This window comes from Protomyctophum parallelum (assembly GCF_964188405.1).
Source record: "Protomyctophum parallelum genome assembly, chromosome: 15".
NCBI classification, from domain to species: Eukaryota; Metazoa; Chordata; class Actinopteri; order Myctophiformes; family Myctophidae; genus Protomyctophum; species Protomyctophum parallelum.
This window is the reverse complement of record NC_139710.1, coordinates 39503668-39572011: the sequence shown is the minus strand read 5'-3', so window position 1 is coordinate 39572011 and position 68344 is coordinate 39503668. Positions and strand designations below refer to the sequence as shown.

The 68344-nt window shown below is 42.4% G+C and overlaps 3 protein-coding genes across 4 annotated transcripts; 2 read left to right on the top strand and 1 right to left on the bottom strand.

Annotated features, from left to right (window-relative positions):
* The first annotated feature begins 8815 nt into the window (after nucleotides 1–8815).
* scarb2a (scavenger receptor class B, member 2a) lies at nucleotides 8816–27667 on the top strand. 2 transcript variants are annotated; one of them, XM_083784164.1, is made up of 13 exons: nucleotides 8816–9350; nucleotides 13488–13645; nucleotides 14379–14526; nucleotides 15385–15579; nucleotides 16849–16940; nucleotides 17433–17552; nucleotides 18034–18212; nucleotides 19808–19926; nucleotides 20298–20371; nucleotides 20482–20533; nucleotides 21435–21587; nucleotides 22534–22578; nucleotides 23219–27667. In XM_083784164.1, the coding sequence occupies exons 1-13, from the start codon at nucleotides 9228–9230 to the stop codon at nucleotides 23351–23353; spliced, it is 1593 nt and encodes a 530-aa protein (XP_083640290.1). In that variant the 5' UTR covers nucleotides 8816–9227; the 3' UTR covers nucleotides 23354–27667. The 2 variants fall into 2 exon arrangements, with proteins under 2 accessions (XP_083640290.1, XP_083640291.1); XM_083784165.1 differs by lacking the exon at nucleotides 22534–22578.
* Nucleotides 27668–40634: 12967 nt separating this feature from the next.
* Nucleotides 40635–61447, bottom strand: ppef2a (protein phosphatase with EF-hand domain 2a; the record flags this gene model as incomplete). The annotated part of the gene is made up of 16 exons (XM_083783487.1): nucleotides 40635–42325; nucleotides 43487–43574; nucleotides 43872–44041; nucleotides 44608–44714; nucleotides 45556–45698; nucleotides 46932–47117; nucleotides 48385–48765; nucleotides 50121–50270; nucleotides 50529–50565; nucleotides 52642–52808; nucleotides 53699–53745; nucleotides 54898–55012; nucleotides 55480–55743; nucleotides 56167–56294; nucleotides 58348–58407; nucleotides 61402–61447. The coding sequence occupies 16 exons, from the start codon at nucleotides 61445–61447 to the stop codon at nucleotides 42072–42074; spliced, it is 2343 nt and encodes a 780-aa protein (XP_083639613.1). The 3' UTR covers nucleotides 40635–42071.
* Nucleotides 61448–62099: 652 nt separating this feature from the next.
* Nucleotides 62100–65902, top strand: LOC310871847 (uncharacterized protein YwnB-like; the record flags this gene model as incomplete). The annotated part of the gene is made up of 4 exons (XM_083783486.1): nucleotides 62100–62174; nucleotides 62493–62636; nucleotides 64967–65168; nucleotides 65727–65902. Exons 2-4 carry the CDS (start codon nucleotides 62502–62504, stop codon nucleotides 65900–65902), a joined length of 513 nt encoding a protein of 170 aa, XP_083639612.1. The 5' UTR covers nucleotides 62100–62174; nucleotides 62493–62501.
* Between the last annotated feature and the right edge of the window lie 2442 nt (nucleotides 65903–68344).

Genomic DNA, 68344 nt, shown 5'->3' with positions numbered 1-68344 from the left:
TGTTTTACTTATAGTATCAATACTGCAATATAGAAATACTCATACATTACAGTAAAATTGTCAAATTCCGAAATTTAAAATGGATTAAGTACAAAGGTATTGACATCAAAAGATACTAGGTACTAGGCACCAAAACTAAGAAGTTTACAAATGTATAATATTTTGAAAATAGCAGCTGCATTATGAGCAATGCATTATGAGCTTGTAGATATAATACAGAAATATAATGAATATAATGAAATATAATGGGGCTGAATGACGTGGTTACAATATAAATTGCCTCTGAGATGTAATGGAGTAGAAGTAAAAGTACTGGAAATTGGAAATACTCAGTAAAGTACGAATACCTCAAAATTGTACTTAAGTTAAGTACAGTATACTTGAAGTAAATGTACTTAGTTACTTTCCACCACTGATATTTGCAAGGAGTCTTGCAGGGTGCATGCACCCTGAGATAATACGCGTTTCATCTTTGAGCTTGTACTCGCAAATTATTTTATGCATGATTAACTGCCCTCAATGCATATGTTGTTGCATAACCTGTCTCGCATGGCTGGGAACAAGAGTCAAGCTCAGTCTCCCCCGAGGAATTGGAGGGAGCAGTTCAACTGTTTGTTTTCAACTTAATTAAGTTGTGTTAAATCAAAACTGATATTGTTATAATATTGATATATGTTCAACTGATTAAAAGCGTAAATATGTGCCATTGTCATTTTCATTCCTCCTCCGCATTCTCGAACAATTGGGCTATTTGCTCTCCCTAGTTACAAAACACACATGTTCAATGGTGGGAAGTCGGCCACACCTAGGTGGGTAGAGGAACTGTATGGTCACCCCATCACTGTAGCTAGTGGCGTTGCTGAGAAAATAAACTGCAGTCCTACCATACGATATGATATGATATGATATGAACTTTATTTGTATAGTGCTTTTCAAAGCATCCAAAGTGCTGCACAGAACAAGATTAAAAAGAACAAGAAACACACAATAACAAAATGATAATGGCACACAAAACAATAACAAGCATGTATGTACAATTGGCTATTCAGTAGTAAACACTCTATATAAAGGTGTATCACATCTGGCGCTCACTGGCAGCCAGTGCAGATCTGCTAGTATTGGTGTTATATGGTCCCGTTTCTTTGTATTTGTCAGTAGTCGAGCAGCAGAGTTTTGTATTAGTTGTATGATGAACACCATAGGCCTAAACGGTATATCCTGTATTAAATAAATATCTTCTAGTTGTGCCAAACAAGTTATCTCAAGCCAGAACGTACCAATGCAATGCGTCACAACTCCTTGCAATAAAACAGTTTTAAGGCCAGCCCACACACACGAATGCAACTCCTTGCAACTTCCATTGGACATAATGGTTACACGTTGTTGCAAGTAGTTGTAAGTTGTAAGAAGTTGAAAGTCTGTGGACTGGCCTTTAACCCCAGCATCCTCCATATTGTGGGGAAACTAGCTGATATGAGCTTGTAGATCTGCTATTGTCAGCAAATATGTAATGTAGAGTGAAAACAGAAACGTTAGTATAGACTAGAGCCTTGAGGGATTCCGGTCAACCAAGTATATATGGTTTAAGTTGCAAAACATCCAATGTTTTGGATATCTGCTACTTTGGCCACGCAGCACCATCATACGAAGAGTTGCTGACCCCTTCCCGAAAAGTCCTATCTGTCCTGACCCCTTATCCATAATAACAAAAATAACTTAATTGTAACAGGTTTCACAGAATGAATTTAAATTCATTCCATTTCAATGTTAGCATAAATTACTTGCACACAGAGGGCCAGTGAGTGAAACTGGCACAAATGTTTTGAGTTGCACTAGTCTCTCTTCCTCTTTGAGTTGCACCAGTCAATTCCAATTTATCATACTACCAAGTTACATACAGGTTTTTGGTTTTTGTTTTTCTTCTGTGCTGCCTGCCACACAGCGAGTTCTTTTGGCTGCAGTGATTATCTCCAAGGAGAGCATGGAATGGATCTAGCACAAATACAGTATAAATTCAGTATAATGTACCCCTCCCATGAAATCTAATGCATCAGGTTGGATTAATCACCTCGGCTGAAAAGGTCTGGCACTCCTCAAGTCTCCACTCCCACAAGCATGCCTGTATATCAGTCTCTGGCCTTACAAAGCTTGTCTCAGGCTCTAAAGTGTCATGACTAACGCTCGTACCAGGCTCCACTGTGGTGCTATCCCTATCAGTGGTGGAAGAAGTACTCGCCACTCTTAAGTAAAATATCACAATATAAAACATCCAGTTTACAGTTTAAAGTTACAAGTAAAACGGCAGTATTCAAACTTAAAAAGTACATCAAAATATAATTTGTACCAATTAAGAAAATGTATACATAATTATGTTTTTTCAAACGCGTAGATTAGTGGTTAAGGCTATGACATATTCATCTGAATCTGTATCGTAACTCAAGGTGTCAAATAAAAAGTATAGTATAGAAGTATTTAAATACAGTACTTGAGGAGTAAATGTAGCCTACTTTGTTACTTTCCACCACTTTTCAATCCCTGCATGCTAGGACAGCTGACCGGCATGACGCACTGTTTGCAGAAAGCGTTAATATTATTTCTGTTGTGTTGATATAAGGACGGGGTTTGTGGATAAGGAGGTTCCAGTACATGGAATGTGTCTGCCTGGGGTTTCTTTTCTTTTTTCTCTTTTTTTGTATCAAACCCTAAAAAGTTAAGATAATGTTTGACAGGAAGATGTCTTCAGCCTGGAATTGTTCCACTCTGACAATGGATAGATTTTCAGACAAATGATTGAACAAAATATTATCATAATTTCCAATCAATTATTTATGGGGATGTGTACTGCAGTGGTTGAAGTAAGAGTAGTCAGATTTCACTTTCTTGTTTGAGACACGATAGTAAATGTGTGTTGAGACAGAACTGATTGGTACAACAAACTATACACTTCCTTGGATTGGGAATAAGTGGTATGTATGTTCCCTCAAAACTATAGTCTCTCAAGACAGACTGTTGACTCGCATCAAATTCAAAGGAAAAGAGGGCAAAACTAACCCCTAGCCTAACTAACTAACTAAATAAACTAACCCCTAACTAACTAAACCCCTAACCATAACCCCAAGCTTGACCATAAACTGAGGAAGCATAGGCGTGACCCCGGAGCACCTTGGGCTGTGTATGTGTCCTCAGGTAGCTCTCTTGGTTCCTGTCTGTTTTATTGGTGCCCTAAATTGAATTGCCCTCACAGTAAAATGGTTTTGTATTCTAATGTATACTACTTGTATGTAATTTCTTCCTGAGTCTTCAAACTTGGATTAGCCTAAGGCTAAGGTCATTTATGATTCATGTCTGATGCATGGTGGCCGTGGCAGTTGAAGGCCTCAATTCCAATGTTATTTGTACAGTGCCACCAAGGGAACTACTCAAATTTTGACCTAATCATTGATTTAGCTTAACTGTAATTGTTACATTCATACAGGACGAGTGGTGTTCATTTAAATTAATCTGTTTGCACCCTGTGCAGAGCTACACCTGAATCTGCTCAATAATTGACAGGCTTTACAGTAAAATGACAATATCCATATTTTTTTTACGTCTACCAGAATGTGCACCAATGCAAGGATGAATATCAGAACACTGTTGCCCAGTGACGATGTTCATCGGATGAGGAATCAAATTGTCCTTAAAATGACGGGCTGTTCCTTAAACACAACGTGAGAGTAAAGCCCATGTTGGCTATTCACATAATCCGTTATCATGGGGTGATACCTCCAGACCTGCAGGCTGTATAGAATTTATGGCACATTCAAGAGAATAATTTAATTTGGCACCACATGACTGAACATTGTGCCCAAATAAATGCCCTCACTGTTTGTGCCACAGGTCATGTCTCCAAAGTGCAACAAAAAAAACGCAAAAACGGCTTATTGGTACAGTTTCCTGGTAGGGAATGTACAAGAACACAATGGATAAGCTGTGAAGACAAAAGATACCCAGATTGGTCAGCAAGAATTAGTTCAAAATCATTTACCCTCTAGATAAAAGTCTGCCTGTTTGTGGGCTGTATGAATGGGCGCCTTATTCTCACAGTGGAGCCTTTTTAGGGTGTATAGTTGTGAGGATAATGTCACTTGCATAGAAAAAAATTATACAAAGTTGAACTCCAATCATCAAATAGTTTTGTGTGGGCCTTCACAGTCGGGTGTCTTCAGCTTCCAATGTCTAAAAAAAAAAAAAAAAAATCAGTGTCGCACCACTGACCGAACATAAAAAGAGAGGATTACAAAGGTTGAACTGTTTTACCCCGCCCCCGCCCCTTTCTTTTTTGGCAGAAACAATGTTGCTGCATTACTTGACTGTTATCCTTCCCCCCCTGATGCTTTTCTTTAGCATTTTTTTGCTCCCCTTGTTTGCACAGATGCCGCCCCCCACCCTCCAGCACCCTCGACCGTCCCCTGGGTGTTGTCATAGTACCCGGTACAATGAAACGCACGGTAAAATCCTGAGTGTCCATGGGCCGTTTATACACTTTCAGAGTTACAGACCCGTAAGGGTCCATTTTGGCTAGATTTGAGTTAAATTAACACTTATTTTACTTGGAGAGTGTACAATGGAACCACATTGTCCCATAACGGACCATTAATTTGTACACTCTGAGTTACAGACCCATAAAGGGTCCACTTTGTTAGCCTGGAAACCAGACAAATCTGCCACATGAATAAATAAAAAATCACACTCATGTGAAGTGAGGGGCGCTCTTATCATCATACATCACATTCCGTGTTCAGCCAATCAAATCATCACAAAAGTCACTCCTCAATTTGAATTACATTTAGCTCACCCCAGAGGTGTGGGTGACCAATCAGAGCCCATTATTCAAAATGTTGCTGTGACGTTGGAATCTGCTTATAACCACCCCTTGAAAATACATTTTCCACAACAAAGTTTCAGGTGTCTTTCAAAGTATGTATCTTATCAGGCTACCGCTTTGGTTCCATTTGAGTGAAATTAACACTTCAGAATCATAGGTTTACAGAAGCAAAATAAAATGGGTGAAATTTGTTTTCATGCATAGTTCCCATCGTAAAAAATTGTGTACAAATGGAACCATATATACCGATAGACTCTCTTACTTACAGACCTGTAATGGTCCATTTTGGTTCCATTTGAGTTAAATAAACACTGGGGATTTTACTGTAACATGCAATTATATAGAGCACCGAAGTCTGAACATCAATATCGGTAGAGGGCGCTAAGTCCACTGGTTCATCTACTTTTTATTTGCTTTGTAATCCCCATAGGGGGATTTTAGATCGCCTCATATAAGAACTGTGTTTGAAAAATAAACAAATCATCCAGGCCGCTTCACTCATATGGATATGAAGAATCAACTGACTGAGAGAAAACGCTGAAACAAACTGTATCAAATATGACTGACTGACGGTCGTAAACGATACAGAGACACCTCCCTGACAATTTCGTAGAGACAATTTGTTTATTTTTGGACCACAATTCACGATTTTAAGATGAACCCATGTTATTCTCCACTTCCGTGAACCAGGGGATGAGCGAGTGACGTCAGGACTATGGCGCTCTATTACTGTTACATTCCAGCGAGACATTTCATTTCCAAATAAAATAAAATAAATATCAAACAATGCATATCCCTTCACTAAGGAAGCAGTGGTTATTAAACACCTTAGTTTTTGAAGGGCGCTAGCCCTTCCTATGTCCAGCGTTGAGGGTGCCATTGAAAATGAATGGACATTTTTTTATGTGAGATGATGTAAGAGCACACTTCACACAGGTGTGATTTTTATTTTATTACACACACACACACACACACACACACACACACCATAAAACCTGCTCGTCCGGAGTAGTAAGGGGTTCATGTGTCTTGCTCAAGGACATTTCGACACCAACGGGGGGAGCCAGAGATCGAACCGAGAACCTTCCGATTCCCAAGTGGCCGGTCTATACCTCCTTAGCCACTGCCACTGTGGACCATGTATGGTGTGGAGTGTGGACTTTCACAGACTCTTTTAAAGCTCTCTGCCAGACCCGTTATCTGAAATGCCATCCAGTCCACTAGCATTCCGGGTAAATGCATGCCCTCCAGCTAAACAGCAGGTGTTGTCTGTAAATATGGTGGTAGCTCACACAATGTGTGGTTTAAAATCATCCCCTGAGGGGTCCTGTTACCTCCTACCATCCACGGAGACATGTTTCGCATGCCACAAAATCCAAATGATCATAATTTATTCCTTTGGGAGATATGCCCTTTGACCTAATGGTATTCAAAAGATATTCTAAACCAAAGTTTGAAAAGGGGTTCAAAATAAAATAAAAGATGAGCTTGAGTTTGTGATGAACTTATTTGATATTGAGACATATTGGCACAGTGGTTCTCAAAGTGGGGTCCGGGAAACCCTCAGGGTTCCTTGAGGTGGTTCTAAAATGGTCCTTACAGGTCTCGGGTCAGGTCTGTAACTCTAACCCTAACCCTCAGGGTTCCTTGAGGTGGTTCCAATTGGTCCTTACAGGTCTCGGGTCAGGTCTGTAACTCTGAGTGTAAAAATTGAACCAAATATGGATCCATTTGCAACAGGACTTTATTCAAAGGTTTGAAAACCACTGCGTTAATTATTATAGGTTGGAAACACTTTGAAACTATGAAAAGCTATAAAGCATGCATTCTCTAATTAATGTTTGTCCTACTAAGTATAGTGTAGCCCTAAAACCTTGTTATTGCCCTTGTTTTCTCCCTACTACCGGTAAATGTCACACGAGGTGAAAGGAACCCTGCTGCTATTTCCTGAAACGTGATAGAGGTTTATAGTTGGGTAATAATGATATGTTATCACCTCAACGGTTCAAACCTGATTTTAAAGCAGCCACTTAGAATTACACCAGTAGTATGTTTTACAGCTCTTATATTCCCATATCCATTGCATTCTGCAATTATTCAGCATAGATAGGCTATAAGTTAACCCATTAAACCTAAATTTATACTTGTGCTGTTCAGAATAGCCAATCTACATCAGCGACTGCAAAGTGCTGTGAGCTTGTAGATCTCAACATGCTCACATTATCACATAGATTCATTTTACAATGCCCAGTTCTATTTTACTTGTCAAGTATGTTAAAATTGTATGGACTACATCTTTCTGTATGTCTCTGCTACCCCCCCTACAAAACATAAAACTCAGTTTACACATAATTTGCACTCAATGGACCAGAACAGATTATGTACAAATATATGGTCATATGCACGTTTTGTCAATACAAACAACTATATTATTCTGCAAATATTAGTTAACCATTCTGTGGTTTATTTGTTTTGCCTATAATGGCATGCCCATAATAGGACAACCAGGGTTAAAGTAGTTAATAATAACTTGTAATGTATATGCCTGGCTGTGCAGCCTATATTATTGTGCTCTTTACTCTCCTCCGTGTGTGATTGTGTGTAGGATTGGGGATGCTCAGTGAGGCGGCAGCATCAGCTCCCCCAGTCCCCCTTTATAACAGCCCCGCCCCGAAATCAGTCGATCAAATTCGGCATCGCACTCGCGCCCCTCCATCCAATCAGGGCGCTGTGGGGGCGGTCTTCAGACGGTGGTCCGGGAGCCCGCTGGCCAATGAGCGTCTCCCCCCGTTGAACAAAAGAGTCACGTCAACTGTCGTTGGTTCCCTGAATGAGACATTATTCATGTGCATGCTGTGGTTATTTAAGGAGACATGGGTGGATGAGGAGACATAACGGTCCCACCACGCAGTGCACGCTCCGTTAGAGGATGCGCTTAACGGGCCAGGATGTCAGTGTGCCGACACAATTAACCTTTTTATCATTGAAAGACATTAAACTCTCGGAGTTGCATAAGCTACAGACCTGCAACGGTCCATTTTGGTTCCATTTATTACTTTAAATGAACACTTGATTTAACTGTGAGAGTAATATAGTTTTAAAGTAAGTGTACACATTTTGGTTCCATTTATTTGATTAACACTTCATTTTAACTCGAATAGCGTAGATACAAAAACATAAAGAATAAATCTTCCATAAATGTTGCTGCTGAATGTGCATCATAGCTGTTCAGCTCATGAAGTAGGCTACATTACAGTACATACAGTAGCATGTGATTACAAGCATGTGTTGCAAATTCATTCATAAGATAAGCCCCTCTCTCTCTGGTCTGCATGTAGAAATTAAGCTAAACTGCAGATAGTCATATTTATTTATGTCATGATCATCCTAGCCATGATCATCCTAGATCATTTTTGACAATTAAATAGATTAAATATTTGGCATACCCATGGATTTTGTTTCCTAAGCCTGGGCAAATTAATAGATCTATCTAGTATCTAGCCTACACTTAAAAGTAGGCCTACACACAGAATATAAATGTGAGGCATTAGCCCAAACATTTAGACAACCTCTACGAGAGTCTAAATGTTTGGGCTAGTGAGGCATTATAAGGTTGTGCTTGTGGGGCATTTTAAGGTTGTGTGTGTGTGTGTGTGTGTGTGTGTGTGTGTGTTTGTTTGTTTTGATCTGTGGGGTTTTATTATTGTGCCTTGAAGCGGTGACATCAGCTATAAGGACGCTGACGGTAAAAAAAAAAATGACCCGAACTTGTGTACTAAATGGAACCAAATGGCTTCATTTGGTTCCATTTGGCTCACTCTGGGGGAGTTAAATGACCACTGAGGGTTTGAGGGTGTGCTTGTGTTTTTTTCTTCTCCACACCCAGAACCCTCCCAGTCACCAAAACGAGGCTTTCTGCCTGAGCGACTTCATTCTCCGGTAGGAGGGGGAGTGGAACGCTGCTACAACCCGCCCCACAGCCGCTATTTCTCCGCTACTGCTGACCAGGACGGACGGTCGCCGTTTCCCCCCCTAATCGATCTGCACACCAACCGGCGGCTGTTTGAATGAAACCGACTAGTATTATTATATCTGGAAACCAAGCAAGTGCCAAGAACATTTCTTTCTCGGAGATCATTTCAGACCAAACGACCAAATGACTTTCTGAAGGCGAGACTGACGCGAATCTACAGCAGCAAACCGCCGAAGAGCAACTGCCAAGGAACCGACACCACCACCAGAACCTCAACCCTCACCCCGAAAGGATTGAAGTCTAAACAGTGTTATTGTTGGGGGGTTTTTTGTAGCCATTTGGGGGAACTTATATCCAACTGAAAGTTGTTAGTATTTAGGTTTAAAGATGACTCGGAGATCGTGTGCCATTTACGCCACCGGGATCGTGTGTGCTCACCTCCTGATCGTGGGGATCGCCCTGGTGGTCGCCCAGGTCTTCCAGACCATGATAAACAGCCGCTTAAAAAAGGTGAGTTTGATATTAGTTTGTATTGTAATGTTGTTTGCGCTTAACAACTAACGCGTGATTTTTATGCCCCATCGCTGTGTTCCGAGACGTGTTTCTTTTAGTGTGAGAGCAAGGGTCGTTATTTTAAAGTGACTCGACTGAACACGTTCCACCTGCCACCAATAAGCTGTAAATGCTGCCTCTGCAGTGTCAATCACGCGTGGTTCTATTCAACGCAAGGTCATTTTGTGTTTACCGTTAAGTTACACATAATGTGTACAGTATATACCGGTAATAGCCTTCAAGGTCGACCATGATGCATCTTTCGATGCATTCCTCTACTATAGCTTTAAGCTTTAGAAGCAGCTTTATGTTGAAAACCGTTTCCCCCCCACCACCACCACCGTCCCAGAGCTAACTTAAAAGCTTCCTCAGCTCTGTGCTGTATCCCTTGCTCAGTACGAGTCCGACGGTGTCAGATAGACAGACAGACCTCCAAGTCCAAGCTGACAACGCGTCACATCAATCGAGTATTACTAAAAATGTCGTTTTTAACAGGAAATAACTACACTGTTTAGTCGGCTTCCTCACAGAGGGGCACAGCCCTCTTGACAACTTGATGTCAGGCGTGATGCTGACTGCAAATCACACAGTAGCATCAGAATAACAGCATTGTGATGACTTGAGTCAACATTCCTGCCTCAGCCTGGCACTTTCATTAGTGGTAGTAGTAGTAGAGGCAGGGCTGTCTGAGTAAGGAGGGGTGGGGGAAGGGAGTGACTAACTAGGCAGGGAGTCCCCTTTCTAGTAGTAGTTGTTGGCATTACACACTTTGTTTTAAATAGTTGTTGGCATTATTAGTCACCAACAGTAAAAACCCTCAGTCGTTTATAACGCTTGAACGTGTAGAAATGGGACCAAATGGACCATTTGGTCCCATTTGTACATGCTCAAGAGTTACAAAAACACGCTCAAACGACTGCAGATTTTACAAATGGTGCCACTGTGTAAAATTCTGCAACACTTCAGTTGTCCCACTTAAAAAGAAAATGTGTGTGAAACAATTTGAGCAGGAATGTTTGACATGTACATTCTAAAGTCCAGTAGTGGACGACCCCCAAACAGCTGCCTTCGCTGACACCCGGTTTCTCGCCTGACTTTAAATTTAGTTGTGAGGCGCATTATTGTCATTCTGAGTATGACAGCATCCCGAGCGAGGAAACCGGAGAGTTCAGCAAAATAGGGGATATAGAGTTTGACATGACTGAGAAATTGTCTGGCTAGTTGATCCTCCTTTTTCCCCCCTCCTCCTCAGTCATCACTTTACCAGGAGGTCTAATTCAAGGACATGTTAAACGAACCCCCCAAAAAACACTCCTGACTCCGACCGACCACAATAATGTACTGTAGTCTAGTTGTGAACTAAGGACAACTTAAAAGGACCTACACATCTGGTGAGTGAGTGTGTGGAGGGGAGGATGCTACAGTAAGAAACAATGTAGAGGAATTTGACGGACTTCTTGGCCCTGGAGGCAGGACTTTTGCGCCTCAAAGCCTTGTTGTTGACAAACCCCATCTCACAGTGCTGCTAACACACATGCCTCTGTGGCCCCTCCCTACCCTAAGACCACATTTTGTAAAGAACACACCTCTCAAGATGATGATGATAATGGATTGAGAAACTTTTGCACATTGACCAGAAACAGCATGTCAGTTTTCACACATAAACAGCTGCATTTTTGAAGGAATAGGATAAATGTGTTTTTACACTTTTAAAACGAGGCATTAAAATAGAAATTGGGTCACACGCACGCACACACACACACACACACACACACACTAGGCCTAACACACACACACACACACACACACACACACACACACACACACACACACACACACACACACACACACACACACACACACTTTTCCTATGTGTTTCCAGGCGCAGAATTGCAGTGTCTGATAAAAGCTGGCTGTGGAGAACTTATCATAACACAAAAACACGCCTACCCACGGACACAAACCGTTTTTAGTACAACTTCACTTTGTCACTCACATGTCTGTAGTCATCATAGTCAGACCAAGTTTTTTAAACATCCTTCTAGGAGATAAATGTATGACGTTGCTGATTCATCATGAAGACCTTTCTCACTCCAAGGTCAGTTAGTGGAAATTCATCTGATCTGTGTGCACTCTGCAGTCTGCAGGCATTGGGTGTTATCAAACGTCTCCAGCCAAGACGAGACACTCGTTTCAAAAGGGGTCATGGCTTATTTTAAAAGACAGAATTGCGCAAGTTAAATGCCTTAAGCTAGTTTCAGTTTAATGTAATAATCTGCCTATAAACTAGTGCTTTGTAAGTGCACTGACTGTGAATGACCGTCACATGATCGAGTTGGGTGGGTTGTCCTGTGGTTGCATTATATGGTTTCACATTTAGGTATGCTGTGGAATTATCGTGACTCAGGAGAACATGACTTGACTATACATCCTGACCTGTACGTTACTTCGTTCTATATGCAATATCGAACTCCCATGAGTATTTGTCACTTCTGCTTTTTTGGGGTTTTTTAACGTCTCAGTCATAGGGTATTAGGGTGGACTTGATGTAGGTTTAACGTCTTTTCATTGACACAGAAGGGTCTAAGACCTCAGTCACCTTATTCTAATTGCAAACATAAAGCCTGAGTTATACTTGGCTGTGCAACACCGAAAATAGTTTTTGAGCATTTCATGACGTTTGAAGGGCACGTTGATTCGTTGAACTAACATGGCTCTAGCCTATTTTCTGTATGAACACAGCAGAGCGTAGAGAGCTTCCGCAACCTTGGTACCTTGCGTGATCTTTCCTTTTGTTTCTCCCCATGATGCATTGGAGGAGATTACTGTATTACAGTATATCTGGTTCCTCCTCCCTTCAGGTGGTCTAGAGTGACCAATGAGAGGATGAAACCTGGATGTTCTAAAGCAAACAGGAAGAATTGGTTTGACGTTCTTGTGCACCACACCTTAAGCTGCATCCTCTTCTTCCCAGAGAATCCTTTGGGAGCTCAAATTAGAATGAATGGCCTTTTTATCAAGTGCACCTCGTTTTACCCAGGGGACATAAGTCTCCAAGATCTAGCCATGAAAAAGACATGAGGGGAAGTGGGTCATTTCTCACTCAGAAAACACCTTCTTGAATGGGAAGGTTTGTCGGGAGTGTGGTTATTTTTCCGTGAGGCAGTTAGTCCTGACTGAGGCATCATGTTTTAACAGCCAAAACATTGAGCTCCACATGCACATGCTGTACTGTTACTGTAGGCCCTGTCGTAGTTCTACTTCTAAATGCCCAAAAATCAAAGTTCAGTATTATGACATCCATGATCCATCATTCAAACTTGTTTCAAAGTGAATGTTGTCAGAGCAGCTTTCTGTGGCAGTTGAACTGCGTAGTTGAAGGCTGCTGTTCAGACACGAAAACCCATACCCCAGACTCATGTTCTAAACTTAAAGCTTAGCTAGCTTAATTTTTTGCCAATGGTCCCCACGGTTGTTCCACAGCTGAGGTTTCGCTTTAAAGATAGATTTGCTGCGCTTTTGTGGGGGGTAGGATGGTCTGTCGATATCTCAAAACTCATCTGTGATCCCTCCTGTATTGTGATGACTAATGCTGTACTGATGCAAGTGCTGTGTTGGTTTTTTTTTACAGCATCAAACACTGATCCATTGTGTGGTGGGGGTGGGGGGGGCCCTGATTGGCTTACAGGAGCCGATGTATAAGATTCTCTCTGCCTTGCTGAGGTCAAATTCTTCAAATGCAGTTTTTGCTCAAGCTTTCTGCTACCCAACACTCCTTCACTACCACCACCCCTACACCCTGGGATGTCAGGGTGCTGGGGTGGCAAATTGCCCAACATCTACTTGCTTGGCACAAACTGAAAAAAACAACAACATTAAAATAGCACATCTACAAGCTCACAAAGCTTTGCACAGCGGTGCATAATGAGCTTGTATAATATATATATATATATACAGTATGTTCTATTTTTTTTTACAGGTTTAACGCTGGTTTTACGTGAGACCAAATACAAAATGGGGCTTAAGCATCCTTTCCCCTGAAGATCTCATCACATTGCTCTTCTCTGAACATATCTTTGCCTTTTGTGATCACAGGAAATCACTCTGACGGAGAAGAGCCAAGTGTTTGAGGGCTGGAAGAACCCACCCCCTCCAGTTTACATGGAGTATTACTTCTTCAACGTGACCAATCCAGAGGTGTTCTTAGCTGGTGGGAAGGCGGCAGTGAAGCAGATCGGGCCCTACACTTACAGGTACAGTGCGCTTGGCTGCGCTGCGCTCACACCTGCACACAGAGACTTGAAATGACAGGGAAAATAGCAGATCTACGAGCTCTATTTTTGTGTGCTACCATTGTACAGCAGAGTATAATAAATCAGACTACTCAAATTAGTCAATTAATAATAATCCATTCAAATGTCTTTGTTGATGTATAACTAATACAAATGTATAAAAAAACGTCTACATTATTCAATTAACCCATTTTGGTTGGGAACCCCTTTTGGTGTTAGCATTACGTTATCCTTTAGATATTGAAAAATAGCAGATCTACAAGCTCATAGCGCGCCACCGAGTGGCGCGCTACGAGCTTGTAGGTCTGCTGTTTTTGAAAAAGTCGAAGAACCACTGACATAGAAACATAGCTTTTTCAGAAAACTGTCAGGATGTAGAAGACATTTTTAGAATCTGATCTCAGGTCAAAATTGGTTAAAATACTTGAGCAAGAGCCAGTACGACTTGAGCATGTCTGTTGTTTCGATATATTTTCGGTTAATTGCCCAACCCTAACGAAGACACAGCTGTGTTGTGGCTGCAGACTTTTGCAGCCACAGCTGAGGCCAGAGCAGATTTTTGTACATGTTGCTCGTCTTGGATCACTGTGGGCTGTTTTGTGTGTGTGAAATGAAAACAAAAAGACATCTGTACATACTGATCAAACCTGACCTCCCCCCAAATCCCCCCCCCCCCCCACCTTCTCCACCCCAGGGAATACAGGCCTAGGGAGAACGTGACGTGGCTGGAGAACGGTACAAAGCTCTTCGCCTTGAACCCCAAAAGCTTTGTCTTTGTCCGAGAAAAGTCATGCGGCGACCCCGAGGTTGACCTCCTCAGGACGGTCAACATTCCGTTCGTGGTAAGACGTTTGTTTCTTTCTACGTTGTGTTGTATTACGTGTTGCTGTGGCCACTTAAGCAGAAGTGAGTCAGTCATGTGATGGACAAGTGTGTTCCGCTAATGTCGGAGACCTTTCTTGGACGCTCAGACAGTTGGTATTATAGAACGTATTATAGATCCTCTCAAGGTTTTTGAGTGGTGCAACCACTCCAAAGAACAGCAATGTCCGTGTGTCTGTGTTCACCCACCTATGTGACGTTAAGCACCAGTATGTACCAGTAGGGGCGCTAGAAACAGAGAGTTATAGTGCTGCACTGTTGCCTGCTAATGAGAGAGAGAGGGTAGGGGTGGGGGGGGGGGGCGGAGTTGCACCACTCAGTTCACATGGGTGTGATTTTATTATGACATTCTGATAACTCGGAGGTGAGCGCAAGACCAGGCAGGGGTTCCTGAAATGTTCCATGCCAAGGACTGCTAAATGGCCATAGCCTTGTGCTGCAGCCCCCCCATTATGAATAAAATAAAATAAAGATAACCTTGAAATGGCTTAAAAAAAAAATATATATATAGATATGTTTTCACTATAAAAAAAAAAAAATGATTTTAAATTATATTGTCTGTGTGAAATGTATTTGTCCTTGAATTTCCATGATCTCCACTTTGAGACTGGACTACTCTGGTGTATCTCTCTACTCTTAACCTGTATCTGTGTTTGATGCCTACTGCAGTGCTGCCATGTCACCTGCATTTTCCTCAGGATCAATAAAGATCCATCATCAATCACCATTACCGCCTTTAAGGCATTCCATATAACAATAATTTTCCTTGTTACTCTCCCTTTCCCCTCTGTCTCTCTCTTCTGTCCTCCTGCTCCCAGGCTGTGATGAATGAGCTGAATTCGTACTCGTTCGTGCTACGTACCTTTGTGTCCATATGGATGAACAGCCTGGGCATTGAGATCTTCATGACAAAGACCGTCCACGAGGTGCTGTGGGGCTTCAAGGACCCCCTGCTGTCTAAAATCCACAACGTGAAGCCAGAGGTGGATGACCATTTTGGCCTGATGTGGAAGGTGAGGACCAGTATTTATTTTCTGACGGGGTAGTACGATGTAAAATCCGGGAGTGTTAATTAAATTCCAGAGAGTTCATTCTAAGGAGTTAAATTAATTCTCTGGATCTTAATTGTGAACCATCGTGGACCCTTGAGTGCTGCTGAACAACCAGTGCATGCATATGCTCTTGTTTGTTTTTTGTGCCTCAGGGAACAACGGCTATAGTCAAGTCAAGTTCATGCTCTTAGTCATGGGATAGCCTTAGCACAGTCAGACTATCTGAGATCTCCACCTCCTGAAAACGTCTGGGGAAATCGTAAGTTCAATGTATGGGCTAAAACTGGGTCGAAACAATTTGACTCTGTATTTAAAAAACTATGTTGTACATCCGATGCAAAGACCTTAGAGTGGCCCTTTTATACAGGGACGGCGATATGATTTGCTTTCAAAGCAGTGGTCGTAGGTTTTTGTAAGCTGCTTTTCTTGCCGCTGTTCCAGCCCTACATTGAGTTTAGATTTCCCCAGACAGGTAGGTGGAGATGTCCTATCTTCTGGCTCGTGCTGTCACGGTTATGATATTTCACTTGACGATTAGAAATAATTGCGATAACAATTTAAGGCTTATTTTTAAGGCTTCGTAAATTAAGGTTGCGTAGGGCGGTTGTGACCAATAACTTAAATATACAAAGAAATGGCTAATACATTTAATAACTAAAATAAATGCTAAATATAAATAACCCATCTACAAGCTGTTAATTCCGTTGCTTTCTGAAAATGTTTAAAAGTGAAAGAAAATGTGTCAACATGGAAATAACTATTATGCAAAAATAACTGATTATCTTAAATGATTGTGATCAGGCAATTGTGTCATAATTTATGACAGGCCTACATCTGACAGGCCTACAAGCCTACATGAGACTAACCATGCAACGCCTCAAACAACATAAAAAAAGGAAACGTCCATGTGTGAGCATTGCTTAAGAGAACTGAGATTGGCATCATGCTGATGGAAAATACTTTCTTCCTGTTGTGTAAACCTGTGACAAAATGACCGTGTGTGACAGACGGTCACGTTACCCCCCCCACCCCCACCCTGCACCGTCCATAGACCGAAACTGACTGATCAGCAACAGACCAACAGTAGCTCACCACCATTTCCTGGTCATTTTGCTTGGTTTTTAGGCGTTAGGGGTCAATGCTACAGCGGTTACACCGAATCCCGTGTCTCACAGGGGTCAATGTTACAGCAGGTCATACTGAATCTTGTGTCTCTCTCTGTCTCCATAGAAAAACGGAACCCACGAAGGAGAGTTTGTCTTCTACACTGGGGAGCAGAACTACATGGATTACGGCAAGATTGACACGTGGAACGGCCTGAGGTAGAGAGCCGCGTCAACCTGCTTTCTCGTTTTTATTTATTCCGTTTTTTTGTTGTCTTTGTTAATTGATTTGTTTCAACTCCCCTGCATGGTATTGTTTTATTGGTGTCGGGTAAAATTTTTCTCTCTGTCAAGTTGCTTTCAGGACTATGATATTAGCATTTTTCCGTCTCCTATACTATAAGTCCAAGGCAGACATGGCTTCTTTGTGCGTTTGATTTCTTTTTCCGGTAGAACAAGACAAGTGCTTTTAATATTCATGCGCTCATTTTGAAAACCTAACGGTGGGAATAGTTCAGCCTAATTTATACACGTCGGTGTCGTGCACCGAAAATAGACTAACCACAAGCTCTGTGAGCTTGTACATCAGCTATTTTCGGTGCACAAAACTAACGCATAACGACGTGTTCAGATGAAGCCATAGTCACTTATCAAGCATAACAACACTGTCATACCAAGCCTTGATGTAGCTTGTTTTACACCCACCAACAGGGAGATGTCGTGGTGGTCTTCAAATCAGAGCAACATGATAAACGGCACTGACGGTGCCGTCTTCCACCCACTGATTTCCAGGAATGAGCTGCTGTACATCTTCGCTGCTGACCTGTGCAGGTGCGCACGTGGGCTTCTTATCTCTTTAACTGTGCACATGCACATTTGTTTACAGTCAAAGCAGCCAGGAAGGGCCGGGCGTTTATGTGTTTCCCTGAGTGTCGGGGAACAAGGAAGGAAGCTAGGAAACTATGGCACAGTCGGGCATTATGGGGCTGGGTTGAGGTCAGCTTGTATAGCATATCTCACGGGTCTAATAGTAATTATGCGAGAGCTTCTTGGAACTCAGATTAACTGGTGATCAAGTGGAATCCCATGCATTGGAGGTTTTGGAGGAAGGCAAACATTCAGAAGCCCTCTCGACACCTCGTGTCGAGAGGTCTACCTAAAGAAGTGTAGTCGTCTTACAAAATGTTCCCTGAAATTATAGGGACACATGAGAACCTGCTTGGCTGGAGGAATACTCTTTAAAGACAATTTGACGTATATTTCATTTGTTCCCGAGTGCAGCCACTGATGCGTCCTCCCCGTTCCTCCTCAGGTCCATCCACCTGGCCTATGTGAAAGACGTGGAGGTGAAGGGCATCCAGGCATATCGCTTTGCTCCCCCGGCAGACGTGCTGCAGAGCCCAAAAGACAACCCCGCCAACGAGGGCTACTGTGTGCCAGCCGGTGACTGCCTGGGCACCGGCGTGCTCAAAGTCAGCGTTTGCCGAGAAGGTATTTGGGGAACCCTGCCGTCGGCCCACGTTGGCCCGTAGACTAACTCGGTGGTTCTCAACGTGGCGTCCTTGAGGGGGTTCCAGGGCATACCCCAGCTAAATGAAGTTAATATACAGTAGCATCACATTTAAGTTTAATCATCTTTAACCCTATTTTATACGTGGCGATCTGAGATCGCCAAGTATAATCATGGAAAATTGTGATCACTGGCCAGTGGCCACATATCAATTTGTAGGTACTTGACATGACGATGTTTGAGAGCCACTGTCCTAACTTACCCCATAACCTAGATTCTTCCTTCCCCCTAATGGTCCACTGCATCCATTCATTATTCAGTTTTAGGTGCTCACAATCCCAGCAATGTATCACATGTTGCCGCTGTTTGAACTCTCCAGATTTTTGCTCAATACACGGTTCAATAATTAACCATAGATGAGAGCTATTGAAAGGTTTTATTGCAGGAAATGAGTGCGAGTATGAGTGTTGTGGCCAGATAATCTCTGCTTCACGTTCTATGGCGTGTTAAGAAATGAATGACTAGAGGTCATTAACACTTACAGCACGTAGGACGCCTGAGAACGTCATAGGATACCGAACGTAGAGTTCTAAGGACGTCTGAGGACGTCCTAGCGACATCCCAGCGATGCGGGGCGAGATATTAATATTCAGAATTTTTCCTATTTATTTTTTTGGCATTTCGCTTTTCGCTTGCCGTATGCTAACGCTCAGTGCAACTATTAGCTTATTATTGACTCCCACGTTAGCGAGACGGAAAGAATGACTCGTAGCTCCTAATCCAGGGCGCTCTCCGTGGTGATGAATAGAGCGATATGCTGGCGCTTATTTTCTGCTCCTCATCCGTCTCTCCCGCAAAATATAAACGCTTTTTGGAGCGTAAAACAATATATTAAGATGATCGGGGATGTTGAGGTCACTTTGTAAAGTCAACTTTTTTAGGAAAGTGTTTCCGGTTCATGGCTTTCAAAGTAAAAGCGATCAGACACCTCCGGTATTCTATAGCCTATATTTTGAAGGCAGTCGGCGTACTCAATGTGTTAATGATGATTGTGTGTGTGTGTGTGTGTGTGTGCCTGCCAGTAGCTAATAATATTGCAATCGCAAACGATGACACGAATGTATGCTCATTGCGTGTACGATGAGCGAACGTCGCATTCAACATTTCACAGAAATACCAGAAGATTTGGGTTTTTTGCCATAGTATATTATTGATCTCGCATCAGACCACTGGGACTTAGGCTGACAATTAGCAAGGTTTCCATTTTAATGTACGCTGCGGCTCTCTCAAGCTCATCCTGATCTTAAGTGAATGAGGCTGTCATTAGCCTACAGAAACACCCTTGAGCCAGCCGTGCTTATCGGAATGTTGTTCACCTCCTGTGTCTAGTGCTGTAGCTTCACCCCGCCATTCTCCAGCTATCAGTTGACCTATATCGGGTAGATTTGTATACATCTACGTGATCCACCATATAATGGAGCCGATTATTGTTATCTCGCGTCGTCTTTTATCTTTTATTAATTGCTAGCCTTTTGTTTATCACTGGCTGACTCGCATGCAATCTTGTTTCTCTCAGGTGCTCCTATCGTTGTGTCCTTCCCCCACTTCTATCAAGCCGAAGCCAAATACATCAATGCCGTTGAAGGGCTGAACCCAAACAAGGAGGAGCACGAGACATACCTGGACCTTCAGCCGGTACGATTCAGACTTGGTATCATTGGGTCTCATGTATTTATGACCCCTAGATGATTAGGTCTGTAGGATAGCCATGTGGAACGTTTGTTTACAGCTGCGACTTATCTAAGTGACAATAAATCACTATCGTGAACAAGGTTATGTCCTTGATTACTCGGGCTAATGTTTTCATTTCAGGATTATTGCTACATCAACTTGTTTTTGTGTACTTTAGATGGTTAACCGCTTAAGCTCCATATACTTCGTGGTACGGTCATTTGTTTAGCTATTCACCGAATCTTCTGACGTGCCCAGAATAGGAATGCTAGGGTTTACATTAACGTAGTTAAACGTGTAAAGACCTTGAATGCATGCTCTGTGTGTGTCTCCAGACCACGGGGGTTCCCATTCGTGCCTGCAAGAGAGCCCAGCTCAACATCATCCTGAAACGAGTGCAAGGCTTCCCGTAAGTTAAACTCTGACCCACATCACTGTCGCGGCACATGCTTCCCGCGGTGGCCTCACGTTGAGCCTCTTGCAATGCTTGCTGACTTTTCTCTCCCTCTGCCCCGACAGCAAAACAAGGAACATCAACGAGACCATTTTCCCCATCATGTTCGTCAATGAGGTAAGCACGTTAGGACTACATAGATGTAGCTTTTTATTTATACAGGGCTGCCCAAAAGGTAGATCGCGATCTACCAGTAGATCACAAAGGCTGTGCAGGTAGATCACATGACATGCCCCTAAAACATATATGATTTTAATTAAAAAATATATAATTTGGCATCTGACACTTTAATTGAATTAAGGTGACTTGATTGATTGACATAAAAGATTACCTATTAAGCCACAATGGAATATTAGTTTTCAAGAGTGTTGAGCACAAACTTCAGTAGCGTTAAAAAGTTAGACATACAAAAACTATTTCCATTTCGCCTATTTCCCCCCTCAGGTACATTCTTTTTACTATTTTCAGCAATGAGATCATACTTCTTTGTGGGTAGATCTTGTTGAGCTGGTCATTTTTAAAGTAGCTCTTAAGTCAAAAAGTCTGGTCACCTTAGCCTGAGATGACACATAGTGTAGCATGCATTTTCAGTAATTGGGATGATTGTTTTAGAAAATTAATTATTGAATGAATATGGCTACATTACTTGAAAGCTGTGTATTTGCAACTATGCTTTTTTTATGTTTAGTTGTAACACGGATTAAACTGAAATTAATCAACACACAAATGGCAAAATTGTGTATGCTTAGTTATTCCTCGTAATGTTGTATATTGGTGTGCAACACTGATGTACGACATGTATAAACGAAGCCTAGGGACGCCAGGGTTCATATGGTTAATGCTTTGTCGTATGACAAAAATAACGTAATGTATTTTCAACTGAAAGAAGTGTTGATGCTTTTTTCTTCTTTTTTTCTGCAGTCGAGAGTACAGTACGTAATGTTGTCGTTCGACTAAGTATAAATTAGCCTTAAGTGAACAAGCGGATCGATAACTGAGTGTCCTCCTCTCGCCCTAGACGGCAACCATCGACGATGAGTCAGCATCCCAGATGAGGACCATGCTGTTAATCGTCACGCTGGTGTCCAACTTCCCCCTGCTCATCGTGGGGATGGGTGTCATCCTGCTCCTGGTCCTAGTCCTCCTCATCTGCCGGAACAGACAGAAGAAGGTAAGACCCTCTCCTCCCCAAGCAGGGACCCCTGCTTCTGGGCTAGGCCTCCTTAGAAGTCACCCCCACCCCCTGAAACGTCTAGAATGAATCTGCACTGTTATCTTGGGACACTGAATGCTTGTATAATGTGTGTGTGTCAGCCCCACAATAGATCCCAGTGTGATCGTTTTACATTGCTGATACACTGCACAGTATACGTTGAAGCTTTCCGTCATCACAGTGAATGGTCTTAGTCAGTGTTTATTTGGAGGGTTGGACTGGGTTCTTGCATGGCCAGCCGTTCCTGCTCTAACAAACGCTTTCAACCTGCCGCCCTCTGTTTGTTTGTGGCCAACATTTTCAAAAACTGTAATATGCAGATCCGACATGCCCAAAAATGGGGACGCCAGGTTGAAAATGATTAACTCGTGCTGGTGAAGGGCATAAATTACTCCAGACTACTTGCATGTTAGCTAACACGATGCATGACAGTAAGCATGTTGCCCCCCCCCACCCCCTTTTTCTTTCTGGTTGCCTCCAAAATATTTCCTAACCCGTTCTCTCCAGGAACAGCTCGCTTCTCCCTTTCTGACAGTCAGCATGCTTCCCCACACAAAGTGCATTGTCCTCTAGTACTCCCCCCAGAATGTACAGCCGTGCCTTTTGCACTTTATCTGTGTTTGCCCTAGGGTCAGTCGATCTGGCCCCCAGTGAGTTCCCAGCCCATAGATTAGAATACTCCCGGTCATTAACTGTCTAAATAGAACCTGTAACATACATGTACATCATAGGTCAGCGTTAACTTGCACAATAGCTAGAATGGTAGTTTTTCATTGCAGTTCAGCAGTGAGATAATGTCAAGCTTATGCTCAGTTTCACTATATGAGGAAGTATTGTACTGTAGTAACCATGCACTGATTTTAATTTTCTGTAACCCCCCCCTTTTTTTCCTTTTCTGTTTTAGAATGAAGTAAATCGTATTGATTTTACTGAAGCTTTTTCTTTTACTGTAAGTCTTCATTTTTGCCTTGTTTGCTGTTCCTTTTTAATTTGTTATACACCTTTTGCTTGACATTGATTATAATTTTTAATTCTCATTTTTATGGGATATAATGTTTCTTTTGTACACTCACCTCCATAGTGATGTTTTGGTCTGTCTGTTTTAAGTTGGGATGCTAATATTAAGTATTGTGGTGGTGTCCTGCATATTTACACCAACATGGTTAATTTTTATTACATTTATAGTGGAAAGGTTTTTATCACTAGATGTTTATTAGTGCTGTGATGTAGAGTGAAAAGCTTGATTTTTATCATTCTTCGTACGAAGGAGCCACTCGCTTGCAAAGTATTATTGGTGTGCAACTCCTTGCAACAAAAACTGTTATAAGGCCAGTCCACAGCAGTGCAACTCCTTGCAACATGCAACTACTTGCAACCATTATCCCCAATGGCATTTTTGCAAGGAGTTGCATTGGTGTGGACTGGTCTTAAAAACTGATTTGTTGCTACTAGTTGCATTTGTTAGTCTGGCCTTTTGATCAGCTCCATCGTACGATGAAGCATAAATCAGGTGTAAGAGGATGCGTTGCCATTGGTAGGTTGTCCGCTAACGTCCGTCTCCCCCTTCCGTCCATCTCCTCCCGGTTCAGACGGCCAAGGACGACACGGCGTACACGCAGGTCAGCGACAAGCCCGAGGAGGCGACGGAGAGCACCCACAGCAGTCAACCCCTGCGGAATGGCTCCTATATCGCCATGTCTCCAGTGGAGGCTCAGAAGTGTTGATGGAAGCTGGGCCCGCAGGCTGGAACTCAGGAAGGGGGTGGAGGGGAGGAGAGGAGACCAGGGGGGCTACAGCAACAACCAGGGGTGGGGGATGCACACGATGCACAATTTTTTTTCTTTTTTTTTTTTCTCCCTGCTTCGGCTGGGTGGGGTGGGACGGGACACAGGCCCCAGTAAAATGTTTTGCCACTGGAGACATTGCTCCTCTTCCTGAGCCCCCTGATGACTGTCATTCTCTATACTACCTGCAGAGCATGGCCCTTACTGCCTGCCGTACTGCAACAACACAACCGACCCCCCCCCAAACACACACAAACACACTATCTCTTCCTTTGTCTCCGTCCTGGTCGGCCCAGTGCCGGTGGGGAGGGTGACGATAGGACTCCGGGCGGGTGTGGCCAGGACAAGCCTTTTGTGGGTAACTCTTGTGCTCCTCTGAGGGGAATAGGTAGCGTTAGGTTGCGGTGGCCGCTCGTAAAGGCATGCGGTCCTGGGAGCGGACGCCCAGCCAACCAATAGGGCTCACAACAAGGGTTGACGGATAGCGTTTACCTGTCGACGTGCCAGGTCACCCTTCTGAACTAAGCCAACAGATACAAAGCCCATGCTCCTTAAAAGCTGAACCTGTGTGACGCATATTTTTGTTCCCCTCGAGGCTGCTCTTGACCCGTCTCAGAGTGTGAAAAAAGAAAAATTGTTTTGCTAACAAAACGGTGTACTTACCATATCCTTTTATAAGAAAAACAGAAGAAAAAAGAGAAAATAGTCTGAGCCAAACTATTTATAGCATTTTTGCCTTTTTTTCTAAAGAATAAATAAAAATCGGTGCACACACGCCACTTGGTAATATCAGAGTTGATGAACGCGAGAGCGTGCTTATCTTAACACTGCAGTGTCCTGTTTTTATGGACAAGGGGCAACTATCTTTCTTGATGCAGGCAGTTTATTATGACACCTGAACTACTAGTGATGATGGCCCTCCACACAGTCTTTGTGTTTTTTGTTCCCTCCCTTTTCCAGATATTTAGATATTTGAAGTCTTAACATTTCAAAAACACCAGTTACGGTATTAGCTAGCTAGCTGTAGAAATGTTGCCATAGCTCAAAGTAGCGTCCACACACACCGCAAAACTTACAAGGGAGACTTGAACCTTATTTCTGCCTTACAGCATTTCAGTGTGTCCTATTTGTTCATGTGGTCAACAAAAAAAAAAGACGCTGGAACCGTTTTGTCACTGTTGTACATTATGTGAAGGGGAAATGTTGGGCTACCTCCTGAACGAAATCCAGCAAGTTTTTAGTGTGCTGGTGACACTAAACAATGGATCTCAAAAGTGAGGTCCAGAGACCCTCTGGGTTCTTTGAGGGGGTTCCAAATGACCCCTTACAGGTCTGTAACTCTTGACAGTATATAAATGGAACCATCTATACACTCTCAAGAGTTATGGGCATCCTTCAAATGAATACAACAAATTGAGAGCCACTGCACTAGAACACTGGCGTGTGTCTACACTTCAAGAGAAAGCACAATTTGGACTGCTATGACCAGTCCCAAGTAGACTACCAGGTTCTTTGTTCCTCCTATGAAGACAGTTTATGCTTTCAAATACACCGGCAGGTGCTGTGAATTTTGAAAGTGGATTATTCATTAGGAACTTTTGTCAAGGGGTGGGGGTGGGGCAGCCTGTATAAAACATAACTGCTGTGCATGCAACGCCAACATAGTTGTTTGCATAGGGACTGTTCAAATGCAGCACTTGAATCCCATTTTTGTCTTGCTTTGGACGGAGCGTTTTCATTCTGCTGTCAGGTCACACTAGCGGTATCATGTGACGAAAAGCCTTTGGCAGTTGCCCATGGAAATGAATTTAAGGCCATATTACTGTCAACATGGCCAACCGTCACCTCCTGCACTTTCCCCTGAAAATGTGCCCAGTTCATTTTCTTGAATTCCTAGTTCATTTCAATGCAAATGGTCCTTGTGTTATCTTTCAGCGGTTTGTCCCAGTCTAGAATTTGGCTGTGGTCGGTGGTGTCAAAGAGGCACAATAAATTTGGCGTTCATACATTTTGTTACTTGTGTTCCAGAACGTGGAGTGTTTCGTTCCTAAGAATTCTGTTTTTGTTTTGTTTGTACTTGTTATTGCTGCTAATGTTTGCCATAACACATGGACTTGTATTTGTCTATGGATATTTACCATAACGTGCTAATATTCGGTGTGAGGTGGTGCCACAGAAGCCCAGTGTTCCTGTAGCGCTCGGCCTGTGTGCACCTGTGAATATCTGAGCACAGGATACAAAGCCCAAAGCTTGCTGCCATTTATTGGAATTAGCGGTTAACTGTAGCTAGTAAACATTTCATAATACCAAGTTATCACGCTTATAACCACACATCTGTCAGCAGTTGATAATCTGACTGTTGTATTTGTTCCTCTGGTTTACGATAGGATTAGTTAACTGGACAATGTGATGGATGGGCTACACAGTAAAAGCACTCGGGAGTATACAAAATGAACCAAATTGGTTCCATCTGTACACTCGTAAGAGTTTAATTAACACTAAGCATATACTGTGTAGTCCGAAACAAATGAAGGAGAGCCAATAAAACTTTTTATTCAGGATATGTGCCAGTAGTCTTGTCAGGCAAGGGATTCTAGGTATATCCAGTTTAAATCTGCGGTAGTGATTGCGATACGAGAACCTCTGTTCACAGTAGGCCTTTTGGTCCAACCAATATCCAAGCAATCGCAGCCTTGTGCAACCTCTACTGTACTTGCATAATCACAGTATAGGTTAGCCGCCGGTGGTGTTGACTTGAATCTGAAAGACCTTAATCCTGGGAGTCCTTCTTTTTGGTGCGTGTGTGTGTGCTTGTGTCTGTTTAAACAGTGGCACACACCTGTCTGACTCACTATATAACACTGACCTTTAGTACAATCCATCTAGTCCATTGGATCGTCCCATGTTTGACCAAAGATAACCTGCATAGATCTGTCCCGGCAACCATGTTTACTCTATTGCCGATTTAAAAAAAAAAAGAGAGGCCATGCCACCAACCACCGCCGCCTACCTTATTAATCGTGCCACGACCCAAGTGCAGTATTTGCAACTGTTGTGTGCGTGTATGTATGTGTGCGCGTGCTGTGCGTGCGTGGCAAAAAAGGTTTTACAAATATGGTTGTGATATCAGAAACTCTATTGATGGATATTGTTTCTGTTTTGTTTTCGCATGGTCCGAGAAGATGGAAACAATTATAAGAAATGTGGCTCTCTTTGTGAGCAAAAAAACTCTCAGTATTATGTATTGATAAAGCAATACAAACCTATGTAAAATATGGAATTGTGGATGTTTTGTAATCAGCCACACAATATTTAAGTATATTTTCAGTTTTTCCTCTATTTGTATGTTTGTTAGTTTATTATTTGTGGTCCAGTTTCATTTCTCTTTTAGTGCGGTTTAAACGTTTTGTAATGTTCAACAGGGGTCAAAGCACATTTCATTTATTATTATTTTTGCCATTTTCCAATTGTGAAATGAAGAAAAGATGGACCAGTACAGTATATCACATTGTAACTACCAGAGCAACTGTAACAGCCCCTTATATGTCTGTAGGAGGATTTCTGGATGGTTGGGAAAACGGTGTATTTGTGTGCCATGGGAACATGTAATGTAAACTAATGCACTGTTGTTTTTTTTTGTCAAACTGGAGTGACTTTACTGGAAGGCTGATTATCTGTGCAGATGTGAGTTGGGACTTGGGAGATTGCCTCAGTGCCAACAGATGCCTGATTTTGGACTTTGTTGCGTGCCGTGTCACGCATAGAATAGATATACGCGTGTCACGTGCCGAAAATAGTCGATCTGCAAGCTCACAACGCTTGTAGATCTGCCATTTTGTTTTTTTTAAGTAGTATAAAGTGGTAGTATAAGTCAGGCTTTAGATAGGCATAAGGGAAATACACATGCAGTCTAACCCATGTAGATGAATGACGCTTTCCTTCAGGGAATGAACACTAGTACCGTACCATCCTTCTATTTCCAACATTCGCTCTGTGGTGTTGCGGCAGTGTACGCCACCTCTGCGTCTTCCAACACCGACTACAAGACGTTTCCTATTGAGATGTTAGATTATTTTTGCTGCTGAAAATGACAATCCCCTTTGTCATGTTAGGTGCAAAAATTATTGCAAAGTAATTTTCATTTTTAGTTTTGATAATTTACTCTGCACACATGTTTCTACTGTGCTTTTTGTAAACATTTTTAGTGTATTTGCAAAAAATAAATAAAGTTGCAACAAATGCAAAGTTCTTCAAGTGGTGCAGTCTGCTGTCATTTACTTGCCTATGTTTGAGATTCTAGCATTAAAGGAGAATTTCATACTAGAAGGCTTTCTTACCTTTATTTGTAGTTGTTACATCCCCACCAAAGAGGTCCAGTGTTATTTTGTGCAAAAGTGCATTATTGGCTATTTCCCCTAATATAAGCCCTCATTGGGGGTTGGGTTTTTGTGCAATTTCGCTTATTTCCATCAAAACAAGTAGTAAAGTGTGCCCCTTGGGATACTATTTACATTATGAAGAGAGGATATATACAAAAGAAATAGATTTTTGAGCAATGGAAATAAGCAAATTAGCACAACACCCCATAGCCCCATTCAATTCAATGCAATTCATTGAGGGCTTATGGTAGGGGAAATAGCCAATAATGCGCTTTTGCACAAAATAACACCTGGACCTCTTTGGTGGGGACGTAACAACGTACAAATAAAGGTAAGAAAGCCTTCTAGTATGGAATTCTCCTTTAAAGGTGCTCTAAGTCTAAGTCAGTGGTTCCCAAAGTGGGGTCCGCGGACCCCTAGGGGTACGCGACGCATAGCCAGGGGGTACCCAAGCCCCCTCAAAGGGGGCTAGTGAATCATGGTGTGTGTGTGATATGAAATGTCCAGTACCTCCCCAGTGCCTCCCCAAGTGCCACCCCAGTGTCTGCCCTGCAGTGTCTGCCCAGTGTCTGCCCAGTGCCTCCCCAGTGTCCGCCATGGTGCCTCCCCAGTGTCTGCCCAGTGGCTCCCCAGTACCTCCCCAGTGTCCCCTGAGTGCCTCCCCAGTGTCTCCCCAGTGCCTCCCCAATGTCTCCCCAGTGGCTGCAGTTTCTCCCCAGTGCCTTCCCAGTGCCTCCCCAGTGTCCCCTCAGTGCTTCCCCAGTGCCTCCCCAGTGCCTCCCCAGTGTCTCCCCAGTGCCTCCCCAGTGCCCCCCCAGTGCCTCCCCAGTGTCCCCCTGAGAGCCTCCCGAGTGCCTCCCCAGTGTCCCCCTGAGTGCCTCCCCAGTGCCTCCCCAGTGTCCCCTCAGTGCCTTCCCAGTGCCTCCCCAGTGTCCCCCTGAGTGCCTCCCCAGTGCCCAGCCGAGTGCCTCCCCAGTGTCCCCCTGAGTGTCTCCCCAGTGCCTCCCCAGTGTCCCCTCGAGTGCCTCCCCATGCTCCCCAGTGTCTCCCCAGTGCCTCCCCAGTGTCCCCTCAGTGCCTTCCCAGTGCCTCCCCAGTGTCCCCTCAGTGCCTCCCCAGTGCCTCCCCAGTGTCCCCTCAGTGCCTCCCCAGTGTCCCCTCAGTGCCTCCCCAGTGCCTCCCCAGTGTCCCCTCAGTGCCTTCCCAGTGCCTCCCCAGTGTCCCCCCAGTGTCTCCAATAGCAATACAAGAGCAATAATACAAATTCATCTTAATTTATTAAACGTATTAATTAATTATTGAATCAAATTAATTAATGAATCAAAATGTTCGACGCAAGAAGGCCCCCCTGCGGCCTGCGCCCAGCACCATGCCAAAGCCTTTTCCTGCAGGAAACACTGCTTGTGGTTGTAAATATATTGTTATCTGTGTTGCGAGGATGAGGGGGTACCTGGAAAAATATCTACCCCAAAAGGGGTACCTGGTCCAAAAAAGTTTGGGAACCCCTGGTCTAAGTGATATGTTTTGTTTTTTCTTAAAACTATATTCAGATAGTATAGATAGAGCGTTCAGTAACAGTGGTCTCCTCATCTCTCCAGCTCTTCAGTAAATAGAAAATGCTAAATGCACTTTCAGCTGGTTTACAAATTTCATCCAGTCAGGAGAGAGAACCCCACAGAGGTTATTTATAAGCTTGTGTTCCAGTTCCAATTTTGTCTGCTCATTCACTATCACTTCCAATTTCACTTGTTTACCCTGTATGAGTTCTCTCTTGATGGGATGAAATTGGTATCGTGACCTTGAATTTGTATTTTTGGTTTAAAGAGCTGGGGGGGAGATGGGGAAACTCCTGTTATTGAACAAACAGCAAGGATTGCTATAGCAATATCGCTATTTAACATTTATTGAATTGGAAAATATCACATTATTGGACCTTTAAACACAGGAAATGTGATTTGTGATCATTACATGAAAACTAAATTCAACCTAAGAAGCTATAAATGTGAAACTATAAACAATTCTGTCCTTGAAAATGTTGTTGATGGATGTTTGGGACAGAGTGGAAATCCTGTTAGCTTATACACATGTACTCTGAGTTTGATGCAGTCCCAGATTAGACACTTGTTTCGTCAGACCTTCAACAGATGTCATCTCATTTCTCATCTTGTTGTGTTTCCCTCCACATAGTCACGTGGAGTATAGCAGCCTACTGTAACTTGATTCATGGAAGTTCCCATGAGAGATCATGTAAACAGTAAACACACGTCTACCTCAAGGCAAACCCTGTAACTTCTGCACGTCGCCCATGGGCCATGTCATCAAATAACAACACAACACAATGTGTTTTGGAAATGTTCCCTGTTGATTTAGCCTTCCATTCAAGGCTCTTCATTACTAGGGCCAATCTACAGCTGCTTTTTGACCACTTTTAATGGCATCCCTATTTTTGGGCAGGGTCAAAACATAGGACAAGAATGAATACATAATTTTGTAACCATTATTTTCCTCAAAAATAGTAGATCTACAAGCTCCCAATGCTTCATCATTCGACATGTGAGCCTGGCGATCGGCTAATAAAATAGCTGTAAGTATAAATCTGGTATAATTGGTCAGAGATGGGCAGGCAAACAGTTCAATAAAGACACCCTGTGGTTAGAGAACAATGGACAGGCCCTGATCTTCCAGGAAAAGTAGGCTAGGCTCAGACAGGCCTACTTTTCCTTTCACCTCCTCTGCTCCATTCATCGCCCATGTGTGACAGTGTGAGTTTGCTGTGGGGGGGGGGGGGGGGGGGGGGGGGAACTCCACAGAATGTGAGGGGGCAGCCATGCAGGCAGGCTGAGGTGAATGAGAGGCTAGTGGCAGGCTGGGGCATGTATATGTACTGTAGGCCTCTGGCTCGGGGCAAATGTAACCGCCCTCACATGAACTCACAAGGCGTGACACAGATGTTTACTTGACAACAGTAATTCTTCCAGTAACACAGGGAAGCTACTGTAGCTCTTTCTATCCTCAAAGTGTTTGTTTCATAAAAATCCACTGTATACATGTTATGAGCTACTTTGTGTCCATGCAGGTGATTCTTTGTGCTGGAGTTTGGAAGTGCTCGTTAGATATCACTCAACTGCCCTGTATACCACTTGTTTTGAATTAGCACATAATGCAAGAGGCAGCAGGACATTGCTTTACTGAAGACGAGAAAACTCTGATGGAAACATGGCCGCGGTCTGCAAATGGTCTATAGTAGACTGTAGATAGGCTATACCCTATGGGGGAATCTGTTCAAACAAATATACAATATGGGTTCAACTGGCTAAAAATGCACATGCACCTAATCTATCAGAATATAGCAATAAAGTCACATTAGTTAGATATTTCTATTGCAGTCCTGTAGACTAAACTAGGGCAATTAAGCTCACACAAATCAAAACAGATTCCATGGAGTAGGCTACAAATTCATGCATTCTCTGATGTTCTACTTAAAATGACACAATTTTGAATATGTTTCTTAAAACTAGAACAGAATTAATTTCATTTGGAATTTATTTAATTCCATTCATCCCCAGCTGAGTAAACCCGCTTCTTAAAATTGGTGTAAAAGGTGTTGTAGTATAATTCATATTGAAGGAGGTTTCTAATTAAATGAAAATACCCAGAAAAATAATTAGGGAAAATACCATGTGAAAACTTTAAAAGCATGATGTGTTTTAATAAATGTTTAAAAATCTGTCACAATAGTTTGGACTATGTGTTCTCTTGGGCTAATTAAACTTGGGCTACCTTCAGCTTGTTTTTTGTTCTTTTTGTTATCAGGCAACGCGAAGTGTAATCAACGTGACATTGAACTCATTTTGAACTAATGTCTTTGTGGTCTTTTATTATCCAGGAAATGTTATATAAAAATGTGTTTTTTGGATGAATAACAGAAAAGGCCATGATAGATTCATACATTAGTCCACTTCAAGTTCACATTCACGATAACAACAGAATGTTTTTCTTTAAACTGTAGGCTAGGTTATCACTTATATCCCTTTTCCCTCACTGTATATGTTTATTTTCCCTTTTTACCTCCATTATGATGAATTCCTGTTCTGTTCTTTGACTATATTGAAGTGTCTATTTGTACGTCTCTAAATGTTTTGATGAATTGATGGTGGACCCTCTTGTAAACAAGTGTAATGCTTAATTGGGTCGTCCACTCACAGTTAACAGTCTTTGTATTGAGTTTGTGCTTGAAATGTAGGTCTACTGTAATTCTGCAAACTGTTAATAAATATTTCAATCAATCAATCAGGGGGAAAAAACAACCTTATTTTGGCCAACATGTCACTTTGTCATTCACGTGTATTGTGTTTTGTAAGATTTGCATAGCGGCTAATTCAGACCTATGACTAATTTATAATAGGTCTTAAGTGGCTAATAATCGCCCTCAAAGACACGCCTGTGGGAGACTAGTGTGGGCGTGAGTTGGAATGTGCATAATTGTTCCCTGTATTTCTCATTCATGTCCATTCAAGATATACAGTAGCCTACAGTAGGCAGCTCTGAACATGTTAGAATGGTCACCGTCAGTCCCTTAAAATTCCTTCGTTTGAAAAGAAAACGATTAGGCAGAATGCATTGTAATGGACTGCTGCAGGGAATGACCTTGGGTATTACCAAGGTCTTGACTTGTATTGTATTGCCTTTTCAAATGCCAATTAGACCAGGTGTGTTTGTTTTATTAATAAACCATGGCTCTCAATTCAATTGGTTCTCACATATGCCAAAAACGTAATCAAACTGTAAATGTATTTATTCGAAAACCCCACAACCTTATCTGTTGTGTGAGCACAGTGCACTCATGTGGTAAATGGAACGTTGATGCCACCTGCTGGTGGTAAATCTCAGAATCTCACATGCCATGCCTAGTAATTATACTACAGCCATCACTATATTACTAATACTAGTATATAATATCAGTACTGTTTTTTGGATATGGCATTTATAGGAATTCACAATCGCAATCAACTGTGTACCACCACAAATGCTGTAAATGTAAAGTATTAATTTAACAGTTGTAGATCATTCATTGTCACTAAGTTCTCCGATATATATGTATCCGTTGACTTTGTTGTAGACTATTATTGTCTACAACAAAGCATCCATATAAATCCAAAATTCATACCAAACATAAATGTATAGGCCTACTGTACACTCATATAGCATTCTATACTTAGTGTAGAAGCCATCCTCACTGTTTTGTATGTGTATTTATTATTATTATCACAATTGTTGTAGTTATCATTTGGCATTATTGGGTATTGGTTTGACGGGCTATTATGTATTTTAATCACTGTTTGGACACCAAGGGCACGCCTCCCCAGGCCTAATTGATTGATGGAGAGCATATATAGGCCTGGGTGATTGGGGAGAGGCATGCACCTGGTGGTGGACAAACCAGTTTTTACCAGACAGACAACACAGAAGAGACAAATGCCAGAAGGAGCTGTTTGTAATGTACCATCACTGCACTTTAAAGGAAAGTAAATACAAACAAAAAATGACATTGAACCTGTGGACAATCTGTTTCTTTGATCTGCGTACATCAATAGTCCCTAGTTGGTCCCTAGTTGCATCAGTGGGTCTGTTGGCTAAGGTTGAAATGTTTGGAACCAACAAAGAGCCACAACACTTAGTACACAATCCTCAGTGGTGATTTATCTATTTGGGTCCATTTGGTTCTATACACTCTCAAAGTTAAATTAAGACTCAGTAATTTACCACTGTAAGTGAATCATTTAGTCATTCACATGAGTGGAATTTTAAAGGGGGTCTGAGTGATATTTCTTTAAAAAATAAGTTTTATTCTTTATATTCCAGTAGTAAACACAACATACATTTGGGATATGAATACCATCCAATCTTTGTGGAGTTCTCTCTCCTATAGTATGCCAACCGGTTTATCTTCTGTTTACTTTTTTCACACTTGCTCTTACACTTTTGTTATTGGGATGATGATCATGGAACTGTGCATGAGGATGCTATGCACACCAAATCCTTATTGTGTTGCCGGTCGATGGCAGAATAATCTAAAAGGTAGTCTTCCAGGGACAATAATGTAGCCTACAGCACGTGCACACATATACATCAAAGGGGGCTAGAGCCCCTGCCCTTTTGCCTGTCCAAAAGTGCCCTTTACATTGTGATGCTCAGCCGGAGCTCTTAATGATCCCTTTGAACTTCAAGCCAACCCCCACTCTCTCTCTCTTTTCTCTCTCTCTGTCTCTGTCTGTCTCTGTTTCTATCTCTCGTCACTGTAATTTCACAATTTGCTAATGAATTTTGATTTGACAAAATGTCTGACTGATAGTCACTTCTAGATAATCAAGCAAATGATTAAGAGTATACAACTGCTAATTTTCTTTATTCCCGCCCTGGCCGTTTTCCTGCTGGTCTGTGACGTCATCGTACATCTTTATTCCCGGGCCCGTTTCCCTGCTGGGCTGTGACGTCATGTGGGTCAATTCAGGAATAAGAAGACAGAGGGACGTCATGTGGGTGAGTGGGTCAATACAGCATCATCGAGTAGGGAGCTACTCAAGCCCTCACCCCACTCGATACCAAGTTTTATTAGTTATCTAAGGTATTTTACTATCTAGACCTATAAGCTCAACTTCAGGAATATTATTATTATTATAAAGTGTCATGGTGATATATATATTGTTTTTGTTTTTTACATAACATGTTTTGATCATAAAATCCAATTACTGAATGTCAGTCTGTAGGTTTTCTTCAGCATATGCTATGATTTAATATTATGAAATCAGTGGCTTACATATGCTGAAGAAAGCCTACAGACTGACATTCAGTAATTGGATTTTATGATCAAAACATGATATGTAAAATTATACATATCTTTAATTTGCCACAGACAAGGCCAAGTCTTGCCACAGACAAATGTCTGTGTAGGGACATATTGTTGACCCCGGGACATAAGATATTCCCTCCCAGTTGTCACCTAAAGGAGGAGAGTTCTCTTCTCCCTGAAGCCTTGGTGAGCCTGAGTGTCATCACCTGTGAGGACCAGATGAACTAGGTTTCGAGCTCAAGACACTATAAAAACTGAGTCGTGTGCAAGTGAACACCTTGTCTTTCCTTGAGTTTGAGTTGAGGTGACAGCTAGGTTCTCTGTCAAGTCCAGTGGTGTTTTAGTTTCTAGAGCAGTGGTTCTCAAAATCGGTGTTATTGGACTTAAAAAAAAAAGGAGATCTACAAGTACAAGCTCATAGCATGTTATGTGACGTGCTATGAGGCAGTATAGATCTGCTATTTTTGAAGATCTCAAACTAAAAGATTCTCTGTCAGGTCGATTGTTTTACTTTCTACAGCAGTGGTTCTCAATTGAGGGTTATTGGACTTGAAAAATGTGCAGATATGAGATATGCAAGCTCATAGTGCGTTATGTGATGTGCTATGAGGTTGTAGATCTGCTATTTTTGAAGATATCAAACTAAAAATGCTGTTAGTTTAAATCTGCTATTAAAATGGCCGATCTACAAGCTTGATGAAAACAAAATTAACACAAATCTTCCTTCATGGGGGTCCCTGGTACATCTTTTCAGCTACGGGTCTGTGGCCATATACATCAATCTCGGGGCCTAGACATGAAAACGTTGGAGGACCACTCTTCTAGTGTCCATGTTTGAGGTGTTGTGTGCAGTATGCGTGGATGTGTCCCTGTTAAGACCAATAAAAAGAAGGAAAATAAACTGCGTGATGATGACATAGGCAAGCCCTTATGTATATAAAGTGTATTCACAGGTTTCACAGCAGCTCATGAGGGGTGCGGTATACGTAGCGTGAGAACAATCGAGGTCTAGTCGCCCACTAACGTGGCCTCTCAACTTCTCTGTGTGTCCAAATAAACGCAAGCCTCATTGAAAATGAATTACTAAGACACGTCAGGCACGGCCTTTTCAGATGTCCCTTTAGTGCTTTTTTTTGAGCGCTTGAAGATCGAATATTGTATTTTAAACTTAGTTTATTGTTCTTTTAGTTTTTTTGGACATCAACAACATAACAGCCCCATCAAATCTAGTTTAACTTTTCTATGCTACTGGGTTGTTTGGGCAGGCTGGGGGGTTGTTGTGGCTCTTCTTGACCAGTGTTATAACTTTTGTATGAATATAGTTAAATTTGTGGAGTTATTGGTTTTCTTTTACTCAGTAGGCTATAATCCAAGATTCCTATAGTGTTTAAAATGAGACTTTCCTCTAAATCTGTGTGGAAATGTAAATTAAGGTGCCATTTTCAAATTCCCTCTGCACGTCCCAAAAATGCCGAATGGTGGTCTTGAACCCCAAAGCTTGGTGTAACATCGTCAGTATCATGTCAGCATCATGTCAGTATCATGGTTAGTATGGTCAGTATCATGATCAGTATCACGAGTCACGACAGGGCCTTTCACAGCCCTGTCACCTCAGCCTTGCCAGGCGGTCCTTACATCCCTGGGACAGGGCTGGTAGTACCATGGCAGGGCCTGTGAGTGACACAGACCTGCCAGTCAGTGCTGTGAGGCCTGATTCAAGTTCTTTTAAACTGTAAACCACGCACAGGTCATATGGAACCCACACTCAAAACCCAAAGGATTATTGGGAGGTCAATTAAATATCAGAAGTCTGTTACCTAAAATAGATCAGATCAGGAAAGTACTAATTGACTCCAACTTGGATTTCCTGTGTATAACTGAGAGCTGGCTGAACAGCAATGTCTCCACTGACCGAGTTAACATATCTGGATACACATGTTTTAGGAAAGATAGAACCGGTAAAGCAGGGGGGGGGGGGGGGGGGTGTTCTAATCTATATTAGGGAATGTATTAAATGTGTGGAGCTTGAATTGGCTGTAAACGTGGAGTGTCTGGGAATCAATGTAATACTTTCTCCCAACATGAATTTTAACATAGTTGTACTTTATAATCCTCCATCTCATAATGCTGATTTTTATAATGAATTGAAAAGTCTTCTCTCTGCTTGTGATAAATGTAATGAGACTATATTTTTGGGGGACTACAATGTAAATTGGGCCGATAAAAAGGGCAAATTAAAACTGAAATCTGTAATGGATAAACATAAATATAAGCAGTTGATTGATAAACCCACTCGCATCACTAGGACGAGTGAAACTCTTATAGATCTGATTTTCACAAATAGACCCGAGAGAGTAATAAAAACATATAATCTTATCACTGGACTTTCAGATCATAATATGACCTTGATTGTAAGAAAACTAACAGGAAAACGTCTGGTTCACCATAGTAAAACGGAAGGTCGAACCTCAACGACAGGAATTCCTAGGGTGAACATAGTTAACCTTGAACACGATTTAATGGAAATAAACTGGGAATGTGTAACTAGAGAACAGGACTTAAATAATAGTGTGAATACTTTCGCCTCAATTTTGGGCAATTTAATAAATAAATACACCAAAACATGGACAAGTAGGGCAAAGAAATATTCTCTCCCCTGGTTTAATAATGACATCTTCCAGCTCGCTAAAAAGCGAGATCTTGCTCTTAAAAAGTCTCTAAAGATAAAAAACACTACTGATTACCTGCTCTTCACAGGTTTGAGGAACAAAGTGCTGTCTGAGCTAAGGAAGGCCAGGAGTAACTACTTCCACAAACTTATTGAAGAGGCCAATGGCAACAGCTCTAAGCTATGGCAGCACATCAACAGAGTAGCAGACTCTAGTAGGCATAAACACGCTAAAATAAAGTGTTTGAAAGTAAACAATGGCATTGTGGATAACAATGTGGCCATGGCAAATGCTTTCAACAATTTTTTTATTAAGCCTGTAGAGGAATTGTCCAGTAATTTCAGATCCACTGAGTCACCCTATGAGGAGACAATGCTCATCCAGATGATTTCCAAATCAAAGGGGTGTCTAGTGATGCAGTAAAAAAATGCATCGCAAACATGAGTAGCTCAATGTCAAAGGACATCCATGGCTTATATGCTGTACTAATAAAAAAAAATCTGACCTGCTTACTAGAGCCTATCACTTACTTAGTTAACTTATCTATAAAAACAAAAAGATTCCCAGAGAGCTGGAAAACGGCAATAATTGCCCCGATCCACAAGTCAGGGGACAAGGACTTGGCTAGCAATTATAGACCCATTGCTCTTCTTCCTGTTGTCTCAAAAATATTAGAAAAGATCGTTGCCATGCAACTAACTGAATATTTGGAGTCTAAGCAACTACTGCACCCACAGCAGTTTGGATTTAGACCCAAACATTCTACAGAGAGAGCTAACTGTTACTTACTTGACAGGTTCAAAGGTCTACTGGTGAGGGGACAAGTTGTGGGGACAGTGTTCTTGGACCTAAAAAAGGCCTTTGACACTGTCCATCATGGAGTCTTGTTGTCTAAGTTAAAACATTTCAAAGTGTCAGCAGAAGCTTCACAGTGGTTTAAGTCATATCTGGGAGGGAGACAGCAGTGTGACAGGGTCAATGGGGAGAAATCATTGCTGCTTCCCAATAACATGGGAGTGCCCCAAGGGTCGGTACTTGGACCACTGCTATTTACTATGTACATTAACGATCTTCCTAATACCTGCCCAGGCGTTAGCTGCCAAATGTATGCTGATGACACTGTCATCTATACATCTGCTAAAACAGCCAGCATGGCAGCTGCGCAGCTGACACAGGAACTAGAGAACATCTCCAACTGGCTAGAGTCATCACAATTAACTTTAAAGGTATATTCAGTGATTTCACTCAAAAAACCTTAGGTTTCGTTTTTGGCTGTGGGACCCAGCCTTTCGTCCAATCAGGATAGAGAGTCAAAAACGAAACCTAAGGTTTTTTGACCCCCAGGGGTTAACTGGGGACAGGGAGGAACTCCTTATATGGCCAGCACACTCTATAGTAGGGAGGATTATCACAACAAAACAAAAAAATAAGTGATATTTGAATTAAGTGAAATCACTGAATTAGCCCTGGAACATGACTGCCATGATAATTATCATGACAGTCATGCAGTAACTTTGCCCTGTTTTTTGCAGCCGCTGCATTTACAAGATTTCCGTATATTTAAACATTCAGATTTCAAATATAAAGTACTCACAAAGTTTCCCACGGGTGTTAGTTAGTAGCAGCGCGAGCGATTAGAATTGCTGCGTCCCGCGTTCTTTAATAAAAAGCATTTTTGTCCGAGCTCTCCGGCTACTTTTTTCAAACGGGGTTCGTTTGGGAAATCCACAGTTGCACACCGGGAGCGCACTAGCCTATTAGTCTGTATTGGCAGGGCGGTCAGCGTACCTATATCGAACACACCGAGTGCCACCCTCCTCCCGACCGATAGGGGCGCGTAGTTGAAAGCCAATGGAAAACTAACACCTCGGATAAAAATGCTTTTTATTAAACAACGCGGGATGCAGAAATTCTAATCGCTGGCGCTGCTACTAACTAACACCCGTGGGACACTTTGTGAGTACTTTATATTTGAAATCTGAATGTTTATATATTTTAATTATTTGTAAATGTAGCGTCTGCAAAGACCAGGGTGAAGTTACGTCATGACCCTCGTATGAATACGAGGGTCATGTTTACAGGGCTATCACTGAATATACCTTTAAATGTTCAAAAAACAGTTTCAATGTGTATCTCCATCCGCAGCAGGCCTGCTGCTGATACCTTTGAGGTACGCATAAAAAATGAAACTCTTATGGAAATGGGTGAAGTAAAATATTTAGGAATAATCTTGGATAAAAACTTAAAATTTGAAAAACAGGTAAAGCATATATGCAAGAAGGTCAAACCAAATCTAAATTGTTTTCGTCATATTAGAAGGGACCTATCAGCCAAAACTGCACAGCTGTATATGCATGCTATGATTTTCTCACACCTATCATACAGCATCACAACATGGTCACAATCCTCTCAAACTGTCTTAAAACCAATAACATCAATATACAAACAGGCTATAAAAATCATGGATCAAAAACCAATGAGATGGCACATTTGTGGTGTTCTAAAAAAACACAACCTTTTTACATTTTTTATTTATTTATTTTTTTCTACTATCAAATTGTTTTTTAAGTGTTTACAGGGTCATGTCTCACCTTTGTTCTCTGGACTGATAGTTAGACTTCCGAGCTCTGGTAGAGCAACCACTCGCGCCTCAACAAGTGGTAACTGTGTTGTCCCCAGGTGTAACAACACATTCGGACAGTCTGCCTTTTCAGTAAAGGGAGCTAACTTATGGAACTCCTTGCCTACGGTCTTAAAACTAGAGACGGATGGTAATGTGTTCTATAGAGGTCTCAAACTATGGTTGAAATCAGATCAACTGTTCTCACATGTATAGCTCCTGACTGGTTACGAGAATGATTGTTTACTTTTGTACTGGAGGTTATGTAATGTACTGTAACCTTGCTGTAAATTTCACTTGAATGTACTTTTTATTGAATGTACTTATTTTTAGATTGGGTGTTCTTTTAACTTTGTATTTTCAGAAAAGTCTCCTATGGACAAGTGGTGAAAACTAGCACTCATGCTAACACACTGTAAACGATGCATCTACAAGTTGTACAATTGTGCAATGAGCAATGTGATTGTTATGTCCATATCAAATAAATAAACATAAACATGTGACAGGGTCTGACATCCTTACAATTATACTTATAATCACAACAGGCTTTCTTTTCTCTCTCTCATCAAGATGATGAATGCATGATTCATCAAGTATGACAAAATCCTTTACAGTTCTGTTCTCCTCATTATGCTTCAATTTTATTACATTTTTGGGGAGGACATATCGGATTCTAGTACACCAATACTATAGCCTACCGTAATATATATTCAACGAGCAAATATAAATTGATATTAGCGGTCTGGCTTGACTATAGGCTGAGTCATATACTGTATTTACAGGAGCATTAGTATGAGATCTGAGAATGACCATCCCAAAAACTAAGGCACAATCAACATTTACAATCAGTTCACTTGTAGTTTGTACACCAAAATATAAACAAGTGTGGCAGTTTCAAGAGTAATTCTACCTTCCTAGAAAAACTGTTAACAGTTTCTAAATGTCTCTCAGTGAAAAGGTTCTTAATTTCCCTAAGAACATACATGTTTATTGCCAACCAGTGTCAACCAGTATTGGAATTTGGAAGAACTACTCGTATTTTCACTCACAGAAATTAAAAGTAGCATACATACCGCAATGTAGAAATACTCTGTACTTAAGCAATGGCATAAAGTAGTCATTATGAATGACTTAACAATGTTTTTCAAAATCTTTCAAAATTGGTCAACCCTTTTCAAAATAGCCGAAACTTGCCAACCCTGTTACAACACGTTGTGAGTTTAGAATTAGATCTATTGTTGAAAAGTATAAAGTGGGGCCTAATTGATTAATGAATGTTTTCTAATAACAATGTAACTTGTAACTGAAGTTGTCAAATAATTGCAGTGGAGTAAAAAGTAAAATATTTGCCAAAAATTAATACTCAAGTAAAGTAAAAGTACTGTTCCACAAAATTATACTTAAGCACAGTACTTGAGTGAATGTACTTAGTTACTTTCCACCACCGGTGCAAACCGAGTACTCTCTTTCCAAACCCGGGTGAACTCTGATCTTTCATAATCCCATCCAATCTGCTCTGCAGTCAGGCAGCGGCGTGCGTCTACATCTGAATGTGCGTCACTCAAGCGGCTTGCCTCGGCTACTTCAATTTGGCAGCGCTCTCCCTCCTCCGTAATCTAGCCGATGAGCGGGATTACGTTCCTGGTTGTCCACGCGGCATTGTGGCGTCACTCAAGTCATATGTTGGGATCCCCCTCCAGCAGGGTCAGGTCGGGGGCGGTGCCCATGAACAAGTCATATGTTGGGATCCCCCTCCAGCAGGGTCAGGTCGGGGGCGGTGCCCATGAACAAGTCATATGTTGGGATCCCCCTCCAGCAGGGTCAGGTCGGGGGCGGTGCCCATGAACAAGTCATATGTTGGGATCCCCCTCCAGCAGGGTCAGGTCGGGGGCGGTGCCCATGAACAAGTCATATGTTGGGATCCCCCTCCAGCAGGGTCAGGTCGGGGGCGGTGCCCATGAACAAGTCATATGTTGGGATCCCCCTCCAGCAGGGTCAGGTCGGGGGCGGTGCCCATGAACAAGTCATATGTTGGGATCCCCCTCCAGCAGGGTCAGGTCGGGGGCGGTGCCCATGAACAAGTCATATGTTGGGATCCCCCTCCAGCAGGGTCAGGTCGGGGGCGGTGCCCATGAACAAGTCATATGTTGGGATCCCCCTCCAGCAGGGTCAGGTCGGGGGCGGTGCCCATGAACATGCTGCGGCCGCGCTCCATGCGGCTCTTCTTGTCCGTGAGGCGGAACGCCTCCATGAACTCGTCTATGTCGATCCTGCCGTCGTGGTTGCTGTCGATGGAGACGGCCAGATCCGAGATGGCCTTGTCCGTGATCTCCATCTTCAGGTAGACGCTCAGCAGCTTCCACGTCTGCCGGAAGTCCTCCATGCTGATAAAGCCTTTGGTCAAGGCGGGGGAGACGAGAAAAAGTTATAGGAAGCAATGCAACCTCCATGGTGATAAAGCATTGGCAGAGGGAGAGATTAAAGGATGTTGGGGATGGGGTTGAGGATGCATAGAAAAGACAGGAGGGTCGGTGAAGTGAAAATAATGAGAAGTGAGGTGGGTGCACAATTTGTCACTGTCAGACAGAAACCTTGTTGCAGGAGAGAAAAGGAAAACGATGCAGGATTGATAATAACCGGGTTTTTGGATCCAACTACATTGGATCCACTGCGACACGGGTTTCCTGAAAAGTAATAGTTTTGGACGTGAAAGGTTTCCTCCTGACAGCAACAATAAAGTGATAAAAGAAAGGGAAGCTAGACTGTGGAGGAGGGATGGGAGGAAAGGTGGGGGGCTTAGTAGATCAGTGGGTTAATCTCTCTCTTATCTCTGGGCAGAGTCAGCAAGCCACCACCTGGCATGCTTACAGGTGGATTAACTGCAGCATGAGCTCCATTTGCACAGCAGACAAACGGCAAGTTTACATACGTATGTGAGGCTCATCTCTCAATTAGCAGCCTCGCAAGGTTGTTTACCAGAGAAGAATGGCTTTTTATAAAGGAATCGTTTAGTTTAGTTTGCACATCCTAAGTCAAAGTGTCCGATACGCCTTTCAAATGGTAGTGCACATTTAGAAACACCATCCACAACAATTTGTCTCATGTGTACGGTAGTTATTGAGACATGTCCACTGGAAGCTTTAGCGATACAAATGGACACAAAGGGAATCAGCTAGCTGGTATCCAGTCTCTCAAGCCAGACTTGTTGGCTCACAGAATTTTGGTTTACAGTGGTGTACAGTACCATTTGAAGCGCTGAAACCGGAAGCGCTGTGTAGAAAATAGAAAATAAAGCAGATGTCCTGCCTCCCTCCCTCCCTCCTTTGCAGTTTAGCTTGCTGCTTGGCAATATAAAGTATATTTTTGAGAATGGTAATGACAAACAAATTACTGCTTTAGTGCTTTCTGTGCCAATTTTTACAGAAAGTAACAGATTCCCTGTAGCATACAAAGATTGTCTTGTCTGCTTGAGAAACTAGCTGGTATCTACAAAACAAGATAAATTGTACTGTACTATTCCTTTGATGTGTTTTTGGTAATATGTTGTTTTCTTACCTGAGTTGTCCTTGTCCACTACTCTGAATATGGTCTCCAGGGTGGAGCGGTGCTTGTACAGGGTCTCCAGCAAACTGTTTTCAATGTGCTGAATGACACAACATAGGGAACATCACCAGACGGAACAAAGAGGATTTTAACCACCAAAACCTTTTCAAAGATTTTCTTTAACAATGTATCTGCATGAAATCTACATATACGATATGTGTATACTGTATTTGAAAATTAGCTACAATATCATATTCACAACGAGTCACATCACATCATCATTGTTGAGCTTGTATCAGCAATTTTAGAATTTTCTATTTTCTATACGACAACATTTTTATCATAACAATATCCAGTAACTATGTGCGCAGTTATTAGGTATTGTTATTGTCATTACATCTGTGCTTGGCTCTCTGATAGACAGTTCATCGAACCACTGGTTGTAGTTCAGCATGCCGTCGCTGGTCTTGCAGGTGGTGACCAGCTGAGTGCGCAGCATTCTCCAGGGCAGACCCAGGTGCATCACACTCTCCACCGCAGACGCCCAGTCGGTCAGAGACACAAGGCCTAATGTGCAGCGAAAGGGACGTGCAGAGAGTGTTAGAGAGGCAGGGGCTGGAATTGAGGGCACTTTGGACAAAAATGGCATCAGTCGTCTATGCCGTCTGTTGTCTATTAAGCGTACTGTATCTATGATGTATGACTCCAAGTTTAGGGAAAGATGTCAGCCTGATCAGAGTCCCATGGCTTCCATTATAAAAATGTAAGTGAAATATTTCAGAAAGTATAAAACCTACTGTACTGTATGTGGGCAAACAAATAGTGAAGGTACTTGGTGCACAATAAATGTGGCGACGTTCAGTCCATTTTGGAACGGTTGCCCAAAATAAGGACGCCGGGGTTTAATTGTTTAGTTAATTGGTTAGTGGTTGGTTAAGCGCTTAATTAAGGAACTTGAGTTTAACATGAAACAGTTTCTGTAGATCTACTATTGAGAGAGCGCTCACATTACTTCCTCCCTAGACGTAAAATCGTAAATATAAGTAGGGTGGTATGGCTGAGACATAAAACAAAGTAAAACGTGATCTTCCGGAGACTGAATTTGAAGGTGAAATTCACACGACACGACACACCTGTGTTCTCTTTGTCCGAGTTCTGGAAGGCACCCATGAGGTCGGACTTGTGCGCAAACAGCTGCTCCCGCAGGACCGTGAGGGCCGAGTGCTCCGTACGCCCCTGGCTGTAGAAAAGATCAAACCACATATTCACATGTTTGTGTTATTTTGATTTGTTTTTTTCCAGACCATTTAGATAGCATGTTGTTTAGACAGATGCTATTGATGTTTGCCTAGTTTCTCTGAGGCAGTACATTGTTGTCTTTGCTCTCTACCTGTGCGTCACTAGGATTAACCCGTCATTTGTTGACTATAGGTCATGCTCAGTGTTGCTGTGTGTGTGGGGGGGGGGGGCTTGTTTCTAAAGTGTATAGTTATTTGGGCTTGCTTCCATTTTTTTCCTATTGTTTAAACCAGTTCTCAAACATTTGCATGTCAAGGACTAGACTGGGCACCATTCCATTTCGGGTTTATGAACCAGTCGGGAGCGGATGATATCGCTAGTAGTATTGTAGTATTGTTTTGTAGTCATCAATCTTCCGGAACTTCCTTTTCCTTCAAACTGATTTTTCTCAATAAAAGCTACAGGCTACGAGAGCTTTTATTGTTATTCTTCCGGTTTGAGGGAAAAGGAAGTTCCGTTTGAGTGTTCCTGCCTGATGACTACAAAACAATACTACAACACGACGTAACGATGTCATCCGCTCCAGACCGGTTCACACGGCACTTTTGGAACAGAGACCAGGCTTTCCTCCGAGGTGGAAAGCCTGGTGAGGCGAGGTTAGTCAAGGACAGAGTATCAGTATAAAGTAGGCATTAAAGCCATAGGACCACAATGGAAACAACTCCCCAGGAGTTTGTGATATCCATTTCCCTCAGGGGTGTTCCGTGCTGTTTACAGTTCTAATCTAATAAAGTATAACAAAAATATTATAATGATAATTAAAAAGTGTGGTTCTAGTTTACCTTCGTCTGACAGTGAGCTCTCTGGTCATACTGCTGGCCTGGTACTGGACCACATGTGGCAAAAGGTCTGGCCCAATTCTGATGTAGGCCCCCCTGTTACTCCCCTCTTCATAGTAGTTGGATGCAGAAAACAAGGTAATGACCTAAAAGAAAAGAAGCAGGAAAAAAAAAAAAACACAGAGCGCATTTAGGACCAAATAGTTTACAGACCCAGACCAGACACGTCATTCTCTTTTGTGGCTATTAAATGGTTACACATTATATACCAATCAGTCATGGATATCAACAGGGGTGGATGAAGTACTTTAAAACCATACCTTTGAGTAAGAAATTTGCCACTAATAATTTGTAGTAGTTCACACTAAATCTACTGTAAGAGTAAAAACGCAAATAAAGTATAGATACAAAGACTACTTAAGTATACTCTAATGAAGTACTTTACACGTGTACACCACTGGAAATTATTTTCTTCTATTGCCACTTCCACCATCATCCTACATGAACAGGACCCACATCATCCCATCACAGATTCCTGTCCACATCGCAGAACGTACTTTCATTCAGACACAAGATATAATCCCTGATTTATAGCGAGGCACAGATGTCCTACCGGACCAAAAATAGCAGATCTACAAACTCACAAAGCATCACAGGGCAACATCCATGCAAACCCAAGACTGGCAAAGGAAGGGGAGAGCAAGCTTGTTTCCAAACACAGCGGCCCTGACTCCCTAGCTCCAGAACTGCGGTTGCCATCCCGATCTGGGCCAAATGTCAGGGCAGATTTTTTTATTTTATTTTATTTTTATATCTTTTATCCCACGATTTTGTAACCCATTTTTCACCCCTGTGTCAATCATCTAATGTGATCCTGGGCTCTACACACCCTCCACCAACCTAGTCCCCATATATGGGGGACAAGGGGAGAGCAACGGACTTGAACTCATGCTTCCTTCATGCCTGAGTGTCCAAGTTGCTCCTTTACACCTGACAGGGGGGAGTTTCCCTGGTTGTGGAAGGGACACGTTATTCCAACCAGTTCCTTTCCCCTCCATCAGGCGCCCCGGCTGGCCAGGGGGAGGCAGTTTAGTGACCAGGATTACTGCATGTTTTTTGTGAGGGTACCTACCCTAGGGGACATGGGGAGAACATGCAAACTCCACACAGAAAGGCCCTTTCGCCAACCCCGCCTTCGGGTATGGGCACTGATGACGCCGAGGAGGAAACACGCCGCCAGCGCCCACAGCGTCCCGAGCGGGAATCGAACCCAGGACCTTCTAGCTGTGAGGCGACAGCACTACCAACTGTGCCCCCCCCCCCCCCCCGTGCAGAATTATTTACCCCCCCCCCCTCTCTCTCTCTCTCTCTTTGCTCACCTTGCGGTTGTGGCAGAACTCATAGCCCTCCTGCTTACACTCGTGGGAGCGGATGATGAACTGGAGGTTGTGTCTGTTGAGGAAGGCCTCGGTGACGTCGGGGCCCCAGTAGCAGCCGCCGCCCCTCACCTCGTTGGGAACGCAGCCGTCCTGGCTCATGGGGTCGCTCCACAGCACGTCCAGGATCTGGTGGCACACATGCAGGATGACGTCATGGATGAGGATCCATTGGAGTTACAGTATGCTGTACCAGCTGGACACAAACCGAACCCCTATTCTGGGAACCGAACAACCTACTCTGCGAGACTGCGACACATTGTGATCTTGCTACTTTTGGTGAGTCGATTTCATGAAGAAGAAGCAGGTCTAGTGTAGAGCCCTGGGGAACTCTGTTCAATGAAATATATAGGGTTTAAGTGATTAAATTGAAATTGGTGGACCGAAGTGTCTGTGAATGGCACAGAGGCTTGAAACTGGAGGTTTCAGCTGTTTTTCTGTAACAAGTAGGGGTGTAACAAATAACAATACATTTTAACAGCGATACGATACGCATCACGATACAGGGTTGACGATACGATACATGGAAGATTCAATGATTTAAAATCGATACAGCAGCTATTTAGCAAAGAGATCAAACCTTTGTGAAACGTGAATATACAATTTACAATTTACAATTTAGCAGACGCTCTTAATCCAGAGCGACTTACATTAAGCAAGAACAAAAAAGCATGGGAATACATCACATAAAAACATTTATCATGAAACATGCGTAAGCTAAGAAAGTAACAGTGGAATATCTATATAATGAAACTATACATATAAACTATATACATATATACTACTATGCTATACATATGTACTAGGACGTGCTATGACTACATACAATGCAATTATAGTGCTGTCTACATAACATGCTATAAGTCTGTATCAAATGCTATCTAAGTCTACAGAAATGCTATCTAAGGGGGTGGGGTAAGTGCTATGGGCCATGATGGAGTCTGAAAAGGTGGGTTTTCAGACTACGGCGGAATATTGGGAGTGATGCTGCAGTTCTGACTGCAATACAGAATATACACATTTATCGATAGACCAAGTGTAGCGATATTTAATGGAAAGTAATTAAAACCCTCTTTTTCTTTTTCCTCTTAAAATTGTTAAATACAACGCACTTAGTGTCGATACAATCGATTATTTGCATTGCAAAACGATTTGATGCTGATTATTTGCATTGCAAAACAATACGATACAAAGTCAAACGATACGATATTATGCTATTTACATATCGATATACTTCTATTGTTGAAATATCGATTGATTTATTTTCTGATGCAGTTACTGTATCGTTACACCCCTAGTAACGATGTTAATGGAATGATAATGGCTCAGTATAGCCTGCGCCCTGCAGCAATGTCTTTTGTTTTGTTCTGTTTTATTAAAAAGTATATCCAGTCACCTGTTTCCACTCGTCCGTGACGCTGTCACATACATCCGTGGACTCTAGGCACGAGTCAGCGGAGAGGGAGGCGTTGAGCTGCTCCTGCGACTGGCTGAAACCGGGCGTGTGAAGGCCGGCCTGCCGCCGTCGAACCTCAAGTTCGTCCTCCACATTCAGCTTTTGCACGCGCGGGGACAAGTCCTGGAGTGATCGGTTATGGAAGCTGTCGCGGTGTCCTCCCATGGATTTGGCGTTGGTGTTGGTGTTGAGGGACGACTGCCGGGCTAGCATCTTTTTGGCAGACCCCACGTCCACGGCGCCGTCTGTGCTGTCGGAGTCCACAGAGATGCCGGCCAAGCTCTGGTTCCGCTTCTTCGGAGGCCTCAGACAGGAGACGTACTGGCAGGTGAGAACAGGAGAGGGCAGGACGTTTGTTTATTATCTCACACCTTAAACCACTTCCACACCTGTTTTATTAAGATTTCCTAAACTAAAAATATTCAAACAATTTCATGATGCCACACATTGTGAGTATCTTCGTCGGCCGTGCAACACTGTCATACAATGAGGTATAAAATAGGGCTAGTAATATATTACTGTAATATTATTACTTTACCCTGTATACACTATACGAGTAGTGTATAAGGTATTACTATTATACCATATTACTTTGTAAAAGAAAAAGAGCACATATTGCATATTACTCAGGATTACTTAGGATTTGTTGGCTGCTGTTTGAAAACATTTCCTTTAAAATGTCAAGAGACTGATGCTTTATTTTATAGCCTTTTTTGGCTGATTGGTGACGCTTATTGTTATTATTGTTCGAAATAATAGGAGATATATATATTCCTTCGCCATTATACAGTAAATCAATATAGTCAGATCTGTTTCACTTCACTGTATGATTAAAACAAACAGATTATAGAACATTTGAAAACCTGCGTGCAGACGTAATTCTTTGGATGTGCATTTGCCATCTCTCTTTTCAATATCTATGTAAGGGTCCTTACTTTGTGTCTGTCCACTCTAGCGATGACATTGAGGTCTGTGGTCTAAATGTAAGGGTCCTTACTTTGTGTCTGTCCACTCTAGCGATGACATTGAGGTCTGTGGTCTAAATGTAAGGGTCCTTACTTTGTGTCTGTCCACTCTAGCGATGACATTGAGGTCTGTGGTGTAAATGTAAGGGTCCTTACTTTGTGTCTGTCCACTCTAGCGATGACATTGAGGTCTGTGGTGTAAATGTAAGGGTCCTTACTTTGTGTCTGTCCACTCTAGCGATGACATTGAGGTCTGTGGTCTAAATGTAAGTGTTGTAGCGACTACTTCTTCCCATCAAATCAAATAGTAGTAGTGCTATGAGGCTGAGCTGTCGGCAGGAACTGTATGACGCGTTTCCAATCAAATCCAGAAAGGTTCTTATTGTAGTTTTAGATTTATTGACAAATAAACAAAGTCCAAGAATGTACTGAAAATGTTGATAAATGAAAACGTACTCTGTTGGTATAAACGATCAAAGGATAAACGGTCAACAGAAAATATTGAGCCTAGAGCTCACCCCCATTCTCTCACTGAATGCCACTGCCCAGACACACAGCTGACATAAGTACAATGATTAGCAGACACACAGCAGGAGCTCATCAACCAGGTAAGGGCTGTGGCACATCGAAAACCCAAGCGTGGGAAAAAAATAAACAAATAGAATAAACAAACAAAATGTATATTTTGGCTCCTACAGTAAGGGTCCTTACTTTGTGTCTGTCCACTCTAGCGATGACATTGAGGTCTGTGGTGTCTGAAATTCCTCCATGAAGAACCACCACCTTTTGGTCAATGGTTGTCGCTAAGGGCAACCAGCTGAAGATCTTCTGCAACAACTTCAAGATACGTTTGCCATGCATCTGCAGAGAGAGAGAGAGAGAGAGAGAGAGAGAGAGAGAGAGAAAGAGAGAGTTTATTTATTAAAGAAGCTATGAATTGCAGTTGAGGGTGTTTAGGCGATGTTGACTCCTGCAGTTTATAGTTTGTGATTCCTATGTTGATATCGAGGATAGAGTTTGCCACTGCATGAGGATAAGGACCTAAATCTAAATGGTAAACAAAGTAAAAGGGATATGTCAAAGTATTTCTGGTTACAAATCCATGTGATATAAACTTACCCTGTATTTAGTCAACACCTCCTTAGTGAAGCCATACCTAAATCAGAGTACATGAAAGGGAAGAAATGGAATGACTCGACTGAAATGGAAAGAATATGAATGTGTCATGGTCTACAGACCATGTCTCCCTGTCAGCCACTCCCACTCGCCATTCCTACTCTGAGTCATTGGCTACGTTTACATGGACAGTTAAAACCCCTTTTCATTCAGAATAAAAGTTAAATCCTATTAAAAGTTGTCATGTAAACACCTACAAAAACTTAAATCGGAAATGAAAATGGCCAATCTGATTTAAACTTAGATCTGATGTAACTGACCGGTTTATTCCAATTTTAAATCCTATTGAAACAATTATGGACTCATGTAAACACTCATTGGGATTTAAGTTCATTCTGGTCTTTCTGTCCATGCTTGTTTCCATGTAATTGGTATGGCCATATTATGCTCTTGTTTTGCGATTAATTATAAGAAACTAGACATGTCTAATTTCACATCTCTGAGAGCAACCTCTCATAGGCTACAGGATACATCAAATATAAAGTAATATGGCATAAAAGTGTTTTATTATTATTATTATTATTATTATTATTGTTTTGTTTTACCTGAAATGTAGTGGAGTAGAAGTAAAAGTATTGGAAATTGGAAATACTCAAGTAAAGTAGAAATACCTCAATTTTTTACTTTAGTAGAGTACTAAAGTAAATGTACTTATTTACTTTCCACCACTGGACGTAAACATATCCGCCCCGCCCCCTATCCAATCAGAAGCCTTCCCAGCCCCAAACCTGATGTGGAATGAAATAATGGGATTTAAAAGTATTGTCCATGTAAACACTCATTCGGAATGACCATTTCCAATGTAAACACGCAGCAAAAAACGTACTTCTGAATTAATTAATTCTGAAGTTTTCATTCTGAATGAAAAAGCCCTCATGTAACCGCAGCCATTGTCACACACCTGTTCCCACTCCATCCCCAGCCCAGCCATGCCCACAATACAAACCTGTGAACACTTCCACAATCAACCTGTTCACTATAAAACTGGACTCATGCCACACCGTCAGAACATAAGCCATTGTCCTGTGCTCTACTTGGATTGATTCTCCTTGATTCTCCTGTACCTGGAATATCTCGTTCTGTAAGGTTTTGTATTTTTTTGGACTTCCTGTGTTTTGCCTTGCCTTTTTGGATTTTGCTTTGTACTTTTTGAAATGTTTGGCCTTTGGCTTCCCTGAGTTTGCCTGTGCTTGCCTTGCTGCCTTGTTTTGCCTCTGCATTTTGGGTTCAGTCATTCTGCCACCGTGACATGAATGTTTTCTTATTTGTGCAGTGCCAGTGAGATAGCATAAACGGTAACTGCACAAAGAGGTCCAGGGCATTTCATCAATTCGACTCTGTCATTATAGGCATTATAGACCTTTTTCAAAAATAGCTGATCTATAAGCGCTGTGAACTTGTAGATCGGCTATTGTCACTGTACACTACAGCATCGTCATATAACAAAGCCATAAATCTGTCTTAAAGCTGCAATCCGTACCATTTCGTTTCAGACCAAATTCTCTGCTAAGCAGAAAGCCCGTTTGGGCAGGTATATCGTGCTTGTGAGCTTTATGCAATTACAAACCCATAGTGGTCCTGCCTAGCCACAGGAGGATATACATTTCTCAATAGAAGATAGGTCAACCTAGCCTCGGGGATCGCTTAAAAAAAAAGCCTGGACAAACGAGACAGAAAAAGTGGCATAGGAGTGACAGTGAATCTTGTATTTCGTTAACCAATAGGCCTAACATTGCAGAGGGGCGTCGTTCCAAATCAGTGTTCTCTGCAATATCGGGGGTTGTTGAGGAGAGGGGCGGGCGCACCGATTGGTGAACCAATATAGGATCCACCTGCTGTTTTTGCTGGCAAATTTGAATCCGCCCCTCTAGACCCGCCGCTCTAGACCAGAAATTACACACGCTGGGGCAGGCTAACCAAATGCAGACAATGCAGTTGTATCATACAGCTTGGTCAAAATGTTTTATACTCTAAAAGGTAATGGGATGCCGCTTTAAGTGGTTTATATGCTGTTTTGAAATGCTTCGATCTGTATGGGCTGTAACGGCCATCTTACCTCAGGTTGACCATATGGTCCTCATGGTTTCCTCGGTTGAGTTGAACATCGCGAGGATACAGTATCAGGAACGAGAAGAGAATGAGAAGGATCTCTATGGAGTCTTTTCCTCTGTCCACAAAGTCCCCGTTAAATATATACGGCTTCTCCAGGGATGGCATGCCATTCTGAAGATGACAACACAGCCGTATTAATGGTCCGAAACGGTCATCTGACAGTGAGGAGTGAGTGTCACCAGGAGAATGAAATGCGTGCAATGAAACAGTTCTTCCAAGTCCACAAACCCCCACTAAACATGTGGTTTGAACAACATACAACAACACAGGCAGTAATAATCGCCTTCCTATGGACAGCCAGCCAAGATGAAGGCACCACGGAGGATTCAAACCTATAGCAGGGCTCAATTTTTTAATAGTTCAACTAGCCAATCTACATTGACACGTTGTGAGCTTGTAGACTGGCCACGTTAACTATTCAAAAATGTTTTTCAACATAGTAGTAAAAAAAAAAAAAGGCAAAGAAGTTTAGGGATAAGGGGTTTTAGTGGTGACAAAAATGGAGCCCACTCTGCAGTGATGGGCAGGAACTTTACCCCTAGCCTGCGCCACCTGAGCGGCAATTTACAAAGGCTTTGAAACAATTATAGGATGTTATTGCTAAATAGTCTTACTGTAATAATATTTGTTTTGTATCTGAGAAAAGAAGGCTTATTCCTATTGTTCCTATTTTTCATGATTTCCATTAGGGCTGACCAAAAACCGTATGCCTTACAAATGATACATAAGGCCTGGGCCGTGGCTCAGCGGTCCAGGCACCTAATCCAGTCTGGCAGTGTGCCGCGGGTTCGACTCCCGATCCCGACGGCCTTTACTGCATGTCTTCCCTCTCCCCATTTCCTGTCAGCCTACTGTCTGTCCCTCCATAAAAAATATAAAATGAAGGCGAAAGCCACAAAAAAATGTAGTAATAAATAAATAAAAGATACATAAAACTATTATTCAGCGGAGGTGCTTTGCATTTCATAAAGTTCCACATTAAAAGATTACAACACATTTACCTTGTAGAATATCAACAGCAAGTCATCCAGTTGCCCATGCAAGTCCCCTAGAATGAAATTAAGCTGTCATGAATAAATTAGACAACTACAACTAGACAGTATTATGTACCCAGCAAATCCAGCAAAGCTTTATTCAAAGTATGACTCCCCAGTATTAGTAAGGGCTGCCCAACAACAAGCACTGTAAGTGTACACCACAAGCACTGCAAGTGCACTGTAAGTGCTTTTTGTGTAGCCTTGCCAATCTCCTGTTTCTGTAGTGTGAGGCAGCTTGATGTACAAGTACACCTGGACATGATGCTAGTATGTTGCAGGGACTTACCCCCAATCCAACCCTTGATGCTGAGCATCAAGCAGGGAGGCACTGGGTCCCATTTTCAGAGTCTTTGGTATGACCTGGCCAGGGATTGAACCCCGACCTCCCAGTCCCAGGGCGGACACTCTAACCACAAGTAAGACGCGCAAACGCGGGAAGCGAACGCAGCTCGTGTGTGTGTGGTTGTGTGTGTGTGTGTGTGTGTGTGTGTGTGTGTGTGTGTGTGTGTGTGTGCTACAGCTGCGCCCTGTGTGTGTGTGTGTGTGTGTGTGTGTGCTACAGCTGCGCCCTCTGGTGGCGGGCGGGTGGTGTAACAGCGGGACAGACAGACAGACACACAGACACACACACAGACATTCAGCCCTTGCTGTCATAGTAAGTGGCTCACTGCGTTCGCAACAAGGCCACTGAGCTGGTCAACAAGCACTGTAACTATAACTATTAGCCTATCTCTTTAGTTTTAACCACTTTAAACGTTATTTTTAACTTTTGAAGTTTAAACAGTGCGCACGTGTGTACTCAGTTGTTAATAACGTTTTTGCAAGTCAGCAGCTTTTACTTTACCGTTGGACTAACCTCGTGTCACCACTCACCGTCACCAGGCTTTCCACCAACGTTGTACGGTCAAAAATAGCAGATCATAGCACGGCACCAAGTACCGCTCTATGAGCTTGTTTTGCAAAACTGTTTCGTGCAAATCATTTGTATATATATTTTAAAGCAAACATTTGTAACTCAAATCTGTGCTTCTGGTGGTCCCTGGAACAAAATATTTTTAGATGCAGCAGCTAAATACATATTTTTTCTGCTGGTCCTTGACATGAAGCGGTTTGAGCACCACTGACATTTTGAGAACTGTTATACGATTTTCTTCTAAACTCACCACAAATGGTTATTTCCTTAGTGTTGCAGGTGAAGACCCGGCTGATATTTGGCATCATGCGAAGCACCTTCCATGTTTCTAGGAGAAGCTGGAGGACGTAGCGAGAGTGTAGCTGCTGTTGGGACAGAGGCTTGGTTAGGCTCAAGAACATTGGGGTTTGGTCCTCATTTGTCGTACTGTCGTACATACTGATCGAGTATAGTAAATGTGATAACATTTACCGTAATTTGTTTGATGGTGAGAAAGGAAAAAACAATTTCCAATGACCTGATCGATATAATTTCTGTGCCAATGAGAGATCAAATGAAACTAAACGAATTTGACACCAGTGTGTGTGGAAAAGTGGACAATAGAGTAGCCAATATTGCAAATCGGATTGAGCGACAGATATTTAATGGTCATGTTATAACCATAATACTTTTCCACTGATGTGGAAAAGAACCTGCTTGTCAGTTACTTTGTTGTGGCCTGTTGTGTACTAAGTATACCAACTCAAATTGTAGTTGCCACAATGATTCCAAACTATCACCCACGACACATTTCATAAACTCATGAAGCATGCAGGTGTTGAGGTGCACCTACTCTCTTGTTCCTGAAGGCATCAACAAGTTGCGTCACTTGATCCACGGTAAGTGGAAATTCCAGGTGAGGCCCCGAGTAGACCTCTGGAACCTCTATGTTCTTGTAATCGAAGTGCCTCTCCCATTCGGCGTCCCGGCAAACCTCGTTCTCTCGGAAGATGTGACCGATCAGGTTCCCTGGAAGGCCAACAATGGTTTCAGAGAGGCACTGTACGAATGTAGGCTCGAAATTATGAAAGATAAGAGAAAAGGTAAGAGAAAGGTACTCTTACGTTCATTGCTAGTCGATGTGAAGTTGTCCATAAGGTAGCCAAGGAAATTGTACAGCTGCATGAAAAAGGAATAGAGATGATTGTTGAGCTCATGGCTTATGAAGTCTCAAGTTTTATAGTACTTGGCTGTGTATCGCGCCGAAAATAGCAGATCTACAAGCTAACAACGCGTCGCAGTGTGCTGTTTTCGGTGCATGACATTGACAGTCAATAAGGCTATACTATAGTTACTAAAGTCTTTTGCCAATGATTTGGGGGCCCACTTGTATACGAGCGGGCCCTGGCCCAGAGGTTGGGAATTGCTGTTCTAGTATCATTGAAGACCTAATGTGGATTGTGTGTGTGTGTATGTGTTTTGTGTGCGTGCGTGCGTGCGTGCATGCGTGCGTGCGTGCGTGCGTGCGGGCCTTTCTCACCTTTATCTGCGACTGTTCGCCAGAGTACTCCATAGATTGGAAGATGTGCCAGGTGTACCTGCGTCTCACCTCTGTGCGCGCTACATACTGTCTGTACCACCGCTGGATGAGCACTGCGGCCTTTATAGCTGCAACATAAGAGCACGTACAGTACACGTACAGTACCACACTGGAACTCAAGAGTTACAAGCGACATGGAGCTACTGTATGCCCATGTCCTGTTATCAAACCCTGAGTGTCAATTTAAGTCAGAGTGTAGAAATGAAACCAAACAGGTCTATTTGGTCATTCATAAAGGAGTCAAATGACTCATAATTTTAACCCATTTAGGCCTGACGTTGAAATAAAAAAAACGTCCGCTCATCTTTGAATATATTTATATCATAGACTGTAAAAAATATGGACAAAGCGTTCGCCGGGTCTAACATGGACGTAAAATGAAGCCTGTTATTCCTGCACTGTAAGTCGCCATCTTTCTAGATCCGTTTGGTACCAGCTGGCCATTGGCTGGCTCCGTTTTGGACCAGCTGGCCATTGGCTGCCCAGACAACGAGGCGGGACTTCCCCCCCTTCTTCTCCGTTGGTTTTTATTTTGACTCGAGTGGGAGGGGAATCCCGATCATAGACTGTAACGGTAGCCACGCCCCTCAGAACATACGCGATGGTTTTTTTTCTTTATGGTCATTTTTTTAATTAATGGGACCATAATTTTCCAAAAAGAATATTATGACATTAGAAATGAGACTTTAAACTAGTGACTGGAAGAAGAAAGTATTCATGACCATGTTTATTAAGGTAATACAGTCTAGGTGAAGTTGGGCCAAAATACATGGGCCTCTATGGAGCTATGGGGCTTTTTGGGTCCAGTCCAGCGCCACAACAGGCCATTATTATGAACTACCGATTTCAAATGAGGCTTCACGAAATATCTGGCTGACTGCCCCCCTGATTTATATTCAAAGATGTGTGCCGCATTTTTACGAATTTTCTAAAATGGCAGACCTACAAGTTCATAGCGCGCCACTCGGTGGTGCGCTATGAGCTTGTAGATCTGCTATCTTTCAATAGCTAAAGTATAACATAATGAAGTATAACATAATGCTTAGTTAAAACACCAAAAGGGGTTCCCGTTTGCTTTTCATCACTAAACTAATGATTGCTTTTTTTCTATGATAGACAATATTTAATTTCATCTATACATTTTTTTTTTCTACGAGAAAGAACGACCTATAGCTATACTGTAGATCTGGCACAGGCTATAGGCTCTGTTCATGAAGTCGAGGGTTTCCCGAAGGTGCCATGCCCATTGCCCATTTCCTGTTTCCCATAGCTTCGTTTCGGACGCAGAAATGTGTATCCAAGATTCAAGCCTAGGTCTTCTGCGTCGGAAGGGACACTAAACCTAACCACTAACTCGTACGAGGGAATCTCCCTATGGACAGCGGAGACATTAGGCTTATGGGATAATGACCCAGAACAAGAATTGGGTATGCCACCTGACACCTTAAGGAAACCCGGGACTCCAATTTTGCACAGAGCTAATAGGTCCTCTTTCCCAAACTTGGCTAGCAGCCTAATACCTTTAGCCAATCTAGAGCTCTGCTACACACTACATGCTACTCAATGACAGACAACAACAACAACAACACAAACAAGGTGTGGAGGTGTGGCTTACATGGTAATGCTAAATGCAGCAGATAGATGATGGGAGAAAAACAAGCCCACAGATTCTTAAATGAAACCCACACTCAAACACTGTAAATAAATATTTGGCAATCAAGATGGATTGTGTTGAGCATTTACCTGGGACAGGAGCTATGATGTATGTAACAGGGCAGAGAAGAGAAACAAGAAATACCTTTGGTTAGAGGTTATAGGCTAAACATACTGGACAGTAGGTCATGTGGAGATGTCTCTTTCTGATCGTGAGATGGGCTCTCACAAAGTTTAACGGCCAGGCCAGGAATCAAACCTGGGTCTCCCGCATGGAGAGTCAACATCTTAACCACTAGCCTAAAGGGAAATGTCCCCCTGGCTGGGGGAGATACGCTTTTGGTCGTCAGGCAGAGGCTCTGAGCCACTACTGCTATACAAAAGCATGTTCTGTAATTCATGTAGATGCCACTCAATAGACCTCTCTCTGAATGAGGTTTTTGGCCTCTGTGTCCATGTCCATGTTACCTTTTTCTTCTTGTTTGAAGAACTCTTTGGATTTTGAGACACCACATCCCATGGCTGTTCCTGGTCAAAGCACAAAAACATACATCACGTCAGCACAACAGTGGACGTGCGCTGCAGGCAAGGCAAAATGTCAGTGCAGCCTGTACAGGAGGAAAACGGGAGGCCGGAAGTCGTAATCCTGTTATCTGCCGGCTGACTCCTATAACCTCCCTGATTGTCCTCAATCCTTCAGGAGAGGGAGATCCGGTCATTTCTACAAAGGTTAAACTATTTAACTATTTGCATTTTGTTTTTTTATGTCATTTTTGAATGCCCATATTAAGCGAAGAATGTAAACGGAACATGATCTTCATGGTTCCATTAAGTCAGTGCATTTATATTTGGTAGATAAACTTAAAACAAATGTAATCAGATGGAACCACCTTTCTTTCCTGTTCCAGGACATTTGTCAGGTTCTTATTTACACAGACATCTCCGCAGGGGAAAAAAATATGAAAAGGGAAACACTGTCGTAATCAGAAACTAGAAGAACCATCCATGAGATTTATAGTGTACTTACGTGGTCACTTTATCTGTCAAGTCAACACGTTCCCAAGTTCTCGGCTGTCAACGTTCCATCTCAAGGATGCATTTGTTCTGTTTCATCTTCCACCAGTGACTGGTCTTTCGACCAGTCACGTTTAGTTGTCTGAATGACAGAACTAGCAGGCTTCATGTGTGCTTCTTCTTTTGGTCTGTGGTGTATGCTACTAAAGCCTGTTTGGTCTTTAGTCCTTGGTGTGATCTCATAACACAGGCACTGAGCCACAAGTGGATTAGTTTGGCTAATGACTTGAAGCGACTAGACTTGTCTTTATGGATAAGCAATTGACATAGGACAAGCAAATAGCCTATTTTAGATTACAGCTTATTTTCTAAATTGTTAGTGTTGTGTTTTTGTTTTCGATAAACTAAGGCCTTCCTCATGTATTCCACTGGAGTTCACTTCACACCTATCATAGTTCACCTCTACTGGCCGTAGGCTTGAAGGAACCAAAGTACTGACATTCGGGAACAAAGGCTATTATTGACATATAATTATGTTGTAGAATGAATATTGTGTACTATGTTAAGCTATTCTAATCCTTAGATGTAATTTGGCCTAAACAAAGTCACCTTAGATTTTGCAGTATGATTCCCCACTCCCTTTTTTCTATTTGTGCTTTTTCATTTATTTTTGCTGATGCTATATCCTGCCCACTATAGGCCCCATGTTTTCCGCATGTCATGAAAATCTAACAGTTATAGGTAGGGTAAGGGATCTTTTTTTGTTTAGCAAAAAGTGTTTTGTTAAAAAGGATATAGCTCTATATTCTGATAGTCATTGCTATAGTGTTTGTTCAGTAACAGAGGTTTTCCCCTCTCTCCAGCTCTTTAGTAAACAGAAAATATATTTTCAGCTGGGTTGCCAAATTCAAGAAAGCGTATCCCATTTTTTTGTTTCAATTTTGTCTGTCAGAAGCCCCCGGCCCCCCATGCAAAAGTATTGCCTGCCATTAGGCTATGCCTAACCTAACAATAAGTACCTTGAATCATGCATGCACTTTTATTTTTAAACTATTATCAATAATAATAACTAGAACTGCACTCTGTCGAGTGCCTACTGCCCTACTTGCTGGACAATCTTATCGGAATCCAATGGACTATTATTTTGAATTGAACTAATCTGGTTCTACTGCAAATTCACGGTACATCTTTGGGTTAATACGTAGAATCATTTTCCGTTCACTGTCGGTAAAGTTTTTATTTAGGTCGTCAACCTCCCAAATCCTCTTTAGGACTCCTCTTCTCAGGACTGCCTAAGAAAACAACTGACAGATTACAACTTGTCCAAAATGCAGCAGCCAGAGTTTTAACTAGAACTAAGATGAGAGAACATATTACTCCAGTTTTGGCATCGCTGCACTGGCTTCCGGTTGTTTTTAGGATTGATTTTAAAATTATTTTACTTGTCTATAAAGCTCTCAATGGTCTCGCACCTTCCTACCTATATGACTGCCTGCCTAAATATGTCCCAAACCGCCCCCTAAGGTCTTCCACCGCCGGCCTGCTCGCTTTGCCCCAAAAAATGGCAACTAAAAAATACGGGGAAGCAGCTTTTTGCTTCTACGGGCCGTCGGCATGGAACAAGCTCCCACTGTACCTTCGTCAGGCAGCCTCTGTAGACATTTTTAAAGCTCAGCTCAAGACCCACTTCTACAACATTGCCTTTAATTGATCTTATATTTTTTATTTTTCATGTCCTCACTGTACTGCATTACTGCTTGTTTTTTAATGTCATTGCCTTGCTTTTCTTTTATTCTCCATTGTTCTGTAAAGCACTTTGAGCTGCATTTCATGTCATGAAAGGTGCTATACAAATAAAGTTTTATTATTTATTATTATTATTTAGATTTGAGGGCTGACCTTGGTGATGATGACTGACATCATTTCCAATTTATATAGTTAAAGATGGAGTGCTGTGAATTTTTAATTTTGTATGTGTCTATGGAGTTAGCATCTATCTGTAAATGCGCCACATCTCTGTATGTTTGTAATCTGTAATCCACGTAACTCGAGAACCATTCACTCCACGGACTTCAACATGCGTTCCACACCCCCACAGGGAGTGCAGGGCCCGGTGTCGAGTCCGTCGGATAGCCGGTTGTCCAGAACCAGCACAAAAACCTATATGGAGCGGGTCTGTTCTGACATCACAACACTTCATATTTGCCTGACACAGAACTCCATAAAGGCACACAGACAGACAGATACAGAAATCTCCATATATGGGCATAAAAGGGACACAGACAGATGGGTGGAACGGTGATGGGTGCATAGCCGGGTGGGGCATGGATCTCCAACTTCCATCATTACCGAGTGCTCTACAGCTGGGCACCGGTCTAATTACTCTAATAGACCCTCAAGTGTGAGGGTCAAAAAGGCCACTCAAAATATACCACTTTGGTGACATCCCCATTAGCCCTCCACCATACCTTTTTGAAGGAAAAAAACGTCCTAGTATAATCATAGTACCTGCATGATCATATTTTAGGGGATCACGATCATCACGGCACTCCATCTTTAACAAAAAGAGCAAAGCAAAACTACTGACACAAAATTAGTGTAATTCAAATATGACTATGACTTGACAAGTTGACATCACTATGTTCATCACATACAAAATCGATTTTGAATTTGTTCATTTTGTCAAAATCTGCTATGAGATCAGGAGGATCAATTTGATTGATGTAATTTTTTTTACATTTTACATTTGATCGGATACAAATTTCAAATCCCATGAAATTCAGGATAGAATCACCTTGATCCAGATTCAGACTTATCTAGACCAGATCCTGGCTTGCAGTGGTTCAACGAATACTACCTATCTCCACCTAGTGGATATGAAGTATACTGCCAGTTAAGACATTGGAGCCTTCCACTCCTTCCAACTAGGCCTACTAAAACCCTACTTTGTTGTGTTAGTAGCAAAAATAGCCAATCTACAATCTCACGTGTCACGCATTGTTTTTAGCAGAAGTTGGCTATTAACTTTTGTGTGTGTGTGTGTGTGTGTGTGTGTGTGTGTGTGTGTGTGTGTGTGTGTGTGTGTGTACTATTATATAATTCAACATTTTTATTTTGCTCTGGCAATCCACTCTAAATCTACCCCTCCAGTGGGATCAAGGTATCCTGATTTATTTATTTGGATGAAACTGATCCTATATGTTTCTGTTTTGAACTACCCATTTTGAAGATTTGATCCAGATTACAGTTTGCATTGGATTTCCTGGTCGATCGGATATGAGGTAGGTGATGACTGAGACTATGAGAGTGATCCCAATCCTGATTTTTGGGAGTTAATGGTGTCAACATAATATCATTATGTTTCATGTAATGTTCCAAATATACTTTACTGTAATGTAGATCACCAGGCAGTAATTAGCTCCTCTGAGCAGCCTTTTTTATTGTACCGTAATAAAATGAAGCGTTCCTGCTTTGAGTTGCGAAACCGTGTGGGAGCGATGCCAGCGGCTTGCTTGGCTTGGCTGCACACAGACCCACATTGCTCACTGTACTGATTAACTTGCGCTGCTGCAGCCCTCACTGCGTTTTATTTGTCCCAGAGTGTGAAGATGAAGATCGCTGTGCTTGGAGCCACAGGACTGACTGGACAGCATCTGGTGGAGCAGGCTCTGCAGCAGGGACATGAGGTCACTGCTATAGTGAGGAACCCTGGGAAACTCACCGCACACCATGACAAACTCAAGGTATACCATTAAGGTTCAAGGTTCTTTATTTATGTTGCTGCGTCTTGTACTTTTCTTCGGGTCCTCTGCTGGGTCCATCGTGGTTTATAGATCATGGTGAAGTATGCAGATCTTAGAATTTGTGTACCAGTATAATGAGTAACAAATAGCCTATACCAACCTTGATTCTTTAAGTCATTACTCGTAGTCTTGAGTGATATAGGAATGATTTTGTCTAAATGTAAATCTTCCTGGTTATCTCATCTGACAGGTGGCTTTAAACTTGAAAGTGCTTCTAGCTGCACTGTCCTTTATTATTTCTTTGCTACCTTTACTATTGCTGCTATACAAGAATAACAAATAATTTAACTTTTTTTGTACATATCCATAAGAGTAAATAAAAAAGAGCCTAAGCATCTGTGTCATTTTAGCTAGTAATAGTATATATAATCTTTATTTCAGACAGGAGTCCATATCACATAAGATCAACAACAACAAAAAACATAACGACAAACAACATGCATAAAAGCAAACAATTAATACAAAGTACAATAGTAGCTATATGTATAACAGAAGTTTTTCAGAAAAACCTCAGGTCTTAATGGGTTGAATTAAGGCGCAGCTATAGCGACATGAAGCAGCTACAAAATTTCCCCCGGAACTTGTCACTGCATGACGGGCATGACACCACAAATCAATGTTGAGCTGGCCTCGACTTTTCTTCAGCGTTCCAATGACGCAGGAAAGCGTCAATCAATCGTAATGTTTTTGTTTCACCAGTTAAACTCGCCTTCTCTATCAGCACAACTTCTGCTCCCAGTACAATGGAAGAAAAGCCCATTATTGCCTTTTAAATCAGAATCAGAATCAACATTATTCATCATCATCACACGATTGTGTAAAAGAGCAGGAAAATACTTTTTTGTGCCGCAGCTCTCAACATTAGAGTTAGAATAGGGAAAGAGTATGAAGAGTAAAGGAACACAGGGCACAGAACAACTAACAGGAAACAGGCTCCACAGTCTAATCAAATACACAAAGTCCAATATACACAAGGTGCATGACTAAAACATAGCAGAAATAAAATGCTCCTTGTAGGCTACAAGTGGAAACTGGAAAACATGTCCAGAATCTGAAAACGCAGCAGGTATAGCCTATATAAAACCAGGTTAAAGTGCCATGGCTAAAGAAATGTAAAACAGACATTTTGATTGTTCAAGAGTTACAGGCTCAAGCATGGCCTGTTTATAGAGGGTATATGCATGTGACATTATCATTCATCATACCTGGAAGTCATAGGCGGCGGGTGCATAAGGCTAGGGAAGGCTTAGCCTTCCCAAAAATTATGCTGGGTATTTTTTTTATATATATAATATATGTGCGCAGCATTATAGAAGGTGTCAGAACTCAGCAGCGCCAGTGCCCGCACGGTTCACACCACTGCAGCAACACTGGCACGTTCAGTGGAGTGACTGCTGTCTCTGTGCCGTCTGTGGAGAGCCATGAGCCGCGACTCCCGGAGGGGCAGCAACACGCCAACACCGCCGGGTAATCTACACTGTCACTGACTGACTGACTCGAGACTTGAGAAAAAGACGTCCAAAAGTCGTTGTCTGTGTATAGGCTAATTCATTGGTAAAAGTATGCTAAATAACTCATTTTTAGACCATCTGGGAAATAAATAAATAAATAAATCCGCGGCGGCGGCCTCGCTCCGCTCGGCCGCGAGAATCCCCCCCCCAACGCAATTCTATAGCCTACCCAAAGGTAAAACGCACCCGCCGCCTATGCTGGAAGTTATGCGGGAACACCTACTGAGTGGCATAACACTACTTTTTGGCATTGATAGCCCAAACAGAAAAGTCTATCTGATTGGGTTAAACGACGCTAAACAATGTAAAACTCCATTTGTCGCTCACTTTACCACTCTATTTGCCATTCCCTTTATGCATACGCTATTGCGAAACCTTGAGGCCAATTCAAGGGGTGGAGGTCCTTCCTTGGCCTACAAAGGGAGTGTGCATTCAAAGTTTCACACTGATCAGTCCAGTGAGATAAGCTGCCCACAGACTGACTCACAATGACACAGACACATGCACACAGCTGAAAACATCATCTCGGCCACCCGGCCTTTCAACCAGGCGGAGATAACCAGTTCCCTGTGCTATAATCGGCACTAGCCTGAATGCAGCCTCAGCGTCTATGCTACAGTATGTACTGAACATGTTCACCAATTAGAATATCATGCACATTGCACAGGCACAGTGGCACTGAGCCTTTCCATGCACAGATTTATTAGGTGAACCGTGAACCTTGGTCATTAACATTGCACCCTCGTTTCCGTTCCACAGGTGGTGGAAGCGGATATTTTCTCGGCGGACGGTTTGAAAGCGCACATCAAAGGGTGTGACGTCATCATGTCCTGCCTGGGCTTCCCCCCGTCCCTCTGGGCCGGGGTGACGGGCTACACCCAGTACATGAGCGCACTGGTCAGCGCCATGCGAGAGGTCAAGGTCAACAGGATCATCGTTATGGCTTCCTGGTACACCGAGCGTGAGTAGGCCTGTCACAAGTATTATGTGATTTCGCCTGATCGCAATTATGTTTTTGCATAGTCGGATTAATCATTTTCGATCCATTTGCATGAATTCATCTGTTGAAAAATGTTCATACATTTTCAAGCAATTAAAAAAATACCAGAAATACATTGCGATGCAACAGAGCTTCTAGATCTGTCATTTCCATTATTCACATTTCTTTAAGTAATATTATTTTACCTATTTTCGCCATAGCAAATTATTTATTGTGATTATTGTACCGTTCATTGCCAGTCACTCCCATATATATTTTTAAGTTATTTGTCATATGTGCCTTGTGCAATTTTTGCTTAAAAGCCTAACAAATATGTAATTTTTATGTTCCAATGTTCAATACCAAAAACACAAATATCGTTCATCACAATTATAATATATAATTATGTCAGTGAATCGTCAAGTAAAATGTCATGATCGTGACAGCCACCAAGCATGAGTCTCCTAGAGGCCATGAGTCTCCTAGAGGCCATACCAGTGAAAAGTCATGGTAACGCTTTTCCTAACATTTCCCATTCAGCAAACTCTGCATCTCAGGCTTCCTGCCTGGCCCGGTTCGTCCTGCTGCGAATTATCCGCAGCATCCTCACTAACATGTATGAGATGGAGCTGTTCCTGGACGGCACCCAGGACATCAACTGGACCGTGGTCAGACCGCCGAGTCTCAATAGCCTGCCTGCCACAGGTAAAACATAACACACCCAGGACATCACCTGGACCATGGTCAGACTGCCCAGTCTCAATAGCCTGCCTGCCACAGGTAAAACATAACACATAACACCCAGGACATCACCTGGACCGTGGTCAGACTGCCCAGTCTCAATAGCCTGCCTGCCACAGGTAAAACATAACACATAACACCCAGGACATCAACTGGACCGTGGTCAGACCGCCCAGTCTCAATACCCTGCCTGCCACAGGTAAAACATAACACTTTTAGGAGAAAGAATGGAACACATGAGCATTTGCGCCTGTCGTAGACATGCGCAGAGCAAGTTCAGTCAGGGAACCTCAGTCAGCGCGCCGGCCGTTAATTGGGCCACCGCAGCATCAAGCTCTCATCCACATGATTCACTCAGCCAATCACACGCTCACCCAATCTCTCATACCGGCTACTTGAACCAGAGGGGTTGCAGTCCTCTGCCTTCTTGCTTGCTTACACTGCTGTTGTATCAACGTGCTGTTGTCATACAACCTGCGCTCAACTCTGCTTGCTTTAGCCTACTGCCGTTGTATCAGCGTGCTGCTGTCATACAACTTGCGCTCATTCTGCTTGCTTACTGCTGTTGTATCAGCGTGCTGCTGTCATACATCCTGCGCTCAATTCTGCTGCTGCTGCCTTTTTGTATACTGCGTGCTGCTGTATACAAAGTGCTCAATTCTACTACTGCTGCTAATGTCACCAGTTCGCCACTGCTGTGGCGTCTGGGCGATTAGGCTAGGCACTAAACGTTGCTTTCATACATTCTGGTAAGTCAGTGAGTTTAATTGGTTGGAAGAACGTGCACTGCTTTTGTTCACCGACGGAAATAAGTTGAAGCTGCTGCTTAAATGTTCTCTTCTGTTGCTTTTATCGTTGTGCCTCGATCACACCGAGATCGCGTTAGCCAATGCATTTCACGTCGGGTCCTGTCCTGCTCACAACACTAGTCAAGGAAGCATCTTACCTGCCGTCTGCTCTGCTTTCCGCCGTTCTTCACATGTAAATCCAGGCAAAGTTTATAATCAGTTTTATGACGGTGGTCACGCTTGGTGCGCATTCTTGTCTCGGCTGCTTCTAGTCAATATGTGGACGTAATATAGTATGACTGCCATAATTATGTTTTTGTCATTATTTTGTTTGATATTTTACTTATTTGATGGTTTGGGTAAAATGTGTGTTCCGGAAGTTTGTTTGTGTCATTTCCGGTAACATGACCATATAGTTTGGAATAGGCTCAGGATCGCACAGTTATTGCATCTTCCGTCCATGCTGAGCAGACGGGAGCTTGTCACATGGAGCGTACAAAGTTAAAGTCCTGGTTATGATGATGTGTTCATGGGTTCCTCTCACTACTTCATGCTCTTTGAATTACGTGCAGTCAGTGAGGTAAAGACTTGTTTTGTACATGAGTAATTTCTTTATATTATATTATGTGCTTTATTTCATGTTGCTCATTCTGATCATGATTTATTTGTGTTTTATGTCAGTTTTGACGTGGGCTTTGGAAGCGATGCCATGCTACAATAAAGCCGTCAGTACACACAGAACGACTGCCTCATTCGTTCTTCAAGTTCATCAAAGGGCGTGACAGTCAAAACTCATGCCGCAGACGACCGACGGTAGTCCGGGTCGTCCAGTCAACCACCAGACGACAGCCACCGAACCAGCAGCGTACCAGTGGGCCGGCCGGACCGCTGCGACTCGCGCCGCATTCGGCGTTGCATTCCAGCTGCTGCGTGCTTGGTGAACCACGGATGGACCCATTGAACTAACATGCTACTTCGTAAACCATGCTGTTTGTTTGTTAACCAAAGACCAAGGTTAGTGCACTACACACGTTCAAGGCAAAAGGACTCAAGAGCAAAGGAACTGACTGTGCTAGTGCGCTAACAACCTAAAATCAGTAAGAAACATTTGGAAAGAAGAAAGGAAAGATCGCACCATTGTTATGCAAAGTGCACCAAGGACCGTGTCATGTCGTGGTCGTTCAGTTTGCTCTTTAAGGTGCTTTCTTTGTGGTATAAATTAAATGCAAATGCTATTTGACACTCATGGGACTATTTGAAATGGTTTATAAGCTTTAAGCCTTTAGACTGTATGTGTGTTGGTTAAAGGTAAAGATGTCAAAAGAAGATAAGGGCATCTAAAGAATCTTCACAATGGTCTATATGTTTAAAGTACATGTTTAAGTGTTGGTTAAAAGTATAGATGTCAAAAGAAAATAAGGGCATCTAAACCTTCACAATGATTTATGGGGTTTAAGGTGTATGGTTAAAGCCAAGGTGTGTTGGTTAAGAAGTAAATTGTCAAAAAGAAATAAGGACATTTAAAGGACCCTCACAAGCTTAAGGAACCTGCACAAGCAGAACCAGTTCAACATGGAACCAATTGAGTTCAAAGAGAGCTTGCAAAACCAAGAGTGTAAAGAGAGGTTA

Coding starts and splice junctions, on each gene's coding strand:
- scarb2a (XM_083784164.1), top strand. CDS start 9,228: ATGACTCGGAGATCGTGTGCCATTTACGCCACCGGGATCGTGTGTGCT. Junction 9,351..13,487: donor TAAACAGCCGCTTAAAAAAG/GTGAGTTTGATA, acceptor TTGTGATCACAG/GAAATCACTCTGACGGAGAA. Junction 18,213..19,807: donor AGTCAGCGTTTGCCGAGAAG/GTATTTGGGGAA, acceptor TGTTTCTCTCAG/GTGCTCCTATCGTTGTGTCC.